The 72,089-nt window shown below is 41.2% G+C and overlaps 1 protein-coding gene across 2 annotated transcripts; it reads right to left on the bottom strand.

The window, feature by feature from the left end:
* Nucleotides 1–38,833: 38,833 nt before the first annotated feature.
* cenpw (centromere protein W) lies at nt 38,834–70,377 on the bottom strand. 2 transcript variants are annotated; one of them, XM_072556002.1, is made up of 4 exons: nt 70,233–70,377; nt 62,583–62,696; nt 55,255–55,279; nt 38,834–53,624 (listed from the first exon to the last, which is right to left on the bottom strand). In XM_072556002.1, exons 1-3 carry the CDS (start codon nt 70,323–70,325, stop codon nt 55,256–55,258), a joined length of 231 nt encoding a protein of 76 aa, XP_072412103.1. In that variant the 5' UTR covers nt 70,326–70,377; the 3' UTR covers nt 38,834–53,624; nt 55,255. The 2 variants fall into 2 exon arrangements, with proteins under 2 accessions (XP_072412103.1, XP_072412102.1); XM_072556001.1 differs by lacking the exon at nt 55,255–55,279.
* Between the last annotated feature and the right edge of the window lie 1,712 nt (nt 70,378–72,089).

Genomic DNA, 72,089 nt, shown 5'->3' with positions numbered 1-72,089 from the left:
AACAATGATTGTGGTCCTCTGAGTTCTCAGTAAGGCAACTCGAATTGCCCTTTAATCCAAAACATCTAAGCTTGTTACAAGGCAGAATTCAGGACGTGACCCCTTTCATTGCATAATTTCCTATAAATTAAATGGATAGTTCTAAAACATAACTATCGGAGAAACTTCATACATGCAGCAATGTTTTCTGTAAAATCTCTAAAAACTTCCAATTAAAATGTAAACTATACAGTATGTACATCAATCAGCTAGATGCCATTGGTAATACGTGGGTGTCTTCTCTTGTAACTGTAATCTTTTCAAAGGTTAAACATTTGACACTCCGAGTTCTTTAAAATACATCATCCAGCAGTGTTAAGACAATGACAATATTTTAAGTGCACTGACATGTTAAGGATTTTTAGGAAATGACTTTCATTTCAGAACGGATTCATTTTAATAAACTATTTTGAAATGGTTACACGGATTTTCATGACAATCTGTCAAGGAAGGACAGATTCGGAGAAGACCAATTCATCATGGGATTTGTATGACATAGCTCACTCAACACATTAAAGTTTACTGATATAGGATTAGTCATCCAATTATCTCAACCAGAAATTGTCATTTTGCCAGTATGCAACATTCCGAACAAAATCAAGATGTTAAGTAAAGGATACAGTGAAAACATATGATGGCATAAAATAATATTTCACCCCTACGTTCACCCCATTGTAGGTTTGCTGTCTCATATTGTGATTAATTGTGTTGTTTGTAACTTTACTCTTTGTTCAGTCTTATTTAGACGTTGCATATTGATATTGCCATGCACCATGAAAGATACTTTGCATAGCTTAAAAATCATCTCATGTTCAGTTCGGCTCACAGCCTTTATTTGAGAAAATATAATATATAATTTTGAAACTTTTATAATTTACAATTAACATATTAGAATGTTTACAATTTTTAATAAGACAATGAAGATAATGACTGTAGAATGTACACAATCACAGGGTAAAATCATTGCTAGTTGGGCCAGCAGTTACAGTCCATTCCTAGTTGCCCTTCAGAAGGTTCTGGAGAGCTGTGTTCTTGAATCGCTGCAGTCCTTATAGTATAGATATCTCCATAATGTTGTTAGGAAGGGACTTCCTGGACATTGACCCAGCAACACTGCAGGAATAGCGATTTATTTCCAAGTCAAGATTGTGAGTGGCTTGAAAGGGAACTTGCAACTGATGGTATTCACATGTACATGTTACCTTTCTCCATCTAGATAGTAGAGGTCACAGGTTTGGGAGGTGCTGCATAAGGAACCTTGGTGAATTTCTGCAGTGCACCTTGTAGATAGTACACACTGTTGCTGCTGAGCATCAGTTGTGGAGGGAATGGATGCTTGTGGATGGAGTGCTAATCAAGTTGACTGCTTTGTCCTGGATGGTGTCAAGCTTCTTAATTATTGTTGGAACAACACATATCCAGGCAAGTGGAGAATATTTCATTAAAGTCTTGACTTTTGCCTTTTAAATGATGGACAGGCTTTGGCGAGTCAGGTAGGGAGCTACTCGCCACAGTATTCCTAGCCTCTGACCTGCTCTTGCAGCCATTGTGTTTATGTGATGAGTCCAGTTGAAGTTCTGGTCAATGGTAACCCTAAGGATGTTGATAGTGTGGGAACCCAGTGATGATAACGTCAATGAATGCCAAGGGCAGTGGTTAGATGGTCTCTTACTGGAGATGGTCATTGTCTGATATTTATGTAGGCCAAATGTTACTTGCCACTTGTCAGCCTAAGTTTGGATATTGCTCAGACCTTGTTGCATTTGAACATGGATCTAAGCAGTTACGAATGGTGCTAAACATTGTACATTGATCACAATATGATGCCATTCATGTGGGCTGCTTTCTCCTCAATGGTGTCAAACGTCTTGAATGCAGAGATTCAGGCAAGTGGGGATTTCCATCACACTCCTGACATGTGCCTTGTAGGTAATGGACAGTCTTTGGGTGAGTTACTGACTGCAGTATTCCAAGCCACTGACCTGCCCCTGTAGCCACAGCACTTATATTGACTAGTCAAGTACAGTTTCTAATGAATGGTAACCTCCCAATATACTAATAGTGGGGGATGGTAATACCTTTGAATGTCAAGGGTGATGGTGAGATTCTTTCTTGTTGGAGGGAATGATTGCTTGGCATGAATATTATTTACCATCTGAGAGTCAATACCTAGATATTGCCCACATTTGGGGAGTCACACTTTCGCACATTTAGAAATGGTCTGCTTCAGTATCTGAGGGCCTGCAAATGATGCTGCTGAACATTGTGCAATCATTAGTGAACATAACAACTTATGACCCTGTGATGGAGGGAAGGTCATTGATGAAGGAGCTGAAGATGGTTGGCTCTAGCTTACTACCCAGAGGAACTTCTGCAGAGATGTCCTGGGACTGAGATGACTGACCTCCAACAACTCCAATCGTCTTCTGTTGTGACTGATATGATTCTATTTAGTGGAAAGTTTTCCACTTGATATTCATTGAACCAGTTTTACTAGGGCTCCTTCATGCCACACTCAGTTGAATGCAGCCTTGATGTTAGTCTCACCTTATCTCTGGAATTTAACTCCTTTTTGAAACTCATGTTTGAAACAAGGATGTAATGAGGTCAGGAGATGAATGGTCCTGGTGGAACTCAAACTGGGCATCACTGAGCACTGATGATACCTTCCATCACTTTACTGCCAATTGAGAGTAGCCTGATGGGGTGGTAATTGACTGGATTTAGATTGGTCCTGCTTTTTGTGTACAGATTATACCACACAATTTTCCACATTGTTGGGGAGATGCAAGTGTTATAGCTATAATGGAACAACTAGTTTAGGGGATCCGCAAGTTATGTAGCACAGGAATGTGGTCATGACCCATAACATTTGCAGTATCCAGTGCCTCCAACTGTTTCTTGGTAAGTTGTGGAGTGAATCAAATTGGCTGGAGACTGGTATCTGTGATATTGGAAATTCTGAAAGAGGACAAGGTGGATCATCCACTCTGCACTTCTGGTGAAGATTGCTGTGAATGCTTCAACCTTATTATTTGCACTGATATGCTTGTCTTCCCCGTTATTGCAAATGTTTGTGGAGCCTTCTTCTCCAGGGAGTTATTTATTTGTCCAACAACATTCCTGATTGGATGTGGCAGGACTACAGAGCTTAGATCGGATCTATTCATTATGCAACCAAACAGATCTAATTATCCCTTGCTACTTATGCTGTTTGGCATGCATGTAGTCCTGTTTCATAACTTCACCAGGTTGACACCTCATTTTCAGGTATGCCTTGTGCTGATCCTAACATGCCCTCAGCACTTTACATTGAACCAGGGTTGATCCTCTGGCTTGATGGTAATGGATGAATGGGGAACATGCTAGACCATGAGGTTGTAGAGTGTGCTGGAGTAAAATTCTGCTTCTGTTGATGACCTACAGTGCCTCATGGATGCCCAGTCTTGAGTTGCTATATCTGTTCAAAGTCTGTCCCATTTAACCCAGGGATAGTGCCATATGCTACCTTGGAGGTTTTTCTCAATATGAAGACCAGAGTTAGTCTCAATGAGGATTGTCAAGTGGTCACTCTTGCCAATACTGTCATGGACAGAAGAATCTTCAACAAGTAGATTGGTGAGGATGAGGTCAACCATATTTTTCCATCTTGTTGGCTCCCTCACCATCTGCCGCAGACGAGGTCTGGTAATAATATCCTTTAGGATACAACCAGCTCAGTAAGTAGTGTTGCTGCTTATGAACACATGTTTAGTTGGATGTTTTCAGAGGAAATAATGGCAAGGTCAAAAAATGCCTCAATATCAGCATTTAGATGGTAACCATAATCGCAATCTGCCAACTCCACATAAGCCCATGCCAACATTGAGATAGAGCTTAGCTTGAGCCATGCCAGATGTGAGAATGAGCAGCACCGTTACCATTTTAAAACCAAAACAGCACCCCCATAGCACCAAAGCTGTGACCACTACAGAAATGATTTTTGCAGCCCTTTACGTAAAGTATCACACAACGGCAAGAATATAAACTCGCTGACATTTCAATGTAATATTGAAGGAGTGCTTCAATGTTGAAAAAGCTGTTTTCAAATGAGGGGTTAAAATATCAAGATGGGAAATATCCTGTTGCATTATGAAAATAAAATGTCCCAACATTCTGTCCAATATTTATCCTTCCATCAATGAAACAAATAATCTGGCCATTCACTTCATTGTTATTAATGAGAAGTGACTGTGTCTGAATTAACTTCCATATTTATCTGTGCCATTCATTCTCAAAAAAAATTGATTGTTGTAAAGTTCTCTGGGAATCTCAGGGTATGTAGTCATGCATTTACTACTTGGGATTCCCACCCCAAATTCTAATGTTCTCTATCTCTCTCATCTCCTTTAAAATGTTCCTTAAAACTTACGTTTTAGTTCTTAGTCATCTGCACTAATTGCATCAGATGGAGTTAGTACCAAGTTTAGTTTGAAACCGCTCCTGTGAAGTGTTTTAATGTGTTAAGAGTGCCAGATAAATGCAAGTTGTTATTACCGTTCCAGTTGAAAGCTGCTGCGTTAAAAACAAGTTCCTTCCATTTCTATGTACAAAGTTCATCAAATTCCATCAGGGATTTTCTTGCTATGTATTAGGAAGTTCCAGTTGATAAATGTTCACAGTTTAAAGATCTGGGTGCTACATAATAAAGAGTCAATGAAAACAAATCAAAACCACTCTAACAATTTTATCACTAAATCTATTTGCTCAAGGACAAAAGAAAGTGAAAATGTTCTTCCAACTCTCTCTTACAAGCTGTCTCTCAATTTACGTTCCCCTCAGATTAGTCAGAGCTTGAATTCAATGCTTGGGGGAGCGCTGCTTTCAAGTCTTGTGGTGGGTTGTGTAAGCTTGAGGAGTAAGCATTTAAAATAAAGAACCTCAATAAATTACTTATTAAATCAATGATTTAATTTAATTTAATTAACTAATTAGATTTCAAAACATTAAAAACAAACAGTGAATTAATAGCTTTAAGCTTTAATTAATTGAGTATATTATAGAGTTACACAGAAATGGTTCTTTTTATTTCAAAAATAAACTTTATTCATAAAATCACCTATAAGTACATACAAATGTTTTAAGTCAGTTCTGCATATCTTTGCAGAAAACAGAAACAAAATATTTCTCAGAGCTTCTATACAGTTGCAAAAAAAGGCCTTTTCTACTTATGCAACAAACTATTTATATTCATTTGGAGGCACCAAAAGGGTCTGACAACTGAATGGATTTTCATTATACTTGGGCAGAAAAACATTAGACAGTGGTGTCTCCTCATTGTGTCTGTCCCAAGCTTTAGTACGTCCCTCAGCACTAAACCTGAACCTTGGAATATGTAGGTTTGCAACACTCAGTTGAGGTCAACTCTTCACATTGGAAGAGCACAAGTTATGGGCAGATCAAAGAACATCTTCCAGCGGGTTGATGGTCTTCCAGGTGCAATCGATGTTTGTCTCAGTGTGCGTCCTGGCAAAAAGCCCATAGTACACAGAGTCCTGCATCACGGAGCTGCTCGGGATGAACTTTGACCAAAATGTTGCATCTGTCTCCAGATATTTTTTGCAAAGACACATTCCAGAAGGAAATGTATGATAGTCTCCTCACCGGCACAGGCACTTTTGTGGGCAGCATAGAGATTGGACATCCATGAAATGACTTTGGCAGTCTGCTCAGGAAACCACAAGACAGAAGCCATCTTCTCCTTTTCCCACAGGGTCTCAAGGACATTACATACTGACCACAGCCTGATGGATTTGTTACAATTGTTTTTTTGAAAATTTTTCCACAACGAACACGTGATATGGAATGGTCCTTCACAACACAGAGACAGTAGAACCTTCAGTACATAGTGACCCTTGGTGTTTGTGTACTGAGGGACTATGCAAAGCTTGATGAAGCCGCACACAAAGGTTGCATCAGTATGAGGACAGTGTTGCGCACATTCTCCCCTCTCTTGGCCAGAGCATTGTACATAGAACAAAGAACAAAGCGCAAAGAAAATTTGCAGCCCAGGAACAGGCCCTTCAGCCTGAGCCAATCCAAATCCACTGTCTAAACCTGTTGTCCAAATCCTAAGCATCTTTATCCATCTGCTCCTCATCTACTCATGCATCTGTCCAGATGCATCTTAAATGAATCTACTGAGCCTGCCTCTACTACCTCTGCTGGCACCATGTTCCAGGCACCTACCACCCTTGTGTAAAGTACTTTCCACATGTATCCCCCTTAGACTTTTCAGCTCTCACCTTGAAAGTGTGACATCTTGTTATTGAATCCTTCAGCCTGAAATAAAGCTTATCTCTATCTACCCTTTATGCTTTTGTAGACCTCAATCGGGTCCCCCCTCAATCTCCTTTTTTTCTAATGAAAACAATCCTAACCTACTCAACCTCTCTTTGTAGCTAACACCTTCTATACCAGGCAATATCCTCGTAAACCTTCTCTGCACCCTCTCCAAAACAACCACATCCTTTTGGTAATGTGGCGACCAGAACTGTACATAGCATTCTAAATGCAGCCAACACAATGTCTTGTACAATTTTAACATGATCTGCCAGCTCTTATACTCAATACCCTGTCCAATGAAGGCAAGCATACCATATGCCTTCTTGACCACTCTGTCCATCTGTGCAGCAACCTTCAAGGTACAATGGACCTGAACTCCCAGATCTCTCTGCTCATCAACTTTACCCAAGGCTCTTCCGTTTACTGTATAATTCGCTCTAGAATTAGACTTCCCAAAATGCATCGCCTCACATCTGCCTGGATTGAACTCCATCTGCTACTTCTCCGCCCAACTCTCCAGTCTATCTATATTCTCCTGTATTCTTTGATAATCCCCTATGCTTTCTGCTACTCCACCAATCTTCATGTCGTCTGCAAACTCGCTGATCAAACCAACAATACCCTCTTCCAGATCATTATGTAAATCACAAACAACAGTGGTCCCAGCACTGATCCCTGTGGAACACCACTGGTCACCTTTTTCCATTTCGAGAAACTCCCTTCAACTACTACTCTCTGTCTCCTGTGGTTCAACCAGTTCTTTATTTACCTAGCTAGAACACCCTGCACACCATGTGACTTCACTTTTTCCATTTGTTTACCATGGGGAACTTTATCAACGCCTTACTAAAGTCCATGGATATGGCATCTACAGACCTTCCTTCATCTATCAACTTGGTCACTTCCTCAAAGAACTCTATTAAGTTGGTAAGGCACAATCTCTCCCGCACAAAACCATGTTGCCTATCACTGATAAGCCCATTCCTTTCCAAATATAAAGAGATTTTATCCCTCAGTACCTTCTCCAGCAACTTTCCCACCACTGATGTCATGCTCACTGCGCTGTAGTTACCCGGAATTTCCGTACTACTCTTCTTGTACAGACAGACAACATGAGCAACCCTCCAGCACCTCACCTGTGTTTAAGGATGCTACAAAGATATCTGTCAGGGCCCCAGCTACTTCTTCTCTTGCCTCCTTTAGCAACCTGGGATAGATCCCATCCGGTCTGGGGATTTATCCACCTTAATAACCTCTAGCCTTCCCAACGCATCTTCCCTACTTATGTCAACGTGATCTAGAGTAATCAAACTTCTATCTCTAATCTTAACATTTATCATGTACCTCTTCTCAGTGAATACTGATGCAAAATAATCATTCAGAATCTCACCCATTCTCTCAGGTTTGACACACAGCCTTCTTTACTTATCCTTTAGTGGACCAATCCTTTCTCTAGTTACCCACGTGCTTCTTATATAAGAATAAAATACTTTTCTCCTTAATTCTGCTCACTAAAGATATCTCATGACCCCTTTTAGCCCACTTGATTCATCATGTAAGACTGTCCTACTCTCCTGATATTCATCCAGGGCCTGTTCTGTTCTTAGCTGCCTGGACCTTATGTACGCTTCCCTTTTCCTCTTGGCTAGTCGTACAATTTCTCCTGTTATGCACAGTTCACAAATCTTGCCTTTCCTATCCTTTGCTTTCAATGGGACATGCCTATCCTGCACTATCTTTAACCTATCATTGAAAGGCTCTCACATATCAAATGTAGACTTCCCTTCAAATAGCTGTGTCCAATCCACATTTCCCAGCTCCTGCCTAATTTTGGTATAATTGGCCTTGGCCCAGTTTGGTATTCTTCCCTTAGGACCACTCATCTTTGTCTACGATTATTCTAAAACTTATAGAATTGTGGTCAGTGTTCCCAAAGAAATCCCCCACCCTGCAACTTTTACCACCTGGCCTGGCTCATTCCCCAACACCAGATCCAATATCACTCCTTCCCTTATCGGACTATTGACATACTGCCCTAGAAAACTCTCCTGGGCGCTTCTTACAAACTCTACCCCATCCATACCTCTGACACTAGAGTACCCCAGTCAATGTTGGGAAAATTAAAATTTCCCATCACCACACCCTGTTGACTCTACATCTTTCCATAATCTGTTGACCTATTTGTTCTTCTATCTCACGCTCACTGTCGGGAGGCCTGTAATACAGCCCCATCAATGTAACTGCACCCTTGTTATTTCTCAGCTCCACACACAATGCCTCACTACTCAAGCCCTCCATAGTGTCCTCCTTTAACACAGCCGTGCTATCATCCCTGACCAGCAATGCAACTCCTCTCTCCCTTTTACATCGCTTCCTGTCCTGTCTAGAGTGTCTATATTCTGGAACATTTAGTTGTCTATCATGTCCGTCCTTCAATTAAGTCTCTGTGATTCCAATAACATTATACTCCCAGGCACCAATTCAAGAAGTGATTGCTGGGCCTCTTGCTGAGATATTTGTGTCATTGATAGTCACAGGTGAGGTGCCGGAAGACTGGAGGTTGGCTAACGTGGTGCCACTGTTTAAGAAGGGTGGTAAGGACAAGCCAGGGAACTATAGACCGGTGAGCCTGACGTCGATGGTGGGCAAGTTGTTGGAGGGAATCCTGAAGGACAGGATGTCCATGTATTTGGAAAGGCAAGGACTGATTAGGGATAGTCAACATGGCTTTGTGCGTGGGAAATCACACCTCATAAACTTGATTGAGTTTTTTGAGGAAGTAACAAAGAGGATTGATGAGGGCAGAACGGTGGATGTTATCTATATGGACTTCAGTTCGACACGGTTCCCCATGGTAGACTTGTTAGCAAGGTTAGATCTCATGGAATACAGGGAGAACTAGCCATTTGGATACAGAACTGGCTCAAAGGTAGAAGACAGAGGGTGGTGGTAGAGGGTTGTTTTTCAGACTGGAGGCCTGTGACCAGTGGAGTGCCACAAGGATCAGTGCTGGGTCCTCTACTTTTTGTCAGTTACACAAATGATTTGAATGCGAGCGTAAGAGGTACAGTTAGTAAGTTTGCAGATGACACCAAAATTGGAGGTGTAGTGGACAGTGAAGAGGGTTACCTCAGATTACAACAGGATCTGGATCAAATGGGCCAATGGGCTGAGAAGTGGCAGATGGAGTTCAATTCAGATAAATGCAAGGTGCTGCATTTTGGGAAAGGAAATCTTAGCAGGACTTATACACTTAATGGTAAGGTCCTAGGGAGTGTTGCTGAACAAAGAGACCTTGGAGTGCAGGATCACAGCTCCTTGAAAGTGGAGTCGCAGGTAGATAGGATAGTGAAGAAGGCATTTGATATGCTTTCTTTTTTTGGTCAGAGTGTTGAGTACAGGAGTTGTGAAGTCATGTTGCGGCTGTACAGGACATTGGTTAGGCCACTGTTGGAATATTGTGTGCAATTCTGGTGTTCTTTCTATCGGAAAGGCGTTGTGAAACTTGAAAGGGTTCAGGAATGATTTACAAGGATGCTGCCAGGGTTGGAGGATCTGAGCTACAGGGAGAGGCTGAACAGGCTGGGGCTGTTTTCCCTGGAGCGTTGGAGGCTGAGGGGTGACCTTATAGAGGCTTACAAAATTATGAGGGGCATGGATAGGATAAATAGACAAAGTCTTTTCCCTGGGGTTGGGGAGACCAGAACTAGAGGTCATAGGTTTAGGGTGAAAGGGGAAAGATATAAAAGAGACCTAAGGGGCAACTTTTTCACAAAGAGGGTGGTGTGTGTATGGAATAAGCTGCCAGAGGAAGTGGTGGAGGCTGGTACCAATTGCAACATTTAAGAGATATTTGGATGGGTATATGAATAGGAAGGGTTTGGAGGGATATGTGCCATGTGCTCACAGATGGGACTAGATTGGGTCAGGATATCTGGTCGGCATGGATGGATTGGACCGAAGGGTCTGTTTCCACGCTGTGCACCTCTATGACTCTATGACTCTAAGTCCTAAGTTCATCTGCCTTACCCACTATACTACTTGCATTAAAGTATATGCACTTCAGCCACCAGTTCTTCTGCATTCATCTGCTCTCTGCCTACTCTTCCCCTTATTAATGCTAACTTCATGATTCTTACAGACGCCAGTTTCCACCTCACTGTCTACTTGTCCTCTTCCGGTTCCCAACCCCCTGCCACATGAGTTTAAAACCTCCTCAACAGCAGTAGCTAAAACACCTCCAAGGACATTAGTTCCAGTCTGGTTCAGATGTAGACCATCCAATTTGTAACAGTCCCACCTTCCCCAGAACCGGTCCCAATGGCCAACAAATCTGAACCCCCTCCCTCCTATACCATCCCTCAAGCCACGTGTTCATCCTGCATATTCTTTCATTTCTACATTCATCTCTGGCCATCATAGTGTCCATCTCTGACTCTGAATTGAATGGAAGATGGCTCAGGTGACTGCACTGGCAGAGGTTTGGGATTGTGCCAGACCTGCATCACATACAACAATAGCAAGAGACTCTCACACCTGACAATCAGGTTTTTACCCACAATGGAGAGGGAGCGGTGCTACAATTTGCCTCACGTTGGCAATAAGCTCATTCCAAGTTTTTAGGCATATCTCAAACCCCTGAACCAGATTCCCAGGATCTTCAAATAATCTGTCCTGGTGATAAAGGGAATAAAGTTTCAGTCAGTCCAGTTCCCAAAGGACATGGCCTCGTTCTTGCCTTGGATTTGCCTTGACTGCTGGGGCCAGTTCGAACTGGTTGCAGATGCCTATGTGTCTGTGCACTGACTGACAGTGGATTCGAGCAGAAAACTGAGTCGTTAGTTAGGTACAAGGAGGCTTTGACCTGCAGGCCTTCATTGCCTGGAACAGTCACCCTTCCCAGACTCGCATTCTACCTGATGGACTCAGCTAAACGGTCTATAAACAGACAAACAAGGCAGGAGAGAGTGGGCTGCCGACTCTGATCAGGAAGTTTTCTGATTCTCATCTGCCGATTGCGGCTGCGCTGACAATGGGTGTAGACCAGTCAGATCCAATTTGGGATTCCATCCCCAAAGTCCTTTCTGGAGATCTTGTCCCACATGGAGCTGTGCAATATCTTGTCAAAAGCCTTCTCCAGGTCCAGGCTGATGAGGCAGGCCTTTACTCTCCCTTGTCCTGCACAATCATATCCCTAAGGAGCGCAAGGCTCTGAGAGCATCCTGACCAGTACAGCACAGATTTGGTCAGGGTGAATCACTGATCCCAAGCAGACCTGGCTCAGTTACTGAAGACCTTAGTCAGAATTGTGACATCTGTACTCTGCCATGAAAGTGTTCACCAATTTCTAATTGTCTCCCTCTCCCCCTTCTGCTTGTGGATGAGGGTGATGATACCTTTCCTCACCGACTCACACACGTTTTACTTGGCAGAAGCATACTGTTGTACACCTCCAGCATATCCTGGCCAAACAAATCTCCAACTCAGCTGGTAAGCCACCATTTCTAGGAGTTCTACTCTTCTCTAAGGACTCAAGGGTACGAGTCAACTCATGAAGGGATCACGGCTGATCCAGCCTCTCCCATGTGCTGTTGTCTAAGATCTCCATGATAGAAAGGCAATAGTCCATGGGCTTTTTAATCAGGAGAAATGCTGCCTCAGCAGCTTGTACAAGTTCGTCCAAAGCAATGTACCAAGCAAAGGCATCTTAGCAAGTGCCTGCTACTCAAGTTACTTCAACATAGAGTTATTGAGTTGGAATACAAGCTGCAGATTTTTGAAAAATATCAGGATGGGAGGGGGTTTCGCTGGACGGTTTGACCCAGGACCCAGTTAATAGGGCCCAGATTTTCACCATAGCAAAATGAAGAAAATCCCTGAAAAGGGTAAGTCTGCCCAAAGGTATCATTTCTGATTTTCACAGGAATAGGTTTAGAAACCCACAGTGCACAGAGTAGATCAGGTCAGAATAGGTGTGTTTCAGTAAATTTGATTGGAATATCAGGATATGTCTTTGGAAAGCTTAGATATTTTTGAGGATTTGGTCCCAGAACATCTCATAAAGGTGGGTTCAGGTATCATTTGGGGTGACAGGTATCTTTTGGGATAGTTTAAAGTAGACACAAAAGTATGCATTCATTATGAGCAGGAGGGTAACTAGGGGATGGATAGGTCCATTTAAAGACAAAGGCGGGAACTTATACATGGTGGCAAAAGAGGCCCCTTAATGAGTACTTTGCATTGGTATTCACCAAAGAGAAAGACATGGATGATAGTAAGTTTAGAGAGAGTTTTGTTGATACTCTGGGACATGGCAATATTAAGAAGGAGGACGTATTGAGTGGGTATATTGAAAACCATTAAGTTAGATAAGTTCTCAAGGTCTGATGGGATCTATCCCAAGATATTAAAGGCAGCAAGGGGGGAGATTGCTGGGGCCTGGACAGAGATCATTGTATCCTCTTTAACCACAGGCAAGGTCCCAGAAGATTGGAGAATACCTAACGTTGATCCTTTGTTCAAGAAGGGCAACAGAGATAATCAAGGAAACTATAGTTGGTGAGCCTTACAACAGTGATTGGGCAATTTTTGGCGAAGGTTCTTTGGGACAGGATTTACTTGCACTTGTAGAAGAATTGATTATTAGGGACACTCAGCATGTTTTTTCAATTGGGGAGGTCTTGTCACATAAACTTAGTTGAGTTTTTTGAGGAGGTGACGCAGATGATTAATGAGAGTAAGGCAGTGGGTGTTGTCTACATGGACTTTACTGAAACATTTGACAAGGTCCCTCATGGCAGGCTGGGTCCAGAGATCAAAATGCAAGGATTAGTGCTTGGACCTCTGTGTAATATGTATGAATGATTTGGATGACAATGTCATTGTACTGATTAGTAAGCTCGAAAATGCCACGAAAATTGGTAGAGTTGTAGATAGTGAGAAAGGGTAGCAAAGGATCCAGCAGGATACAGTCATTTAATGATGATGGGAGCTTTAGCGACTATGGTCATATCAAAGAAAAGGGGCAAACAATAAGTTAATATTTTATAGGGCCTGCAGAAGCAAGCCACGTGTCATTTCAGGGTGACTTAATTCTTGGGACATGAAATTTTGCTTTCCCAGTGGCAAGTTCAGTTTTTGACATTAACGCAGCAGCATATTTGTGATGTGGCAGGCCTCCTGTTGGGTAGCAATTTCCAACTTGTAATGTACTGTAATGTCTTGAATACCATTATATGAAAACGTTTTGTCATTACATCTTACTATCATGATAAAGTCAGTGGCATACAAGAATCTCATGATATCAGGTTCATATTTGTTTAAAGAGAATGTGCAGCATTCAGCTTTGTGCACTTGTGGCTGAGGTAAGCAGTTTTCCCCATTGAACTCTGTGACACAATGGAGGGGAGAACAGAGTGGCAGCTTACACTGTGGCTCAGGACTGCAAAGGTGTATCAGGGTAGGTGAAGGATGGCATGAGGGAGAGTTTGAGAGGGTTTAGTGTCATGGAAGAGGGAGGTGGGATTCAAGGAAGGACAGAGGATGGGGTCAGGTACATGAAGGAGAGAAGTAGAAAGGGCCAGACATCCTTGGTGTGGATGGAGGATTGAGGTCAGTCAAGGCAAGAAAATAAGGGATCTAAATGGCACAGTTAATACCATTGTAATGTGGATCCATCTCTGGATGTTGGCTGGTAGAGTCCTCACAGGAATAGGTTTAGAAACCCACAGTGCACAGAGCAGATCAGGTCAGAATAGGTGTTGACTGTCAACATTTCAATAATTCCTTCTGAGAGTGATTTTAAAAAAATCTTTTTCAATGTATAAAACAGAGAACCAATGAGCTTGCAAGTTCAGCCATAATCTACAGAGTAGTGAGTACACCACAAGCATGAAAACGTTCAAAAAATAGTGAAAGGAAAATACAGCATACTATCTTCCATGATAAACCCCTGTCCGAATGCTCCAATACATATCAATGTATGCTCAGCATGAGATCTGCCAGCACATTTAGACCTATGATTTACTTCTTTAGTTCAACGGTAATCTTGGCGTCAGAAACATTTAAAATCCAGCAACTCCTCATTTATTAAGGTATTTTTTTAAAAACAGGGGTTTTACAATGAGACAAATAGTGCAAATGTGGTCATTCACATCAAATCAATAACTTCTACAGAATTCCCATTTGAGAGGATTTCAACAGGGAACAAGCAGATGACAATCGATGACAGGAACATTGCCATTTTCTTTTAACCAAGCATGTGCACACGCTAAATTTTGCTGCCAGTTTTACATAGTGATGATAGGGAATTTTGATAATATCATCATGATTTACAACTGCAAAACACATGTTGAGCAACCAGCTCTGGCTGTTTTAGACAGATTATTGTGCAGAGACTGATTTGATTAGTAATCACTTTGTAGAAGTTCCTCTGGGGAAAGTTATCATAATGTGATAAAATCCTATATAAGTTTGAGATGATGTAGTTATATCTCAAGTTTGGGATCTAGATTTAATGAAAGCCATTTAAGTAAATATGAGATTAAGTTTAAAGGTCAAAGAGGTACCCCTTCTTATTCCCCTCATGGATGGTTCTTGGACTTCAGGATTTTATAAAGAATAAAAACGCTGACACAGGGTTTGTCTCATCCAGAAACTAGATGTTGTATTGAATACACTAATACAGATGTGATAGATCAGACAATACAAATATAAGTTAAAATAAAAGTTCAGGATCTTCTGCAATTATCTGAAAAGGACACCTCCAGTTCCCAGTTGAACCCTGGCACGATGTGACTACGAGAAAGTGAGGACTGCAGATGCTGGAGATCAGAGCTAAAAAATGTATTGCTGGAAAAGCGCAGCAGGTCAGGCAGCATCCAAGGAGCAGGAGAATCGACATTTTGGGTATAAGCCCTTCTTCAGGAATCCGATGTGACTACAACTCCCAGTTAACCCAGCAAAGACACCACGATTTGTTCTCAACTACCTAAAGTACAAACATAGTTATACATTTCCACCCCAACTCTTACAAAAGAAGCAAGATTAACATCTATGTTCCCTTCACCCACCTCTGGTATTCATCATCCACTTGGACACTTTCCTCTGGCCTCTTACCTGCCCTTGATCTCTTCATTGAAAACTGTTGGCTTGATATCGGCCATCTCATTGTCTGTGCTCCTCTCACCCACTCTAACCGTCCTCTTCTGAAATTGCTGCACTTCACTGTCTCAGGTCCAACTCTAACTTTGTCACCAAACCTGTCAACAAGGGTGGAACCATTGTAGTGTGGCGCACTGATCTTTACTTTTCGGAGGCTGAACATCAACTTTCCGCCACTTCTTCCTACCTTTCCCTACATCTGAATATCAAGCATTGTTGCCAGGACTATCATCAACCTCATTATTTCTGGAGATTATTCCCCGCACTGCCACCAACCTCCCAACCTCAGAAAGCCCACTCCTACCTCAAACGTAAAATCCACAAACCATACTGTCCCAGTAGGCCCATTGTATCAGCCTGTTCCTGCCCCACCGAGCTCATTTTCTCCTAGCTTACCTCTATCCTCTACCTGTCCAGACCCTGCCCACCTACATCTGAGATTCCTCTGATGTCATCTGCCATATTAACAATTTCCTGTTGCCTGGCCCTAACTGTCTCCTGTTCACCGTGGATGTCCAAACTCTCTGTACCTCCATTCCCCACCAGGATGGTCTGAGAGCTCTCGGCTTCTTCCTCAACCGGGGTCTGAACAATTGCCATCCACCACCACTCTTCTTCGCTTAGCTGAACGTATTCTCTCATTGAACGGTTTCTCCTTTAATTCATCTCATTTCTGCCAAGTCAAATGGCCAGACCCCCTCAAAATATTTTAAGAAGGTAGCCCAGTCACTAATGTTTTCTTATTTTAAAGGCAGATGTGAAGTGGGTGTTCCAGGTGTGGTGCAGCTAGTCAAACCATTTGTTTTTAAGCAAAACAGAACTTATTGAATCATAAACACAGGGCAGCACGGTGGCTCAGTGGTTAGCACTGCTGCCTCACAACACTAGGGACCTGGTAAAAACAATGACTGCAGATGCTGGAAACCAGATTCTGGATTAGTGGTGCTGGAAGAGCACAGCAGTTCAGGCAGCATCCGAGGAGCAGTAAAATCGACGTTTCGGGCAAAAGCCCTTCATCAGGAACAAAGGCAGAGAGCCTGAAGCATGGAGAGATAAGCTAGAGGAGGGTGGGGGTGGGGAGAAAGTAGCATAGAGTAGTTGCAGTGGGAGGTTCGATTCCAGCCTCGGGCGATTGTCTGTGTGGAGTTTGCACATCGTGCTGGGTGCATTAGTCAGAGGGAAATGGATCTGGGTGGGTTACTCTTCGGAAAGTACTCTTGGGCTTGCTGGGCTGAATGGCCTGTTTTCACACTGTAGGGAATCTAATCTAAACAAAAGAAAGCGGAATTTAAAGTAACTTAACTATTGGAAAAATTAACCGATATAGCAACTTAATTAAGTGTTGCAATATAGTAACATCCCATAAACACACCCCTTTGCAAAAAGGTAAATTCAAACATAGATTCTTACATGCATAAAGGAACATTTGGAGAGAGATTTCAGAGAAAGTTAGTGGATTCTTTTACTAAAGCTTGCAAAACTGCTGGACTCCAACATCTTGTGAAGGCTACAAATAAAAAAGAACTAGAAAAAAATGAACTGGGAAAACTGGCAAACCCCATTCCATTGTTGAACTGTTTAACTCTCTAGACTCCTCAGCACCTCTGCCTTTACGACTTCTCTTCAAATATAAAGGGGCAGGTACTCATGTGACTCAGCCAACGTTGTCTCTCTTCTACGTTGCAGGCAAGGATACCCTGAGGCATTGTACATTGGGGAAACCGAGCAAAGGCTATGACAACGGATGAATGGGCACCGCACATCAATCAAAAGACAGTAGTGTTCTCTCCCAGTTGGGGAACACTTCAGTAGTCCAGAACATTCGACCTCGGACCTTCAGGTGACCAGCCTACAAGGCGGACTTCGGGACAGGCAGCAGCAAAAAGTGGCCAAGCAGAGGCTGATAGCTACATTTGGTACCCATAGGGAGGGCCTCAACTGGGACCTTGGGTTCATGTCACACAACCGATGACCACCATTGCACTATACACACACACACACACACAGGCACTCCTATACACACACATACACACATACACATGGACACACATGTACACAGACACGCACACAGACACTCACACACACCTTTACAGACACACACATTCCCACACATGCATCCTCTCAGAGACTTAGACCACTCATGCACACACATATGCTCTCCCTCTCACAGACACTCACAACCTCCCACCCCAGACACACACAAACTCTCAACTCACATACACACTCATATACACTCTCTCTCTCACTCACAACCCCCCAACCCAGACAGACAGACACACACACACACAAAGACCCACATGCACACATATATATACATATACGTTTGTGGGGTGAATTTGGACTTGCAGAGTTACATTGTACTTTGCTCAAAAACTGCATGAATTCATGTGAAACTCTGTTATCTCACTTTTTAGTTTACAATCAGTCTAAACATTATGGCAAAGGCAGAGAACACCAGGGGCTAACACCTTCAACATATTGTCTAGCTAACACCAATTGTTACAGTTAACCGGAGAATGCAACTTTTTCAAAAAAACGTTTAGTGATTTTCACATGAAAGAAGTGAAACTATCATAGTATTCTAACAGATGAAAGCCTCAACAAACAATTATGGCATTATTCAATGTATAATTTCAGTTACATCACACTGTAAACTTTTGCTACAAATTCTGTGTCTGACAATTGTGCCCTCCACAACCACCTGATGAAGGAGCGGCGCTCCGAAAGCTAGTGTGCTTCCAATTAAGTCTGTTGGACTATAACCTGGTGTGTGGTTTTTAACTCAAAAAAAAGGACTTTTTAAAGTGACAGCATCGTCACAAAGGACTTGTTATGGGTACTCACATGGGTCACAGTTATGCCTGTCTCTTTATGGGATATGTGGAAAAATCTTTGTTCCAGTCCTACACTGGCCCCCTCCCACAACTCTTTTGTCTGTGCCTCGATGACTGTTTTAATGTGCTTCATGCTCCTGCCTGGACCTTGATAAATGTGTTCATTTTACCTCTAGTTTCCCTTTCTCACTTTCACATGGTTCATCTCTGACACTTACCTTCCTTTCCTTGACTTTACATCTCCATTTCATAGGGAATAAACTTTCCACTCCCATTCACTACGCCACTGACTCCCACAGCTACCTTCACTACAGCTCTTCGCATATTCTGTAAGAATTCCATCCCATTCCTTTGCCTACATAGTATCTGTTCAGACGATGTCACCTTCCAAAACAACACTGCTGATATGGCTTCCTTCTTCTATAAACATTATTCCCAACCCACTGTGGTTGACAGGGCCCTCAAACACATTTGAACTATCACCCATGCTTCCACCTTCGCTCCTTCCCATCACTCACAACAATGTGATTGGGTTCCCCTTGTCCTCTCTTTTCATCCCACTCGCCTCCACATTCAAAGGATCATCCCCCGCCATTTCAGATAACTTCAGCAGAATACCACCACCAACCACATCCCGCCCCCACCCCTCAATTCCCATGTCTGCACCTCACAGGGACTGTTCCCTTGGGACATTCGATCCCATTCTTCGATAACTGCCAACGCCAACCCCACTTCCCACAACTTCTTTCCATGTAACCGCAGAGTGTGCAACACCTGCCCCTTCACCTCTTTGCTGCTCACCATCCAAGGGCCTAAACAGTCTTTCCACATGAAGCAGTATTTCACCTGTATCTCCTTCAATCTGGTCTATTGCATTTGCTGTACCCAATGTGGCCTACTCTACATTGGAGAAACGAAATACAGACTGGGTGACCACTTTGCAGAACACCTCCACTCTGTGCACCAAATGATCCCAATTTTCCCATAGCTGTTCTTTTTAACATAGCATCCTGCTTGCATGCCCACTTCTCTGTCCTTGGGATGCTGCAATGCTCCAGCAAATCACAGCACAAACTGGAGAAACAACCTCTCATCTTCAGATTAGGCACTTTACAAACTTCTGGACTTGATATTAAGTTTGACACTTTCTGAGTGTGAACCCATTCCCACTCCTTCCCTTCTTTTAGGTTCACTAGTAGCATTCTCTGTCAGCATGTCCTCTCTCCCCTCCCCCCACTCCATCAAGTCTGGCAGTTAGACACACCATTGTTCTGCCTTTCTCACATTCCAACCAGTTAATCTATACTATCAGCTCCCTTTCTCCCCCAGACTCAACGCACCCACTATTGCATAAACAATTGCCCCCCTCCATACTTCATGGAAGCTCTGATGAAAGGTCATCTAGACTCAAAATGTTAGCTTGCTCTCTCTCCATGGATGCTGCCTGACCTGCTTTGATTTCCAGCATTTGTTTTTAACATTATTGCCAGTCTGCCACTCTATCAACCTTCTCTTCATTCTAGCAATGATATCACATTCCATGTGCTCATCAAATGTGGACGGCACCGTGGCTCAGTGGTTAGCACTACTGCCTCATAGTGCCAGGGACCTGGATTCAATTCCTGCCTCGGGCAATTGTCTGTGCGGAGTTTGCACATTCTCCCTGTGTCTGCATGGGTTTCCTCCAGGTGCTCTGGTTTCCTCCCACAATTCAAAGATATGCAGGTCAGGTGAATTAGTCATGCTAAATTGCCCGTAGTGTTAGATGCATTAGTCAGGGGTAAATGTAGGGGAATGGGTCTGGGTGGGTTGCTCTTCAGACCTTCAGTGTGGACTTGTTGGGCCAAAGGGCCTGCCTCCACACTGTAGGGAATCTAGTCTAATCTAACACTGTTAACTTATCTGCTTTCCCTTAAAGATTCCTTGCATTAAAATAAATGGCTTCTAATTTTGTCACAATCCCTTGTGCCTTGACTATATTCACATTGTTTCTAGACTGACTTAGCTCTTCTTCTATGCTTGTCTGTGCATCACACCCTACTGTATGTCCACTACCACATCCTCCTGTTAACCTAGTTTAACCCCTATCAAAACCGCACTAGCGAATCTCCCCAGAAGGATGATGGCCCCATTGTGGTTCAGGTGCAAACTGTCAGACTTATATAGGCCATACCTTCCCAAGAAATGGACCCAGTGATCCAGAAAGCTAAAGCCCTACCTCCACTCCAGCACTCTACTCTGTTCTATTGACTTATTCCTATATTCACCAGCACGTAATACTGGGAGTAAGTCAGAGATTTCATTCAAGGTCCTGCTTTTTAAATTTGCTGCATAGCTCACGAAATTCTGGTTGCAGGACTTCTTCCCACCTATTAACTACATCATTGCTACCAATGCGAACCACCTCTGACTGGTCACCTTCCCTCTTCAGAATGTTCTGGAGCGATTCAGTGATATCCTTTACCCTGGCCCCAGGAAGGCAAGTCACCATCCTGGAGTGACGTGTGTAGCTGCAGAAATATGTGAGGCCCCCTGGTGACTGAGTTTCCCATGACTATCGTTCTCCTGCTCTTTTTGCTCTCCACCTTGTATAGCTCTACTCTGGCTGCACTCTCCAGAGGATCCATCATTCTCACAGCTTTCCAACACACAAAATCTCTTCTTGAGTAAGATGCCCTCTGGGGCTTTCTTGAATTTCTGACTACCTTCCTTTTTCTGACCAGTGCTCACTGTCAGTCACAAACACCTCTTTAAACTGCCATATGACCATGTTCAAGTTCTGAAACCCCATTTTCAAGCTGATCAAACCAGTACTATTTCCTGTAGACATGGCCAATGAAGGTGACTGAAAACCCTGAGCCTTGTCCTCTCTTCATCCGCTGCCTGGGAAGAGAGAACGCCTTATGAACCAACAGTCTCCACTCTCAGAAGGTGAGTGCACTTATGAGACACTTGCCGGTTCAACAATTTTGCCACAGTTTATTTTACAGCGAAACAGAATATTTATTTACAATAAAATAATTTTTTTACAATAGGTGCAAATATAACTGGAAGAAGGAATCATTGCTTTACGAACTAGTGGCTCTGGATGAGATCAACCAGTATTACAAAAAGGTGTATGCTTTTAGATCAGTTTCTGTTACAAAGGTGAGGATCTGGAGAAGATCAATTGTTGTTAAAATGTCCGTGATCTGAATGAAAGATGTGTGAGGTCACTCAAGGCCCTGTTTGATCAGATCGGTCGAGGTGACAAGATGATGATGGTAGGAGGATGGCAATAGCTACTCGAGGTTGCATTTGATCGAGGGGTAATTCCTTTGGCTGGACAGTCTCTGCCAGCGATGATTTGTGTGACACCATTCAACAACTGGCTTGCCAAATCTTTCCACTCCAAGGCTGGCAGGTAGTTCCTGTGATCACCTTCTTCAGGGAAATCCTGAAAGCATTGTTTGTTTCCAAGCTGGGTGTCAGAGAAATTGTGATTAACAGCTTGATCCGATATCTGTGATGGTATGACTCCTTGCCCGTTATCCAGTTGCTGTAAGTCAGAGCTTTAGAACTTTAGAAAACATTAATTTTGGAATGAGACAATGCTGTTGGAGTGTGACCGATGTCTTGGTGAGCCTGTTGGGGAATAAAGAGAACACCGATGTATGCACACTTGCCATGTTGTCTTGCCTGTGAGAAAACATTCTTCAGGCACCAGCAGAAACAATCAAGCCCTTTTTAAACTCAATTTTCACCAGGATTCATCCACTCTTTGCGGCAGGGTGTGAGCAAGTCTCAGCGGAAGCTTTCCAAAGTTTGGGAGTATTAGCCAAGTTTGGAGAGTCTGGTGACTTCCAGCAACAGATCCAGTCCAACATTGTGTGCTTGCTGTTGCACGTGGGCAGTAAGAGTGAGAAATTCATCCAATATTATCTTACAACACTGCAAATAATCTTATCATTCACTAGATCTACAAAGGATTGCTCCTCAATTGAAAGCTATCTGGAGACTCCGGAGTTACCTGGACTTTCTGAGGCACATTTCAAGTCAACTCATTGATGATTACCCCAATATGGTGAATTCTTACATCACTGCCTGTGTCTGCTTTAGCTCCAACCAGAACCATTTCCACAATCATGCAGTGACCTTGGCAACATTCCTCATGAAGCCGACACATCACTTCTGACTCATCCAATGGACCTCCAGGTGCAAAATATTAATTGGCAATTGCTGCTGTTTAGCACCTAAATGAGGCCTCAGTACATCAGGCTCTAAATATGGCCCAGACCTTTGTCTTCCTATCACCAACCGATCTGCTCCAGATCCTCACCTTCAAAATACAGATTTTCTGAATATCAATATTTGCGTTACATCAATGGAATTTTTCACCTTCATTGTAATATCTGATGTCCTTTAGATCCTTAAGTTTGTAACAGCATCTGATCTCTGTTACATCCTCACCTTTCTAACAGCAAGCACTTTCCCCAGATCTTCAATTTTGTATCAACATCAAACTTTGCTGTGAAACCACATTTCTGTGATTCAATATTCAAATCATTGGGCAGAGAGTAACTCACCCCACTGGTAAGACATACTGGGGAATGTCTGTGGGAATAATGTCCTCAAAACATCTGCCACCCTGGGTTGAGTGAGAATTTCATATTGGCTGTTGATGGAAGTCAGTGAGACATTGGCAGAGTACATGTCTCCTGCTGACATCAAACTTCCTTGAATACACAACTCATATATCAGAGATTGTGTATATTACTGTCTCTCGCTCACTGTCTTTCATTGACAAGATTCCCTCTTAAATTTTCTGGATGTTTTTAGATTTATCTTCTGTCTCAGCAATAATCTTCTCTCCAGCAACAGACAAGAAATGAATGACAGGCTTCATTGCTCCGGCTACTTTTGGATATGTTCTAACTCAGTTGCTTCAACTCTGTCTGCTATTTCTCCCTGGAGTCGGGAAGGTATGGATTGAGTTTCCCAGTGCACTTGGTTTGCTGTCCTCTCTAGTCATCTCTCCTGCGCAAGTGCACAGATCACTTCACTTCATCATGTTTTCTCTGACCCTGCGATGATTGTGTTGCCATGGTTCTCATTATGATGCCAGCTGCCCTCAGTTGTGATGTGGTCCTGAGCTTCCAGTGGGTGTCATGTTCTTGGATTTTCAAAAACAAACATTCAGCAAGGAGTCATGGAGGCTTTGGCATGGCACAGTGGCTCAGTAGTTGGCACTACTGACTCATAGCACCAGTGTCCCAGGTTCGATTCGAGACTCAGGTGACTGTTTGCACATTCTCCCCATGTCCGTGTTGGTTTCCTCTGAGGACTCCGGTTTCCGTCCACAGATGTGCAGATCAGGTGAATGGGCTATGCTGAATTGCCCGTAGCGTTAGGTGCATTAGTCAGAGGGAAATGGGTTTGGGTGGGTTACTTTTTGGAGGTTCAGTGTGGACTGATTGGGCCAAAGGGCCTGTTTCCACATGGTAGGGAATCTAATCTTATGATGACGAGTAAGGGCATATGTCATAGCTCATATAGTCATAGAGTTATACAGCATGGAAACAGACCTTCGGTCCAATCAATCCATGCCGAACATAGTCCCAAACTAAACTAACCCTACCAGCCTACTCCTGGCCCATATCCTTCCAAACCTTTCCTATTCATGTACTTCTCCAAATGTCTTTCAAATGTTGTACACACATTCATCACTTCTTCAGGAAGTTCATTCCACGCTATGTGTAAAAAATTTAGTCCTCCTGTCGTTTTTTTAATCTCTCTTCTCTCACCTATTAATTGTTCCCCCAAGTCTTGAAATCCCTCATCCTATGAAAAAGACAACCACCATTAACTCTAGACCCCTCGTTATTTTATGAACTTCTCAACTTCCGATGCTCCAGTGAAAAGAGTTCAAGCCTTTTTAACTCAAATCTTCCATACCAAGCAACATGCTGGTAAATCTCTTCTGAACCCACTCCAGCTTAAGAAGATGCTTCTTATAAATGGGCAACCAGAACTGGACACAGTACACCAGAACAAGCCTCACCAATACACTGCACAATCTCAACTTGACTTCTCAACTCCTATACTCAAAGAACTGAGCAATGCAAGACAAGAGTGCTAAACCCCTTTTTTAACCACCCTATCTATATGTGATGCAAACTTCAAGGAATAACATACTTGACCCTCTAAGTCCCTCTGTTCTACAACACCACCACTCTCTGCCTCTAGCCATTAAGCCAATAATGCACCCAATTGGTAAGCTCACCCTGAATCCCATGTGAACTACTTTTACTATTCAGTCTACTATGCAGGACCTTGTCGAAGGTCTTACTAAAATCCAAATAAACATCACTCCTGATGAAGGGCTTGTGCCCAAATCATCGATTCTCCTACTCCTTGGATACTGCCTGACCTGCTGTGCTTTTCCAGCACCATGCTCTCGACTCTGATCTCCAGCATCTGCAGTCCTCACTTTCTCCAAATAAACAAGGTCTACTGCTCTGCCCCCATTAATTGTTTTGGCAACTTCCTCAAAACACTCAATCAAGTTTGTGAGACACAATTTTCCTTGCACAAAACGATGCCGACTATCACTAATCAATTTTCGCTTCTTTAAATGTCCATAAACCCTATGCTTTAAAATCACCTCTGGCAATTTGCTCACAACCTGGTTTCTCCTTACAAACTTCCTATTATATCCTCTGGGAAATCTTGAATCAGATGAATGTCTATTGTAGCACATGGCAGCTCTGTTGAAGTAAGTTTCTTCTTTGACAATATCCTGGATTTCTTCTTGACCATATCCTGAATCTATAGAATTTGGTTTGGCTATAGTTGAGTCATATGCAGCTCATCTTCATTTTGTGTCAGAATTCTCAATCTGCTGAATTATCTGCGTTGATGTTTGTAAGTGCTTTAATGTGACTTATTGAGTAAGTTGGATATTACTTGCTCTCTGTGGTGATTTGGCCCTCAGATTGGCCAGTCACCCTCTGTAATTGGCTCTCTATGGGTGATTTCCTTGCAAATTAGATATTTTCACATCCTCAATCATGTTACTTCAGGATGACTGCTTATTTAGTATTACCTCTGCCGATGGGACTGATAATATCTTCTTTGGAAGATGAAGAATCAAGATCTTCCTATTGAACTTTGGTCATCTGATTACCTGACATTAAAGTCAAATCTGTTGTACTAATTTGTTCATCACATTGTTTTGCTGGCTGAATAACTGCAGTTAAAGATTCTTCCATGAGAGCTCAAGTGGGTTGTACTGCAAATTGATTTTCTCCTCATCTGCAACTTCTTGAAAACTTTGGCAGTGATGTTGTCTGAATTCTTCTCAGTGATGCTATATTTCCTATAGGAATAAAATTCCACTGAAAAAAATAGATACTATTGTTAACTAGGGAATATTAAAGATAGTACTGGGTTAGCAAAAAACACAGTATTGTCAAAAATATCTTTCTGAAAAAGAGAGGAATGGTAGTGATAGAAAAACCAAAGAATTACTGTTAATGGAAAGAGATAAAATATAATTTGACAGTAAACTAACAAGAAATATAAAAATAATTGCAGTACCTTTTAAAAGTATGTATAAAGGAAAAAACTTAGTGGTCAGTTCTTAATGGTCATTTGGGGTAGTCCCTGATGTTAGCTGGAGGACTGGTAGCAACTCAGCCTTGCCCATTCTAGGTCTTCTGACCTGATATAACACCATGTACCTCCCTCCATGTTCCTTGCCTTATTCAAGCTGGAACTCTTGCTTTGGGGGGTTCCGGTCAATTGGAAGCTAGCAGCGATCCCATACTTGCAGCACCTTGTGGTTTAGTGGCCACAACTAGTACTGCAGTAAGCTCAGGCTGCAGGTTATCCCTGGAGTGAAGGTAGGTAGGAACTGGGGAGAGTCAAAGAAATTCTGGTAGAGCTTGTAGCAGAGGGAAGAAGAAGAGTTAGTTTTAAGGGCAGATGGGTACCATTACCCCATGGCCATCCGTGCTGCTGAAGGATTTATCACTTGGACACAGGCTGGTCCATTTGGATGGATTTAATCTCCACACCCCTTCCTGATCACAGGCATTGCCATTAGCTCCATTAGGTGGTCATGTAAGGGACTCAAAAGGCCTCCAGGAAGGAATGATATCCTTAATTTTCCACATCACAAGCCTTATAGGGAGATGTAGGAAGCCAACAAGGTCTCCACCTCACTCATTCCCTGATTATACACGCAGGGATCCGTGCTGGGACCGCAGCTTTTTACAATATATGTAAATGATATAGAAGATGGTATCAGCAATAACATTAGCAAATTTGCTGATGACACAAAGCTAGGTGGTAGGGTGAAATGTGATGAGGATGTTAGGGGATTACAGGGTGACCTGGACAAGTTAGGTGAGTGGGCAGATGCATGGCAGATGCAGTTTAATGTGGATAAATGTCTGGTTATCCACTTTGGTGGCAAGAACAGGAAGGCAGATTACTACCTCAATGGTATCAAATTAGGTAAAGGGGCTGTTCAGAGAGATCTGGGTGTTCTTGTCCACCAGTCAATGAAGGCAAGCATGCAGGTACAGCAGGTCGTGAAGAAGGCTAATAGGATGCTGGCCTTCATAACAAGAGGGATTGAGTATAGAAGCAAAGAGGTGCTTCTGCAGCTGTACAGGGCCCTGGTGAGACCACACCTGGAGTACTGTGTACAGTTCTGGTCTCCAAATTTGAGGAAAGACATTCTGGCTATTGAGGGAGTGCAGCGTAGGTTCACGAGGTCAATTCCTGGAATGGCAGGATTGCCTTACACGGAAAGACTGAAGCGACTGGGCTTGTATACCCTTGAGTTTAGAAGACTGAGAGGGGATCTGATTGAAACGTATAGGCTTATGAAAGGACTGGACACTCTGGCAGGAGGGAACATATTTCCGTTGATGGGGGAGTGCCGAACCAGAGGACACAACTTAAAAATACGGGGTAGACCATTTAGGACAGAGATGAGGAGAAACTACTTCACACAGAGAGTGGTGGCTGTGTGGAATGCTCTGCCCCAGAGGGCAGTGGAGGCCCAGTCTCTGGATTCTTTTAAGAAAGAATTGGATAGAGCTCTTAAAGATAGTGGAGTCAAGGGGTATGGAGATAAGGCTGGAACAGGATACTAATTAGGAATGATCAGCCATGATCATATTGAATGGCGGTGCAGGCTCGAAGGGCAGAATGGCCTACTCCTGCATCTATTGTCTATTGTCTATTGTCTCTCACCACCCCATTCAGATCCAAACAGAGCTCTAAATTCTTCTTAGCAAAAGAAATTAAAAAAGAAAATGTTCAGTAATTAATATTTGTTATGTAAAGTTATACCAAATATTAATTGGGCCGAAGGGCCTGTTTCCACACTGTAAGTAATCTAATCTAATCTAATTAATGGGATTAAAAGCGAATGTTTTTCCTCCATTTACAGTTCCTACACTAGGATTCTTAAAGAGGTTGCTGCAGCAATATTGGATTCATTATTTTTAATCTTCTAGAATTTCTCAGATTCTAGAGGAGTTCCCATGGATTGGAAGGTAGCAAGTGTAGACCTGTTATTTAAGAAAGGAGCTAGAAGGAAAAACAATGAACTACAGGTGAATGAGTCTGAGATCTGTACTGGTGAAATGCTGGCATCTATTGTTAATGATAGAGGAACTGGGCATTTTGAAAATTATAATATATTTGAACAGAGATTAATGAAAGAGAAATCTTATTTGACAAATGTATTAGCTTTGTGAGGATGTTACTGACAAGTTTGAGAACAGGATATGTATGTGCATTGTTTGTAGTATATTTGGATTTACAAAAAGTACTCAACAAGGAGCCAGACCAAAGGTTGTTATTAAGAGCAAAGCTCATGGGATAGGGGGTAGTGCATTAACATAGATTAAGGGTTGATTAAAGGGAAAAACAGGTCATTTTTGAGAGGACAGGCTTTAACAAGTTGACTTCAGCAAGTTTGAATCCCAGCTACTGTATATTATGGGTATAAGTCATTCTAGAGTATGAGATTATCCTATCTTTGGCATTAAATTCTACTTTTAGTCCTATTAGTCAATCCACTTTTCTGCTAAGAAATGTTACCCACGCATTCAGAGTTGGTCTCAATTTTTCACCTCAGCATTACATGATCTACTCACCTTATAAGTTGGTTCATGAGATCAAACAGGTGATTCTGGGCTCTGTTGCCAATGGGATGCTTGAGAATTTTTAAAAATGCCCCACATAGTGCAGACTGAATATGATACATGAAGGATAGAAATGGTTCCTCAGACAAAAACAAAGAAGTATGATGTCAATTTCAATACTAAAAGTTGTAAAATCCACAAACGTATTTAATAAATGTGCTGTAGTAAGGGAATTTGAAGTTCATGAAAACTAATGTGAGAGTGGGAGAAAAAGGATTATACCCTAATGGAGATGCCCAAGACCAAATTCGCAATGAGACTGTAGACCATCATTGGCAGAACTTGAGAAGCATGTATCACATGGATCATCTAAAATCATCAGATTGGTAATGATATCTTTGGAAATTCAGTGATTTATTGATTTATTACACTTAAGATGGTTAAATCAAATTAAATCCAGCAAAGAGTTCACAACAACAGTTATTTGGTTTTGCGGATTTATGGTGTGGAAATACCTAGTATTGCAGCATCAGATTTAGATCATTCAAACAGCACCATAGGACCTCATTGGCAAAATTACTGATTGTTGATTTTGGCTGAAAGAATAAAAAAATCATATTATCTAAATGATCAAAGGTTGCAGAGCTTTGAGATTTGGGTGTTCTCATATATGAATCATAAAAGGTTAGTATGCAGATACAGCAAAAAATTGTGAAAGCTAGTAGAATGATATTTGTCACAGGAGAATTGAAGACAATAGTAGAAAGTTATGTTTGGATTATATTGGTGAGACCATATGTGAAGAAATGTTTACAATATTGATCATCTTATTTAATGAAAGATGTAAATGCATTCAAAATAGTTCAGAGAAGGTTTACGAGACTAAAATCTGGAGTGGTATCAGTAGGTATCCAGATGAAGGAGTAATCACACTCAGGATCTCCAGAAGTCTCCTGTCAGGATATTCTAAAGGTGTCAGGCTTCTCCATGTCTTCCCTACCTGTGATCCCCAATCCTGTGGAAGCTGCAGCTGAGAAACGGGAGCCTCCACCTGGGTCAGACACTCTCAGTATTTCCTGATTCTCTAGCGACATAGGCCTCCAAGGTTATCCACCCAAATCTTCAGGCAAACTATTACAGAGCAAGCTCTCTCCAGCCCAACTGCAGACCCTGTGACTGCAGCTAAACATAATGGGAGGGCAATACCCTGACAGCACTAACATAGCAGGGATGACAGTTTGTTGAAAACATATTTTCACATCTTAAATATATATGCACTTTCAATTGTCATACTTTGGATCAACTGTCATTTTACTTATAAAACCTGGTTAAATAGCTACCATGTCAGAGTTAACAGCCTTTCAAACAAGCTAGGAGGGTAGAAGTTATATTGGCAACAAATTGCTCAACTCTGAGAAGCATTCCGATTAGCAGCAAACTTTAGTCATCCTTTACTTACATGTGAGCAGCCAAGACGTAGCACTTTAATGAGTAAATCACCGCAGTCAAAAGCAATGTGTGCACCCAGTCTTTGCCTGTACAAGTCGTTCTGCTATAACATACATTTCCTCAATGTGAATTTGTTGTAATGCTATTGATGAACTGGAGGTGCTGTTTCTAAAGCAGAAACTTTTAAAATATGTGTTGGCTGTAACACGATTATAGCACCAATGCTTTAAGCGCTGTTTCTAAAGTTGATTTTTCAATCACACATGGTTGCACAAGAATGTAGCTATTGCATTATAGAAAAACTGACTGTACCCATGTTCCGCAATTACAACTATTTGTGTGTATGACTATGTGACCATTCACAAGTGTGCACTTCTCTGGATGTTAATGTTCATTTTACCTATGTGATTAACAAGGGTGCATACACTTGTTAAAACATGGGTCATGACCAATGCTCAACCCACTATCAAAACCTAGCCACATAGTGCTAACATGCTAATCCACAAAAAAAAACTTACTTTGCCCATTCTAAATGTGTTGGCAGCTACTTTTTCTTCCTTATTGCGCAGTTGACGTTTCGTCAAAAATGGCACCTTATCCAGGTTGCACTCCTATCAGCAAGTTCCAGGTTCCACCTGATAGCAAAATTCACCCAACATCTTTCATGTACACATTTTTGTAGCTATCACTACCGCTCCATCTGATTTCTCTTCACTTTCCACATCACCATCCAACTATTTTATTTAGTTGTCAATACCCCCAATTTTCCAACTCTGCCCTTGGCTTACTGCATTGCCTTGCCAACTGTCTGCCCATTGAAGCCATTGTGGTGATGACTTGCCTCCACTCTGCATACCCCATATGCCCCATGCTATATCTGATCCCACCTTTATATATAGAGGGTCCCCTTCACTGTCATTATTCACTCTACATCCAGAATAACATCTCCCATCTCCCTCTTTCCCCAAGACACAAAAATACATTACAACTATGCATCAGTAATATTTCAGACACAAAATTGCAATTATAATGAAGTCATGTGTTGGATGGCATTTTATTTTTAACCAGAGTTTTCCTTTAATAAAAGCTTTTTCTAATTACAATATTGATTGTCTTCCAATTTTTTTGTTTAAAAATCGAGAAGATTTCAATTTAGTATTTTATTTCTTGACAAGCTCTCAAAACAACACGCTGAGTACACGGAAAATTGCTGCTTTGTTGAATTCTAAATTTATGAGACTGACCCACAATTGCCAAAGAGGTCAATTGGAAAAATTGACATGAGGCGGAATTTGACACTTTTTTGGCTAAGTGTGAATTACATTGAGCATTTTTAAAAGGTTCTTTTTGCCACAAAGCCTAGTGAGCTATATCTCACCTACCTGCCTCTATAGAGTCCCTCTCCTCCAATTCTATTCCATCTTACCCGTGCTATTGCTGGAACAACATCCATTCCTGGATATGTTAAAATTAACTAGCATCCTGGTATTGGTGCCATCTCTAAACAGTCGTTACACAGCCAGACATTTTCTGTCAGTTTCGAGCTGCCTTGCACAGTTCTTGAAATGTTTACCTGAAATGTCAGGCTTTGTGGAAGCATCTGGAGATCCTGCTGGACAGTTTGTTGCACAGGTGAGATGACCACTTCCCAAAAGACCAGCAGAAAAGGCCACAGTACCAGACCATGCCAGCCTGGTCTGAGGTTACCACCTGGGTCAGTCGCATTCTTTTGGAGGAATCCACCGCAGTGAAGGAAGAATGTCAATGACCTTCTCCACTCTACTAGCCTTGGCGCCACCATCTTCTCTCCAGTATCTCACACTCTATCTTTGTGAGTGTGATACCTCCTATCAAGGCTCATTCTCTACAACTTTCACTCTTGTCTGCAAAATCACTCACTTTCACCCACCCCAACCCCTGACACTACTAAACCTGCATGCCCACTGCGCTACCTGCTTACTCACTTCGATCCCTACCCTCCAACTGCACTATCTCCATTAATACCTGTTTCATTCCAGGAGGAAAACAGCCATTAATAGGGCAAAAAGAGTCAAGTGGTTAGAGGGCTGCCTGCATTCAGCTGCTCAGGAGACGATCCTAACTCTGATCATCGTAAACAACTAATCGGCAGTGTCCAAAACCCTAGACTACTGTCAATGGCTGCCCTTGATTTACTGTGTCAAAATCCCTTGACTGAAGGCTGTCCCCTTTGACTTGACTGTGGACTGCTGGCTTTGTATCTGAGCTAAATAGCACAGTAATGCAGCAGTACAATGAGTCTGGTATCTTTGCAAAGAGCAAAAGGGCAGGGCAAGGTATGGATGCCGCATTACAATGATAGTTGCCAGAGCAGCATTGAAGTGCAGAAGGGTACCGTAAGCGTATCAAAGATGCTCCATGAGGGTCCTTAGAAACTGGAACATATTTGATGGTGTGTCCATAGACTTGGGGTGCATATGGTTAGTGGCCATGGAATGTGTACTGAGATGTTGACGCCAGGTTGCAAAATGTAAGTCCTTTGGAACAAGCAGTGAGCTGAAGTTGCCAGATATCTGCTCTGACAGTCATGTCAAGGATTCTTGATGTGTAGATTGTTGGGCACATTTGGTGCTGGGGCCACAGCTGTTCGCATTATATATTAATGATTTGGATGAGGGAACCGGGGGCATTCTAGCGAAGTTTGCCGATGATACGAAGTTAGGTGGACAGGCAGGTAGTACTGAGGAAGTGGGGAGGCTACAGAAGGATCTAGACAGGTTGGGAGAGTGGTCCAGGAAATGGCTGATGGAATTTAACGTGAGCAAGTGCAAGGTCTTGCACTTTGGCAAAAAGAATAAAAGCATGGACTACTTTCTAAATGGTGAGAAAATTAATAAAGCCAAAGCACAAAGGGATCTGGGAGTGCTAGTCGAGGATTCTCTAAAGGTAAACATGCAGGTTGAGTCCGTGATTAAGAAAGCGAATGCAATGTTGTCTCTTATCTCAAGAGGGTTGGAATATAAAAGCAGAGATGTACTACTAAGACTTTATAAAGCTCTGGTTAGGCCCCATTTGGAGTACTGTGTCCAGTTTTGGTCCCCACACCTCAGGAAGGACATACTGGCACTGGAACGTGTCCAGCGGAGATTCACACGGATGATCCCTGGAATGACAGGTCTAGCATATGAGGAACGGCTGAGGATACTGGGATTGTATTCATTGGAGTTTAGAAGATTAAGGGGAGACTTAATAGAGACGTACAAAATAATACATGGCTTGGAAAAGGTGGATGCTAGGAAATTGTTTCTGTTAGACGAGGAGACTAGGACCCGTGGACACAGCCTTAGAATTAGAGGGGGTCATTTCAGAACAGAAATGCGGAGACATTTCTTCAGCCAGAGAGTGGTGGGCCTGTGGAATTCATTGCCACGGAGTGCAGTGGAAGCCGGGACGCTAAATGTCTTCAAGGCCGAGATTGATAGATTCTTGTTGTCTAGAGGAATTAAGGGCTACGGGGAGAATGCTGGTAAGTGGAGCTGAAATGCGCATCAGCCATGATTGAATGGTGGAGTGGACTCGATGGGCCGAATGGCCTTACTTCCACTCCTATGTCTTATGGTCTTATGAATTTTAATGAGGCAAATTATGATGTTAATTAAGTCATTTAATAAGTTATAATCCCCCTTAATTGACAAAATGCCACTATCTAGGGAGACACTCACCTCACCATCCAGCGGATGTGTGAAAGATGAAGTGAGTTCCTCCTAATGTCATGATTGGCCTCACTGAACTTCTCACGTGACTCTGCCACAAATCTCTCCATACCTGCATCATTCAATCTCATATGATATTCTATCCATTGTATTCCATCATTGCCATTGATCCCGTCTTTCTGGCGGCCCATCCCTTCACTGCTTTGGATTTTTGTGGGCAGCACAGTGGCACAGTGGTTAGCACTGCTGCCTCACAGCGCCAGAGACCCAGCTTCGATTCCTGCCTTATTGCAATTGTGTGTGGAGTTTGCATGTTCTTCCCATGTCTGCATGGGTTTCCTGTTAGGGTGAAAGCACCCTCCGGGTGCTCTGGTTTCCTCCCACAGTTTAAAAATGTGCAGGTTAGGTGAATTGGCCATGCTAAATTGCCCGTAGTGTTAGGTGAAAGGATCTGGGTGGGTTGCTCTTCGGAGGGTCGGTGTGGACTTGTTGGGCCGAAGGGCCTATTTCCACACTGTAAGTAATCTAATCTATTCAGAATGTGAATTCAACCTGTCTAAAATTATGTTATGTCTTTTAAGTTACCTATATTGCCAATTTCAAATCAATTTTATAGTTTCAAACCACAGAAGGTTATTTGGGTGGAACTGAGAAATAAGAAAGGGATGATGACTTTAATGGGATTGGATTATAGACCCCCTAATAATCAGAGGGAAATTGAGGAACAAATTTGGAAGGAGATCTCAGTTATCTGTAAGAATAATAGGATGGTTATGGTAGGGGATTTTAACTTTCCAAACATAGACTGGGACTGCCATAGTGTTAAGGGTTTAGATGGAGAGGAATTTGTTAAGTGTGTACAAGAAAATTTTCTGATTCAGTATGTGGATGTACCTACAAAAGAAGGTGCAAAACTTGACCTACTCTTGGGAAATAAGGCAGGGCAGGTCACTAAGGTATCAGTGGGGGAGCACTTTGGGGCTAATGACCATAATATCATTAGTTTTAAAGTAGTGGTGGAAAAGGATAGACCAGATCTAAAAGTTGAAGTTCTAAATTGGAGAATGTTAACAGTATTAGACAAGAATTTTCAAAAGCTGACTGGGGGCAGATGTTCTCAGGTAAAGGGACGGCTGGAAAATGGGAAGCCTTCAGAAATGAGATCATGAGAGTACAGAGAAAATATATTCGTGTTAGGGTGAAAGGAAAAGCTAGTAGCTATAGGGAATGCTGGATGACTAAAGAAATTGATGGTTTGGTTAAGAAAAAGAAGGAAGCATATGTCAGGTATAGGCAGGAGAGATTGAGTGAATCCTTACAAGTGTATAAAGGCAGTAGGAGTATACTTAATAGGGAAATCAGGAGGGCAAAAAAGACCATGAGATAACTTTGGCAAATAAAGTTAAGGAGAATCCAAAGGGTTTTTACAAATATATTAAGGACAAAGAGGTATCTAGAGAGAGAAGAGGGCCCCTCAAATATCAGCAAGGCAGCAGGAGATGAAGGAAGACACTAAATGAGTATTTTGCATCAGTATTTACTGTGGAAAAGAACATGGAAGATACAGAATGTAGGGAAATAGATGGTAGCATCTTGAAAAATATCCATATTACAGAGGAGGAAATGCTGGATATCTTGAAATGCATAAAAAAGGATATAGCCCCAGGACCTGATCAGGTGCACCCTAGAACTCTGTGGGAAGCTAGGGAAGTGTTTGTTGGCTCTCTTGCTGAGATATTTGTATCATTGATAGTCATAGGTGAGGTGCCGGAAGATTGGAGGTTGGCTAACGTGATGCCACTGTTTAAGAAAGGTGGTAAGGACAAGTAAGAGAACTATAGACCAGTGGGGCTGACATTGGTGGTGGGCAAGTTGTTGGAGGGAATCCTGAGGGACAGAATGTACATGTATTTGGAAAGGTAAGGACTGATTAGGGATAGTCAACATGGTTTTGTGCGTGGGAAATCATGTCTCACAAACTTGATTGAGTTTTTTGAACAAGTAACAAAGTGGATTGGTGAGGGCAGAGTGGTAGATGTGATCTATATGGACTTCAGTAAGGCGTTCGAAAAGGTTCCCCATGAGAGACTGATTAGCAAGGTTAGATCTCATGGAATACAGGGAGAACTAACTATTTGGATACGGAACTGGCTCAAAGGTAGAAGACAGAGAGTGGTGGTGGAGGGTTGTTTTTCAGATTGGAGGCCTGTGACCAATGGAGTGCCACAAGGATCGGTGCTGGGTCCATTACTTTTCATCATTTATACAAATGATTTGGATGTGAGCATAAGAGGTACAGTTAGTAAGTTTGCAGATGACACCAAAATTGGAGGTGTAGTGGACAGTGAAGAGGGTTACCTCAGATTACAACAGGATCTTGATCAGATGGGCCAATGGGCTGAGAAGTGGCAGATGGAGTTTAATTTAGATAAATGTGAGCTGCTGCATTTTGGGAAAGTAAATTTTAGCAGGACTTATACACTTAATGGTAAGGTCCTAGAGAGTGTTGCTGAACAAAGAGACCTTCGAGTGTAGGTTCATAGTTCCTTGAAAGTGAAGTCACAGGTAGATAGGAGAGTGAAGAAGTTGTTTGTATGCTTTCCTTGATTGGTCAGAGTATTGAGTACAGGAGTTGTGAAGTCATGTTGCAGCTGTACAGGACATTAGTTAGGCATGGTCTCCTTCCTATTGGAAAGATGTTGTGAAACTTGAAAGGGTTCAGAAAAGATTTACAAGAATGTTGCCAGGATTGGAGGATTTGAGCTGTAGGGAGAGGTTGAATAGGCTGGGGCTGTTTTCCCTGGAATGTCAGAGGCTGAGGGATGACCTTATTGAGGTTTATAAAATCATGAGGAGCATGGATAGGGTAAATAGACAAAGTGTTTTCCCTCGGGTCGGGGCGTCCAGAACTAGAGGGCATAGGTTTAGGGTGAGAGGGAAAGATATACACGAGACCTAAGGGGCAACATTTTCACGCAGAGGGTGGTACGTGTATGGAATGAGCTGCCAGAGGAAGTGGTGGAGTCTAGTACAATTGCAACATTTAAAAGGCATCTGGATGGGGATATGAATAGGAAGGGTTTGGAGGGATATGGATCAGGTGCTGGCAGGTGGGACTAGATTGGGTTGGGATATCTGGTCGGCCTGGACGAGTTGGACCAAAGGAACTGTTTCAGTGCTGTACAATTCCTCTCAAGGAATTGCTGTTCAGTAGAAGAAATAATAGCAAGATTGTCAGGCCTTATGCACTTATTACTGATAGACAGCATTGCTTTGTATAAGGGACACTTTTTGAGGAAATGACAAAGACGATTGATGAGGGCAAAGTATGGGATGTTGTGTACATGGACCTGAGCAAAGGCTTTGCCAAGATCCTTCATGGCAGACTGAAACAGAAGGTGGGATCCACGGTGAGCTGATAAGATGGATACAGAACTGACTTGTCACAGAAGACAGAGAGTAGTGATTTGAAAGATGTTTTACAGATTGAAGATCTGTAAACAGAGATGATCCACAGGGATCAGTGCTGGGACCCCTGTTGGTTGTAATGTATGTAACTATTTTGAAAGAACTTTCTGCTAGCACTGCCAATGTACAAAACATTTTATTGTGCAGGTCTATCAATAACCTTCTTCAGTAGCCTGTCTCTTGAAGTGCTTATACATATTCCGGACAGAAATACTCATGTCACCCTTCAGGAATTGACACCCTTCCTCTGTCCTGCTATTCGTGGTCAGTATCTTACCCTGAGTATATCCTGCCTTTTAGTTATCATCTTACTGATGACTGCAATGTCAGTATCTGGGTTGTGATTGGGAGTATGAGAGTGAATTTCAGTGCTTATTCCTCATCATTGTCTTGCTCTTTCAGCACTTTTTGAGTGTCCAAAAGGAGAAAGAGTGAAGGGTACAGTTGTGGTGAGGGGCTGTTAGATGTGCTCACACCATCTGCAGCTTCTAAATGAGAAGATATCATGTGATGAGGGGGGAGGTTGGACGGAAGAAGAAAAATTAGGTACGCAGATACCGTCATCTTTGGTAGTTTGAGATAGCCACTGGCCACAAAACTTGCTCCAATGATAATGAGCACCATGTTTACCAACAAGGGAAAGATATGCAGTCTCACCTCTCCCTGTTGGCTTTGACTTGCTGCTTCCAGTTGTGCAGTCGTTCTGCTTCAAGGAAGAGCAAAGTGTGTCAGCAAGGCAGAGGCAATGCCTTGTGGTATTATCACTGGACTGTTATAGGTCACTGAAAGGGCTTTGGCATCTTAGTAGTATGTGAGGCTAATGGTACGATGATACGATGTGGTGTTCAAAGATGCATCTTTTGACATTGACCATTGACCTGAAGTCATTGAACTTTTTTTGCAGCTAGATACTTGAGGTGAGACTCCTGACATCAATTGCTATAGTTATCTAGTCCCTCTGTACCTCAGAGTTTCTTTTCAATGCCTCTTGTGGGTGAAACACATGCCTCCTCTTCAGCAACTGCTCAATTAAGCTTCCAGTAACATTAGGACCTCTACTCCTTTATTCAAATTGTTACTAATCAAGGTGCATTCCCTTTCCTTAATCTTGTATCAACTTTATGTTCTGAAATGTACTTATGCTAACCTATATCTGCTATGTCCTTAAACACCTTTTCCCACTACATTTTTGCACGTCAGTCATCAGTAAAGAACTACTTTTCAGGCCATTGTGAGAAACTTTCCTTTTGCCCTGGGGCCACAATCCCTGAAATCATAAGCAATAATCCTTTGCCATAAGTACAATATATCCTTAAATATAAATTAAATAATAAATTAAGGAAGCAGAAATAAATCTCATTAATGTACGACTGAAATGCTCCATTAGTGTTATTAAGATCTAGGAAATATCTAATTGTTTGTTTTATTGAAAAAACACGGAATTTCCAAATTTGACACTAAATAGTTTCCAATTCTCTAAGTATAAAATACTTGCTGTATTGCATGTAATGTTCCTTATGTATTTCAGTTTAAGATGTACACTTTTCTGAGAAAAATCTTGTTGCTCTCAATAAAAGATTATTATAAATTGTCCTTTATTTCTAGACCACCTGTTAAATTTGGTTTCTTTCTAATTGACTTAACTTTCCCTCTTTAATAACAATCATCCAAGCAAATTGAAAAAGGTTAAACACAAAAACTTCAGCAGAACATCTATCAATTTCTTGTATACAGTTCCTTTGTGATATTTATTATAACATAAACCACTTCAAAAATATATATTAGTGTTGAAAAAAAATCAAAATGTACTGTAAGCAAAGGACCATCAAAGTGGCAAAATTGAATCCAGCTGCAAGACCTAACATGTCAGTGCAGTCTGTAAAAGGTTCCTTTTTATACATTAGAACAATCTACTGCAGATCACTAGAGTATTGCCAAATGCCATATGTTTGGCATCAAGGCCACAGCATCTGGTTTTCTTTAATAAACAACAAAAAAATGTAAAACACAATAAAACAACTGTCAGTCACATAACGTTTACTTTCTCATATTTCAAATAGTTGATCTGTATTTGGAAGTTTACGTATAAAAATAAACAAGTGTCAAAAGTCCAAGTCCTATTTTCACACACAATACTCATTGCCTCACCTTTGGCTTAATTGCTACTGTAGGAAAACTTCAATAGATGTATACTAAAGCAAAAGAAACACATGCAAGGTCAAGAAGAGTTCTGTATTTGAACTGTAAGAAAATAGGCCTCCTATCGGTGTTGTACTCCATTTCTTTCCTCTCCAATATGTGGATTACAAATGTATTGAAAATTATTTCACATATTTTCACATTGTAGAAAATCAGTGTTGGTAATGTTATTATCAGAACTAACTGCAATCTTGTAAGTAATCCACAAAAATAATATGCATTAAACATTGTAAAATTGATTGTAAAACAATATATAATACATAATGTAAGGTTTAGTTCATTAACAAAATTAAATATTTTCACAAATTTCAATTATTTCTGGCATAATGTTGATACATTTTTAAAGTAACATTATTGAAACCTATAAATAAGCTTTATTTATAACCTTGTAATAAATCTGAGAGCAGAAACCTATATGTTTTAATCAAGAAACCTCTCTAGGAGGTAATCTACCCTGAAGCAGTTGAAGAGCTATTCATTTTTGTCATATAAAAGCTTCAAGACAGTGGAGCAACCTTGTGATAATGTCATGGTACTACAGATCAGTGAGCACACATTTCACACTGTGGGCAAAGTGAGAACACTCAAAGAATATACCAGACTAACAAAGCACACTACTACACTGGACTAGAACTTTAGAGAGTCTGATCAGCACATGGACATTAACAAACAAGACAGATTACCTAAAATATCTATAATATTAATAATCACCATGCACAGCAGTATTTAGTATGTACATATATAATGAATACTTCAATTTGAATTTTAAGTTTGAAGATAGCTTTTGATTTTGCTTTCTCTTTGAACAGTGCACCTTGAACGCAAAATCAGTGTGGCACCTCAATTCTATTTACCTTACTTTATTTCAAATCTCTTAAAACCTTGCACCTTACTGAAAGTTAAATATTTTTGTTTGAAAACTCTAATAGTCTTACCATCTCCAGTCTTTCAGGAGAGAGAATTCCACTCTCGTGTACTTGTCTTCCCGACCCTTCGACGACTCTGATCCAACAGTACTTTGCAACCTTCTTCAACCCTGTAACCCTTCAAGACTATATGCTGCCACGTATAATCTGTTCTGCATTCTTCCCTCACTCTAGTCCACTCAATGTCAACCAATGTTATTTTTTGAAATGTTCTAGCTCATCCACACTGCAATCTCTTAAACAAAAATCTGTGCAGTCATTGTATCCAAATGCTCTACTATTCCAGCAGTTACCGCTACACCCCCACTAAACATGTATCCCGGTGAGATCCAGCCTGTGTATCAGCAACACATAGCTCCAGAAAAATTCTCCGATAAGGGGTGAGTGATTTATTTATTTATTAAACAGACACAATGGCATGATTTAGCTGTGACCACTCATTGGGCATGCCCTTGGAATGGTTCATGATATAAGAATTTGTATAAGCTTGCATATACTCCCTTTTAGCTTCCAAGCCTTTCAATTTTAAAAGAACCAGCTGCACAGGTTTAGGCTTTAAACAAGATAAGAGGTCAATTTGTTACGTAACTATTTCTGCAAACTATTTCATTAAAAATTGATTCACATTTACAATGCTGCAAGTCATAGCTCTTGGTAGTATGGTTTAATACCTCCCTCTGTCTCCGTTGGTGTTCAGATGATTCTCCTGAGATCTCTGCACAGAATGGTTCCTTACAGCTAGACTTTTATACAGTTTAAAACATAAAAATGGCAGCTATCCCAAATTGTTGAATCATGTTTCCATGTTAATTATTAGGTTACACCAGGTCTGGAGCACAGACCCATCCATTTTCCTTTAAATTAAGTAATTCATTTTTTAACTGTCTCAGCTATTCATTTGAATGGCTGTCTTTCTATCAGCTTTTGGTGAGAGAGAGAAAGCTATTCACATCTGCAGGGAAACCACTGACACCATTGTCAATGATTTTCTGTTTACTTCTAAAATTGTTCATTAAATTTCAAAAGATCTGTCATGGTTCTTCTTCAGAATACTATAGTTTGCTTCCAACACCTGCAGAATTCACGAGGGAAGACATATGACCTCTAGAAGCCATTTTGTGAGATGCCTTATGTCCATTTTAAAGTCAGATTAGCTTTCCTTACAAATTATATAAATAACTGCATACTCATCTCAGAAGTTATGTGGCAGTATATGTTATAGAGCTAGTAATCCTGACACCTAGATTTGATGCTCGATTTGCATCCCATTATAGTGCACTTGTGGAACTTAAATTCAATTAGGCTATAAGAACTAGCTAATTTAAGTTCCTTCACCATTCAATAAGATCATGATTATTGGACATTTTCACATCACTTTCTTGCATTTTCCCCATGGCTCTTGATCCCCCTACTGATGAAGGGTCTATCTATTTCAGCCTTAAATGTATACAAGAACTTTACCACCACAGCTCTCTGTGGCAAGGACTCTCAACTCCTAAAAGAAGTTGTTCTCCACATTTCAGCCTAAATTGGCATCTCATTATTCTGGGACTGTGCCCTCCGGACCTAGGCACTCCCATGAGAGGAAGTATGTTCCCAGCATTTGCCTAGTCAGGCTTTTTTAAGAATCCTATATGTTTCAAAGCAACCACTTTCATTCTTCGAAACACCAGTGAGTAGAATCTCAACATGTTCGGTCTTTGCTCAGAAGATAATCCCTCCATGCCAGGGATCATCCGGGTGAGGCTGCCCTGAACTACCTCCAATGAAATTACATCTTTCCTTGGATAAGGGAACTGAAACTACTCATAGTAGTCCAGATGTGGTCTCATCAGCACTTACTACAGTTGCATGAAGACTTCCCTACTCTAAATGCCAACCTTCTTGAAATAATGGCAAACATTCCATTAGCCTCTCTGATTATCTGCTGCAGCTGTGTTCTAGCTTTCTGTGTTTCATATAGAAGTACCCCAAAGTCCCTATATGTTACAACGGTCTGCTGTCATTTTACATTTAAATAATACTCTATTCTTTGGTTCGCCCTTCCAAAATAAATAATTTCATATTTTCCCATATAGCAACATTTTGTCCACTTACTGAACCTACCAATATCTCTGCATAAACTGTTTGCATCCCTCCTGCAAACTGTCTTTCCACATATTTTTGTGCTGTTTGCAAACTTGGTGACAGTATATTCGCTTTCTTCCTCGGAGTCATTAATATATATTGTAAACAATTGTGGTCCCAGCCTCGATTCCTGTGGAACTCCTTTGATCAAAGGTCATCAACCTGAAAAAGAATCTCTCCAATCACCCATTAGCCAATTTTCTATTCATACCACTAGACTGCCTCCAATACAGTGGCTGTTATATTGTGACTTAACCTTTTGTGAAGGACTTTGTCAAATGTCTTCTGAATGTCCAAATACATTTGCTCGCTCCTCTCTATCCACTCCATTTGAACCTTCCTCGAAAAATTAATAGAATAGACACAATTTCCTGTTCATAGTGCCATGCTAACTGTGCTCGATTTGATTATGATTTTAGATGTGCTGCTGTTACTTCCTAAATAATCCAATACTTTTTCAGCAATAGATTGAAATACAGTTGGTTCTGCCATAATGTGTTTTTTTCAACGCGAATTGGCTTTCATGCAATTGTAGACAGTTATTTGTCGAACGCGAACTTTCCTTACCTGTATTGGCTATAAGATGATTCCGGCCCCATTAGTTTAAATGGCGTGACTATTGCGCAATGTTCTTCTAATGCAAGATCGCAGGACAACGGAACTATCATGTTATATCAGAACTGACTGCAACTCCAGAGGCCAGTATCTCGTCACCAAGTCACTATTTATTTCCAGATGGGACACTGTAAATACACTGATCCAGCTCTCAGAGTAAACAGGATGTCTGACACTCATGTTCTTATCTGTCAGCCAGGGCTCCCTGACTAGATAACAGCCCCAATCAGGGTACTCATTCTATGAGGTCCACCTGGCTGACCTCATTACAATCATTACATCCCTCACCCCTGAGACTGAGGACATAGGCTGGTTCTTCCTTTGTTGTAGCTGCTCTTTTGGACTTTTAGCACTGGGTCAGGTTCCTCCAATTCTGCCTCTGATGAAGGCGGTATGTAATGCACCAGTAGCTCACCTCTTGCACTCGGAGTATCTCAGAAGAAATTTATTCTCTTCAGTTGGCAAAGGCGTGAAGATGACTACATCTGCTATGTCCCTCTCAGGTTCTGAGGTCTCTCAATGTTTGATGGAGAGGGAGAATCCATGGGATTTGGAACAGTTGGAAAGGCTGTCGAGAGCTAGGCATGTTTTGCTCCCACACCATTTGTGAGTTTGCAGCTTTCCTTTGGTGCATGAGCTTGTTCAGGGCCGTTGCACCTAATCAAAATTTATTTGTCAATGAATTTCACCTCGTGTCGACAATGCCTTTTATCCATGCAGGGTCATTCCTGTGGTTCCTACACCAAACTTCGTCCCCTGAAGTAAACTTTTTCTTGCTTAGCAAAGTCTTGTGACTGGCACTGGCATTCCATTTCACCCTTCACTGGCCCAAGTCCAAGAAGATCAGATTTAACCTGATGCAGAGTTTTCTCCCCATTAGCAAATCTAGTGGAACTATCCCTGTAGTTGCATAAGTGGTGGTCCAAAATCAAATAGGAGCCGGAACAGTTTGGTATCTAGTGAAGCTATTGGCTGTTTCTTTAAACCTGCCTTCAAAGTTTCAACTCTCTTCCTGCCAGAAAATTGGATGATGGATGGTATGGAACATATAGCACATATGTTAAATACCATTCAACTTTAGGAACTACTCAAATTCCCTGCTGGTAAATGATGGTCTGTTACCTATGACAAACAATTGTGGATATCCATGTATTACAAAAGCTGTGCACAGTTTTTCTATAGTTGCCCCATGTTTGATGAATGAACTACATGCACATCCAGCCATTTTGAGTGCGTGTCCATAATGACCAAGAATATTGAGCCCATGAAAGGGCCTGTACAGTCGACATGTAACCAAGTACAGGGTTTACCCAGCCATTCCCACGAATGTGGGGGAGCTGCTGGCAGTAAATTTTATCCTTGTTGGCACTTTTGGCACTGCAGCACCAACACGGCTATGTCCACATCCTATCCTGGCCATAAGACTGATGGTCTTGATGGAGTTCAGCCAGTATCTGGTGGCGACCTTTGCTCGAGATAATCACTCTTAAACCCCATAATAATATGCCATCCTCTATTTTGATCTGGTCTTCTGGGTCCGAGAAAAGTTTCATTTCTGGTTTTGATGGACCTTTGGTTTCCCCCATCACCACCAACTACTTGAGTTTTGCCAAGACCAAAGTTTTCTGCATTCAGAGGCTGATATTGTCAGCTGTGACTGGAAGTGTGTCCAAAAAATTTAACTCATTATGGAGTCTTCCAGCGGCGGTACCACTAGTAGTGAATCTGCTAGTGGGAAGCAGCTCAATGCATTTGCATTTGCTAGTTGGTTTCCCTGATGGTTTTCCAACTTGTATTTATACACATTTATTACTGCTGAACTCTGCTGGAAGCGATGGGCGGCACTGTCTTGTCCTCTTTAATTAGAGCTAGCGGGTTTTGTGATCCATTTTTACTACAAATTTACCTCCATACAGGTAATGGTAGAAAGTGCTGACTCCAAATATGACTGCCAAAGCTTCCTTCTATATCTGGGCATCTTTACCCCTTGCATCAGCTAAACATTAGCATACGCTATTGGGTGTTCATCTCCATATTACCCCGACACCATATGGGGAGGCATCACAGGTCAATACTAGATCTTGCTTGAGATCATAGTGTATCAAAAGCTTAGAGGATGATCCCTGCTTCTTCACTTCTAGAAAGCTATGCCGTGGCTATGAAATCAATAAATGTTGCTCAGCAATCTAGCTGTTCCAAAGCACACATAGGTGGACTTTCCAGGGTATACAGTCTCCTGGATACCAACGTATGACTTCTGTTACTTAATTCAGGTCTAGTAGGACTCCTTTGCTGTCTCAAATCCACATACCGGCAGCAACTACAGAGGCCTGCTGATGCAGATCCTGAAGAAAATTTTAATTGTTTGGACAAAGCTTGTCTTTGCTTTGGGGTTTTGCTGTGGGCTGACCGAGAGTCTCTTTGTTCAGTAGATTTCCTGAGTTAGGCTATACAATTGTCTGCACTCAGATGGTGTTCCTCAAACTCATTTGGACTTGAGAGTCTCCACTTCCACCAGAATATCCTGCAACTCATATGCTCCACTTGCAGCATTTCCAATGATAAAGGCAGATGAAATGCTTGTTTTAGGTCTATTTGGGCTTCAGCTAGTAGGCACCTTTGCATGGTTAAATCATTAACCCCACATACCAAAGAGTCTCTCAGCATCTCATTAAAAGTTCAACCGAAATCACATGCTTCTGCCAGTCATCTTAACATTCCAACACAAATTCTCCTGGTTTTCAAACTGTCAAGTAAAATAGAGAGCATCTTAGAATTAGAGGAAGCTTGGAGGTCATAATATTCCTTAACTAAATCTGTCAACTTTTAAAAGAATTTAGTATCTGGTGCCTCAGGAAAAGTTAGGTTCCTAATATCTGAAAAATGTGCAGGTCCACAAGTTGCCAGGAGAACTACTTGTTACTTTTCAGAAGGATTTGAGCTAAAGGGAGAGGTTGAATAGGCTGAGGCTATTTTCCCTGGAGCATCAGAGGCTGAGAGGTGACCTTATAGAAGTTTATAAAATCATGAAGAGCATGGATTGGGTAAATACACAAAGTATTTTCCCTAGGGTGGGGGAGTCTAGAACTGGAGGGCATAGGTTTAGGGCGAGAGGGGAAAGATATAAAAGAGACCTATGGGGCAACCTTTTCATGCAGAGTAGTGCATGTATAGAATGATCTGCCAGAGGAAGTGGTGGAGGCTGGTACAATAATAACATCTAAAAGGCATTTGGATGGGTATATGAATAGGGAGGGTTGGAGGGATTTGGACTGGGTGCTGGCAAGTGGGACTAGATTAGGTTGGGATACCTGGTCGGCATGAACAAGTTGGGGTGAAGGGTCTATTTCCGAGCTGTACATCTCTAAGTGACTGCATCCTCGGACTCAATAGGAGGATCATCAAATACTTGTGTCCTTCTTGATGTCAGCTTTATAAACATCTCAGCTAAAGTCCTACAAAATCAGCTACAATTTATGGGACACTGCATGGATAGCTAAAAAGCATGTTGCCTGCTAGGTCCTGTGTTTGCAAAAAGGCCAACTTTCCAGAAGAAGGGCAAAGTAAACTCTATAAGATCACTCTGAAGCTCTCCTTGAAGCATGGCATCTTTGACATCAATGACTGGGGACAGCTTGCTACCAATCATTCGAAATGGTGACAACTCATCCATCAAGCTGCATCATTTTTGTAAACACCTCAATGATGACAGAACGGCAGCCAAGAAGGAAAACAAAGGAAGTGAATCTGACACGCTTGGTCTGTATGTGCCTAAAGATCTGAGGGTGGAAATTTGGCCTGTTCAATCAACTGGAGATCCTCAGGGCTTAACTCTCAAACTTGAGTATACATTATCCTTGAACTGAGACACAGTGGATAGTGACAAAAACACAAATGTAGGTTTAAGCACGTGATTATTATTTACAATGAGTAAAATATATCTATCCTGATTTAATGCTCAGCTTGAGTAATAATTGAGGGCTATCTCCATTCTTATACATTTAGGACTCAGCAAAGGAGAATGAGCATGAATTTAAAAATTTAGGAGTTATGCACTGCAAAAAACTGAAAAATAAAGCATATCCATGTGAAGCAAGATTTATCTTCCAGCTTTTTTAAAATATTGATTTAATTGTATACCTCAAAATGTTTTTTTTTTGCAAAATTTTAAGCACTGACTAAATGCAAAAACAGAAAGATAAACTGATGTTTCATTGATAGTAAAACAGATGGATATACTGAATACAAGTGACTAACTTCAGCTTCAGATGGATATACTGAATACAAGTGACTAACTTCAGCTTCAGATTCTGAAGCTGGCAAAAGAGAGAATGATTTCTATATAAAAACCAAAAGAACTATGGATGCTGTAAATCAGAAACAGATATTGCTGGAAAAGCTCAGCAGGTGTGGCAGCATCTGTAAAGAGAAGTCAGAGTTAAGTTTCAGGTCTAGCAACCCTTCATCAGAAAGGTATGATCGACTGTCACTGGCTCGTTTCACCCAACTCAGATCTGTTGGAAGTGAGTGTCAATTAGGTCCTGTGGACCTCACTGCACCCCTCTATCACGGCAAAGATGATGTTCCAAATGGTTAATGTCATCTTCCTTCTCAGTAGACTGTTGCTGCACTCTCAGTTCTTAGCATTTATAACGTCCACTCTTTGGCTGCTCCAGTTGTGCTGAACATAGAATGCAAGGATTATACAGTATACTCTGTCTGGATTGGACCATGTGAACCTCTCCCCTCCACCCCATGAGTGTTTCTCAAGGTTATCAGTATCATGGCAGCTTCCAGAGTACCTGACACAGACCTGTAAAATGTAATACCGACAACCATAGATGGTTTGTACATTGATGGAATAGAAATATTTTCTATAGATGAAGCCAGCTGCATTAGGATATGACATCTCAATGCATTGCATGTGTCGTCTAGTACCCTGCAGCTGGAGGAAGCCAGACATGTTGGCAAAGCTTACTGTCCAGGATCCAGCACCTGTCATGGGGAAAGAGGATGTGGGGGGATGCTGACACAAATTGCATCTGTAATATCCTTAATGCATTTGTGATTAAGAGATCCCACCCAGGTTTCCAGTGGATCTTTGAAAGAAACCAGATGCACACAAATTTAAAAATAACATCACCTCTGCTCAGGTCAAAAGTCCTGCTTTGGCAGAAGCCGCATTTATATCACAATGTCCTGGAGCATCCTCAGTTTAGGATGCTAATGTGCCTCACTTATTTAAAGGAAATGGTATTAAGAACAAAAAAACCTTGGACCATCTGTAGGTCCTCTGCATCAAGAAAACCTTTGATTGCCACTTAATAAAGATGAGAAGGCAAGGAGCAAAATCAGTTAGAGGATTGAGTGATGTGGATTACAGCGAGAATTGTGACAGAATTGAATGAAAAGTTCAGTGACACCTGTCATGAAGTTGGGAGAATTTCGTTCCATCATTTTTGCTTTTGACAAGTGGTGGGGTGAATTTCTTACTCAGCAGTGGTCAGTTGCCAATTAAGAGGGACTATTGCTTTTAAGCAGCTCCTTAGCTGAATTAACCTCATTAATATTCAGCTTCCAAACCTACCAAACACACTAAACAAGCTAGAAGTTAAAATCTCAAAATGGAAACCACAGCAGGTACATGCCAGATTCAGCTCACTGCTTGCTCTGCAGGATCTCCAAATTGCATACAGCCAAAGTGCAACCAGGACATGTATGTGTCTTATGCCCATGGTACATGGTCTTAACCACAGATACTGGCATCAGCAATTCGCCAACCCTTCACGACCATCACAGTAACTTTTTGATACACGGGCAGGACACGGTGGGAAAAGAAAACTTGTTTTGCAGGGTACTGACAAATAGCACTGAATAGGTACAGTTGGCACCCATTGTGCACAGGAATGGATATTCAACTTCAATTGGACAGGCTGCATCTCAGGGGTGCTTGCTAATTTTCTGAGCTCATTCACCTTAGAACCTTCCAGCACGCTCACATCACAATAATTTCTTGCCTTAATTCACTGATACAGTTATGCAGTCACATATGCTCATCAGCAATCCTCAGCCAAGGAGGTGGACATACTGCCGCATAGTCTTGTGCTACATCAATCTTACACCTGCACCATGAGTTTGAAGCTTATGCAGCAAACACACTACATGAGCAGCAAACAGGCCGACATATCTCAAAGTCTTAGTGGAGTCGTCCTCATCAATGTTTAGGAAGGCACCTGTCAGTGAGAGGTGCCGGCACAGAAAATAAAGGGCAGCATCTCATATCAGTCCAGGGGATTGGCCACAGTCAAGCATCTGCTTGGAGTGATCTAAGTCAGCGGGCCATGTCTCTTCAGTCAAGGGAATGGGTCATGACCAGCCCTGCAGCTCCATAGTAGCCAGACCAGAGTGGGTAGGACTAATGCACCACGGGTGTTAGTCGGGGGTGTGGGCACTTCTCATCAAGGGGTGTCATATTGAGTCATTCAATGAGGTGCACCACAGACAGTATGTTAGCTCCATCTGCAAAAACTAAAGGGGAAAGGAGATGGGATATGAGGCAAGGACAAACACTGTGGCAGGAAGGAGGCACAAATTTATTATTTGGAACTAGGGTCTGCATGCTGGTGGGAAGTGGGAAAACAGTACCTACAAGGAGGATGCAGTAAACCATGGATGGGAAGGGGCAAAGTAGGACTTGGGGGTTCATCCGGGATCAGAAGTATCCTGGTTTCAGCATGGAGGGGGGCATCGTCACTTACATTCCCAGTACAGGTATATTTAAATAGTTGGTTGGAGACCTGGGACAGTGCAAATCCTCAGAATGTTTGAGGCTCACCAACAAGGTGAGATGGAGGCTGAAAACCATTTGCTACAGCACATTCACATTCACTTCCTAATGTACTGGGAAACAAAAGTACACAATGAGGAAGAAAATGACTCTTAACAACAATATTCCTTCTTAAACTTTGAAAAGTAAAAATATATAATAGACTTTAGAATCATTTAAATGACAATTTATACGACAAAGCAAGTTGCAGACATTTGTAAGTCACTGAATGTAAAATTACATCAATCCATAACAATCTGATGTATAATCTTATTAGCCTTTAATATCTTGTACTAACAAAGTCATCTGACTACCCTTCCTGCCTGTCCTTTAAAAATGGCACATGCCCCTGAACATTTAACTCGCAGCTCTGATCTCCTTGTAGCCAAGTCTCCATAATGGCTATAAGATCACACCCACTAATCTCTATTTGTACCATTAATTCATTTATTTTGTTCTGAATACTACAGTGATTTTGATTTACCTTTCGTTTCCCCATCCTTGCTTGATGTTTTTATGCTTGTACGCCATCTCTTCCAGTCCTGCTCTTGATAGCACGATCGAAATATTTGACCTGTAATGCCACTATATCCTTTAGCTTTGCAAGCCTGTTTCCCACACACACCCACTTACACCCCACTAAGTTAAAGCCCTCCAATTCTATTCTAATGATTTCTGTCTCTCCTCATGTTCCAAGCAATCATGGCGCCATCCTAGTTCCCACATGACTATCTGAAAAATATTCTGCAGTCACTCTATCATCTCTCACTTTGGCACCAGAAAGTCATGTCTGCTACAACAGAAATGCTATAATAGATCAGAAGCCAAAAATCCTGCAGCAAATAACTCACCTTCTGATTCCAAAGTCTCTCCACCATTTACAAGGGACTTATCTGGATAAGTGCAAGAAGCTTGACACAATCCAGGACAAAACAGCTTCCTTGAATGGCAGCATATCTACAAATAACCACTCCATCTACCATTGACAACCCGCAGCAGCAATGTGTACTGTCTGTATGATGTACTGCCGAAATTCACCAAGGCTCCTTTGACAACACTTTCAAAATCCACAACATCTATCATCCAAAATGACAAGTACAGCAGATATAAGGGATCACTTCCCACAAGTTTCTCTCCAAAACACTCATCATCCTAGCTTCAAAGGATATCGCCATTCCTTCAGCGTCACTGGGTTAACATCTTTGAACTCTCTAGTAGCAGTATACAGTATCCACACAAAAAGAACTGTAGTGTTTTGACAAGGCAGATCATCACTACTTTCTCCACGGCAACTAAGTATGGACAACAAATACTGACCCAGTCAGTATGGCATCCTATGAATGAATAAAATTCCTTTATGAGATACACGACTTCCAGTATTTGACTTTTTTGTTGACTCATCATACTGTAGGATACAATTTTCTGCTCTCAGTTCTCATATGCATCTGGAGCGTATTGGCCAACTCCTACTCTACATATAGGATATCCTTTCCACAACAGCTCTTATGACAATGCTTTGTCGTAAACGTTTGTTATGCATGTTGCTAGGAAGTTGAAAGATCCAAACATTTCTGCAGGTCTTCTTTAATCTTGGGGAATAAGAGTTGTTCATACATATTCAACGTTGCTTGTTTAGTTGTGTTCTATAGCAGTCTCTTGTTGCAGGCTTGGCACCAGATTTCTTACATTGGAAGCATAATGTCTTTTTGCACTACATAACTTGGAATGCAAAACAGCTTTGCAATTACCTATACAACAGATGGCACTTCACATCTTGAGGATTTGAAAGTAGGTAGACAAAAGCTTTCCTCGTGGCACCTGGATCAATAACCAAGCAAATTTAAAATTGTCAGCAAACAATCTAGAGGGGAAATGAGAAGAAATGTTTTCATTTGGCCAGATTTGCAAAATTCTACTTGATAAGTGAGAACAGCAGAATCGATAAACAAGCTTTTAAGGCAGGAAATTGAATAGGTACAGGAGGGCAAGGAAAAGCACAATCACTTTTTCAAAGTCAGCATAAGCATGATGGTCATATAGCAATTCACCATTGTATACGTTTCTATGATTCATAAATTCTTCAGCAATATAGCCAGAGCAAAATTGATATTTCATGGTGAATGAAGCTGGTCTTTTGGTGTCCACAAGGGAATATACCTTCTTTCATTCCATGTATGTCTTTCATTAAGAATTTCACTGGATAGGCAATCATGTATCAGCCTCAAAGCTTCATAGTAGAGCAGAGGTGAGCTGTTAAATTTAAATCAGCTGCTGTTCATAATTTAGGTAAAATTGGCAATGGCTCTGCCCAATGCCCAAAATATCCATGCCAAAAAAATTCTTGATTTTATTTACAGCATTGTATAGCTGAATGCCAAATTCTTAAAAACTCCTCATCCTCATTGTCACTTTTACATAAAATCAAAAATATACCTCTCAATGTAAATTTGGCTTTGCAATTTATTTAAATCACTAATCATGCAGAAATTATTTCACAAAGTCAATGCCTCTAATTTAAAACATAAAATATATAGATGCAATTGCCCAGCAGTTTCTAACAATAAATTACTTTGAGAAATACAAGTGTAATTCTACCAATATAAATGCAACTTAAAAAGGTATGTACAAGTTGAAAAGGAATTTATCTGGAACAGGCTCCTTTTCCAATTTTTTCAGTAAAATCCCAAATACAGTGGGAAAACAGTTACTATTCAAAATCTTTACAAAAGTTTACATGTTGCATATGTCTTAGTTAGTACATATACCCTTAAAAGACACTGTCATGATGTCATCACTGCATCATAGAAAGTGACAGTAAGGTATAAAAATGTCTGACTCACTTCACATGTATACTTACACACCCCCACACACTCATCTAATACCATCTTACCTACATCTCAATTTCTGTTACGATATCAGAAGCATTGCAACATCAGGTAAAAGATACCCTCCCACAGGCAAAACACACAACAGAATTATGCTTGCAAACAGCCCAAATTAAATTGTTATGTTCATTCAAATGTACATGAGATGATATAAAAGAGGTGAGCAGTTAAATGTTTGGCATTATTGCAATTCTTCTGAGAATTAAGCAGTCAGCTTGACCCTGATGTATTTGACCCTGACTACATTACACAGTCCTCCAGAATCCCTATCACCCAAAACATTTTTTAAAATACAATTCTTTTTCTAAATGAGCTCAAAACAAAATAGTCCAAAAATAATTATTTAGAAAACTGTAAAATGGGGGAAGTTAAATGTTTTTAAGTCATCTAACCAGACTGCTTCTGAGGCCATACACTATTGATTTCATGCTATTTTCTCATGTTCAGATCACGCAAATATTATTTAGCAAATAAAAATACAACTCATTTTTAAAACTACAATGAATTGTACATTATGCACAATACATTAAAATCACAGTCAAGTTAAAATAAGGATATTTTGATCAGTGATCCATTTTGCAGCACAGTATATAGAAACCAATAGGAATCCAAGAAACATCTTTGGCTGAAATCACAATTATTCATTTGCCCAGAGATTCCAAAAGAACATAAAATGGAAGTACTTTATTGTTATAATAAATATTTAAAACTGCCTTTTGTGATGAGATTTTTGTTTGAAAGTGAAAAAATATGACAAACATACTTATTTTTATTACTGATACAAAGAAACATTTGTCAAAAAATTGATTCTCCTTTCCTTGATTTACATGAATTCAATATTTCAGGTAACAATGGTTTAGAAAGGACAGAAAGTAAGATTGATAATATATTTATTATTTCTTTTCTTCAGCCTCTACTTTTCTTCAAAACAACCTGTGAATAAAAACAAATATACTCAACCACAAAGAAATTTCTATGTTTTATGATCTATCATTATGCTTTGTACACAACAATCTCGGAGAACAGATTGTCATGGCTTAATGACAACTTAAGGGGTCACCAAAAATATTTCTACAGGAGTAAATTTTATTCAGTTGGAAAACCATCAAAGGAGAATTATAACAGTCTAAAATCATTATACAAAGATCATCACAAATACTTCAAATCAGGAAAATTGCAATTTCATCCTATTACAATGCATGATGGTTTAGAATTTAGAATTAGAATCCCTATAGTGTGGAAACAGGCCCTTCGTTCCAACAAGTCAACACCAACCCTCCGAAGAGTAACCCACCCAGGCTCAGTCCCCTATCCTATATTTGCCCCTGACTAATGCGCATAACCTACACATCCCTAACACTATGGAGGATTTAGCATTTCCAATTCACCTAACCTGCAAGTCTTTGGATTGTGGGAGGAAATCGGACCACCTGAAGGAAACCCATGCAGACACAGGGAGAATGTGTGTGTGGAGTCTGCACAGTCACCCAAAGCTGGAATTGAACCCGGGTCCCTGGAACAAATTAAAGCAAATAGACGGAATAATGAAGTGAAAGGTTGCCCAAGTCCACCTTGTATACAAAGATCTAGACAAGCCCAGTTCAGGGCAGCACGGTGGCTCAGTGGTTAGCACTGCTGCCTCACAGCGCCAGGGACCCAGGTTCGATTCCAGCCTCAGGCGACTGACTGCGTGGGTTTCCTCCTGGTGCTCCAGTTTCCTTCCACAGACCAAAGATGTGCAGGCTAGATGAATGGATCACACTAAATTGCCCATAGAGTTAGATGCATTAGTCAGGGGCAAAAATGGGGGAATGGGTCTGGGTGGGTGACTCTTTGGAGGGTCGGTGTGGACTAGTTAGGCCAAAGGCCTGTTACCACACTGTAGGGAATCTAATCATACCACTAATTACACCCCAAATCAATCCTTTTCAAATCAAAGTGATGGAAGATGCCATGGAGGGGGATCAATGGCACTTATTGGCAATCTAATGATGCTCATTTTGGTCATGCACTGACCACTCAGCGCAAGACCACATTTTAGTTTGTGTTAAACACGGACAAAAAGTTATTAGGTGTTAAATTTGAAGCAGAGACTTTTGACCAAGAGTAGTGCATAATGAAGTCAATGGAAATCAGGGGGAAAAAACATTTTCCAATGAAAGCAAACATACCTCGAGCAAAAAAGATAGAATGGACAATGACCCAGGTTCAAACAGCTTCAGATGCTTCATCAATGACCTTTACAGTCAGAAGTGGATATGTTCAATACTGACTATGGTATTCAGTTTCATTTACAATTCCTTAGATAGAGAAGAACATACACCCACATGCAGCAAGATCTGGACAATATTCAAATTTAAGACTACAAGGGGCAAGTAACATTTGTGCTACACATGAAGCAGGTGATCATCTCTAACAAAAGATAATGTAACTTCTGATCCACGACTTTCAATGGCACCACCACCAACAACACTGACCAGAAACTTAAGTGGGCCAGTCACCCACGTATTATACCTAAAAGAGCAAGCCAGACACTGAAGAATTCTACAGTAAGGTGACTCACCCTAATTCAATAGCTGTTTCTCCATCTAAAAGGCAAAAAACATAAAGCACTTCAGTTGATTTGCTCCCTATCTTCCATGTTAACATTCATTCCCCCTACTACAACCTCATCTGTGTTAGTGTACACAATTCTGACCTGGAAATACCACTGCTCCCTCATGGTCCCTAGCTCAAATTCCTAGATTTTACTCCTTATAACAGTACTCTGGGTGTAACAATGCCAATGAACTGCAGTGGTTCAAGAAGTCACAAACACCAAGGGCAACTGGAGTTAAGCAATTAATTTTCAGCTATAACCATTTAAAAGACATGGACATTGCTGGCCAGCATTTATTGCCAAAAGAACAGTCAACTACATTACTCTGGATCTGCAGTGCCATGTTGGCCAGACTAGTCAATGATAGCAGATCTCCTTCTCTAAAGGACATTTGTGAACCAGGTAATTTTTTTTCTATCAATGGTGGGTATGTGGTGCCATTAAGCCAGTTTTCATTTTAAAATTGAACTTCAGATTTCACTATCTGCCATGTGGGATTCAAATCCACATCCCCAGAGCATTAGTCTAGGATTCTATGTTATTTTTGCAGTGCTGTTACTTTACATGTCAAGACAGATGCTGATCTCATGGATTGGACCACTCTGCATCTCAGAGCTCTTTGATTGCTCTCGGAGGGCTCATGCATTTTGTTGTCAAGTGGATGCTCTCACAATCTTTGACTTGCCTTTTTACACTTTTCACCTTCAGTCAGATCTTAGCGCACAGTACTCATGTCTTGCCTTACTCTTTAGTAAAGACATGAAACCAGATGGCTTGTCATGAATGTCAGAGGTCCTCAATCAAGGGATTGGACATGTTGCTGTACTGCACCAGGCTACTTCAAGCTCATAAAGCACAGTGTGCTTGCCACACATGTGGCAAACACACCATATGCGTCAACCAAATGACGATCTTATTTTTCAAGGTCCCATAGCTTGCATATGGAGAAAAAGCTGCTCTCTTCACATCTTGGACCATAAAACATTACTTAGAGCCAAGGATGTGTAACTTCTGTACTTTCATTTTTGAGTTGTAACTCGAATGACATCCACTCATGAAACTGATGAAAACTAAACAGATATTTACAAATGTGAGAATGTACCTACCATCCCACGCCATCCATGTGCCCTTAGAAGGTTGTCTTCTTCCTCTATATTTACATCCATTATACCTATGGGCACCACATACCCACCATTGATAGAAAGAAAATAGGGATGGAGGGACCGTGCCCAAAAGTGGAGCCCATTTGCCTTGGAGTTTTGGTCAGGCAGCCCTTGGGTGACTGGAACTTCCAGTCACCTCTTAAGGTCTACCTGCAGTGAGGTCAAAGTCCCTCCTAGCCCTATTGTCTTACCATTAGCACATTAATAGCTAGAGTGATGGACTGCAAGTCAGTGCATATATCCAGCAGATACTGAATGAGTTGACATGGCTCTTCAGCACATCTGCCAACCTGTCCAATGAGGCAGCTGGACAATTACATGGTACATCCAACATTGGGAGAGGTCTCCAACCTTCTAGTCAGTCTACCCAATGCCTCAAATAAACCTGCCTCCTGGTCCTATGTCAGTTTGTGCATTTGCCTGAAGCTGGCAACTGCTGACATTGTGGAGTCTTCTCCTACCTGGGGTGGAGTCTCATCTTTAGCACTCCAGAAGCATTCCTTACTCAACCAGCTGCAGAGATGTAGTAGTGATGTGCTCACCAGATGTTCCCAATTCAGCTAAAACATCCACTGAGGTCTCAGTATCTGAGGTGGGAAGTGGTGCATCAAATGGTATCGGTGCCTTCTCCCCAAAAATAGAGATATCATATTGCATGGTTATTCATTTGATAGTAGTGACTATGCAGGTTCCAATAGTTGCCTAAAGGCACTACTGAAAGCCACAAGAGACTGAGTCACAAAAAAAAGGGTAGAAGTTCAGGCATATTAAGAGTACATGATAAGAATGGGAGAGCAGCACAACAATGGTCAAGGTTGCAAGGAGATGGAGATTTCAGCATCATGTAAATGTTCACAATCCCCACCAGCTAAGGCAAGGATTCTCTCCTTATGGTAGGTGAACAGGCACCCCATCAGCCATCTTTGGCTTTGTGTACCTGTACACTGTTATGAGCTGTTTTTTTCCAGCAATATGACAAAGGGACCGAAACTGTGAGCAAGTGAGGTGAAAGTGGCTGGTGTAGGTGGGGGAAGAAGGTTATGAGATAGTCTAAGTACATAGATAGCAGATGCCATTCAGGATTAGTATTCTGGTGTATGGGGTAGGGGGTAGGGTACAAGTAAGTGTGGGTTGACAGACAGAATGGTATACCAGAAGCTTTGGCAGGAGATGGGTGCAGAGTCAGAGTGTGTGCCAGGGAGCACAGAAAAGATGACAACCATTACTTGTACAAAGCACAGAAGGTCACTGACCTTCTTAAAGCATTGTTGCCTGCCCTCCGACCACTAAAACGACATAGACCCTGACAGCAACTACGAAATGAATGAGTTACTTATGAAGGGCTTATGCCTGAAACATTGATTCTCCTGCTTGTCCTGCTGTGCTTTTCGACTCTGATTCTCCAGCATCTGTAGTCTTCACTTTCTCCCAGTCTCCGCTGCTAGTCTGCTAATTAGGAAGAAGTGTTACCTATCATATTTGCGGAAAGACAAACAGAGTTAATGTTCAATCCCAATATGACTTCTCTTCAGAACTTCAAGCTCTGAAGAAGAATCATATGAGGCTTGAAAACATGAAGTGTCTTGCTCTCCACACATGCTACCAAACTTGCTGAAGTTCTCCAGTACCTACTGTGTCTGTAACAAAAATTCGTTAGCTGACACAGATGTTACAATAATATACTTTGTAAAGCAAGTGGTTTTATGAATTTACTGGCTGGATGGAATTTTGAAGAAATTAAACCAACATTCCTGTGACTCAAAACTGCAGCTAAGATGGCTGAATATGGCAGGGTACAGAATAAATTGCAAAGAAGCCATCCAGCGGAGCCAATTTAGAAAACTAGCAGAAACGTTGAATGCGTGTGAATAGAATCATCTCCTAACCAATTCAGATAACATTTAGATGCTTACCTCTGTGGAACTGACATATTCTGACAATAAACTCTGGCTTAGAAAGAAACCTATCCTATCCATAATGAGTCAAAACCATCCATCTGAAATACACCAGCTATGACCACTTTTACAATGACTGGTCAGTTAGAAAAGGATGATCATGTGACAAGCCAGCTAACTGCATTCAAGATACTGTTTGCTCTAGACTAGAGACAAAAACAGAAAATACATCAAGTTAGCAAGGCTCCTGCGTATGCGCCTCTCTCCCAGCAACCATTGCAAACTCAAACCTTATCCACAGATTAAAGACTTTCAGTGGCATATAGTTGGTCAATGAACTCAACCCTACCGTTAACTACCTCCAGAATGCCAATTAAATCATTCATCTTTCTCTTTAAACTCTCAACATTGAACTGAAAGACTACCAAATTCAGCCTAAATTTAGTCCACGAGAACCACTTTAGTATGTTTTGGAATTTAACGTATTAATCTATTTTTCTACCTTAACATATGTGACTTAATGTATGCAGAACCACTCTTATATTACTTAAAGCCAGTTAACACAATAAATACTGTACTCTTTTCAAAAAACAAAGGAACTTTTTTTCTATTCGCAACATGTAAACAGTTAAGTCGTTCATTGAATTCGCAAGCATATTTTCTTTTCAAATTTACATCAAACACAGCATACAGAAAAAGGGAAGCCATTCAACCCTGTACTGCCCGGGTATGCTAGGAGAGACTGTTCAGAAAAAGGCAGGAGAGAGGCAAGAACACGATGAGTTGAAATGATCACAGCAGAGAAAGAGACCATTCGAAATGAGAAAATTCATTTAATGGGACCAATAAAAGTTTACACAGATAGTCGGTGGCAAAGCCACACTAGCTGAGAACCAATTCTGTAAACTGTTGCCGGAAAATTGCTGACTCAGTTGAAAATTTAAAAATTCTATTTTAAAAAAGTTTAACTGTTGAAAACTTCAGAAAGAACAAGAATGAAAAAATTAATCTGTGTGGTAGAAAGCCAGGAAGGACAGGAACCCGTGTTCCTTTATATAGCAGGGCTGTGCGAAAGTTTCCTCACTCAAATGAAATAACATCACTTAAAAGTTGTTTGAGCCCTTTCTTTATAGTTTTTATGTGACTTGTGCTTACTGTTGCTATCTATGCATTATACAGAAATTATTTTTGAATTAATTCTTGTAATTTCATTAGTGAAACAAATTCAAGCTTTCAAATCTTTTCAAGATAAGAATTATTTTATATTATTGATTACACAAACACCATTTACAAAATTTGGAAATCACTTACTCTACAGCAGATTTATAAAATATGTCTTTCTTTTATGTTTGGAAATATGCTTGACGAAAACAGATTGTGCTTAAATCCACTTTTATTTACAGATGTGTAACATATCTGGGAACCAAATTTTTGGGCTAAATATATGGTCCAAATTAGCTACAACACAAAGAAAAAAAAACTGTTTTTAATAAGAAGTTTATACTCTAAAGTTACCATAAATTGCAATGCAAGGTAGATGAATCACTAAAACCATCATTTTTAACTATAGTTTACGTAATCAAAAGCAGTGCTCAGGTTAAGTCACTTACCACACACTATTTAGGGCCACTAACCTTACTTCATAAATTCAAATTTAAAGGTTACAACAATTATTGACAACCCAGAGGGTATTCCGAGGGGATTTTGAACTAATTAATTCCTTAAGTGACTAGTTCAAAATACTGCTTGAAGGACAAATCAGAAAAAATGGAAATCAGAGTACTGGATCTATACAAAATACATACCCATGATAGTCAGCTCCTCTATTCAACTTCATCTGGGTTGTATTACTTCAATGGATAGCTTGACTGACTGACTAGCTACCTACTTGTTCCTTTTAAGAACTATGTAAAAGGGGCCAAGTAAACTAACCAAAGATACTTCTTCAAACTTGTGAAGTCCAAGGACCAAAAAAATTTGGATTAGACCAGGTATCACACATGGAGATCATGATGCATTATTAATCCTCACCTTGTCATGTTGAGGCAGACAACATCCTAACTTGTTAAGTTGCTTCCTCATCTAAACAACTTCAACAGCGTGTGCTGCTGAATAAAGGCATTCACAGCAGGGTACCAAGGTGGTTGCACAGCTAGAATGATACACAAATAACTGGAATCTCTTGAAAGGCTTTTTAATCAAGAATTGCACTCATTCAACAGAGACTGCAACATCTCTGGAAATTATGGCTAGAAAGTAAAGCAGACCAACAAGCCAAAGTGGGTCCTCTGCTTTCTGGATGTGTGTCTGGAAGCTTTAGGTAGCAGAAGTGAAATGAAGGAACCATGCTTGGTTTCCAGAATGGGCCTGGAAGTGCCCATGGAAGTGGAATTGGCCCAGAAATGGGAGATGGTAAAAAAGATCAATTCCCTGAATCTGATCCCAAGGACCTCTCTGCAGTGCTGTAAAAAGTTCAATGATTTCATTAAAGTTTTTAAGGTCAGCAAGTGTATATTCAAACAAACTTACTTACTACCCATTTCACATTTCTCAATTTTTTACAGCCTCCCTTTCACCCATCGGCAATTAGGATGCATGTGGAATATTCAGACTCCATTTCATTCTCTCACGCTTGATGATGCTGCTTTTCTCGCACCCACCTGTTGCTGCTTCTACATACTTTCAGCTATATATCCATGCTGCATACAATATCCAACACAAACATTTTGTCCTTTTCTTCAGGAAAGAGTGGCAGAGAACGGAGGGCAATGATTAAAACTATTGCATCCACTATCATGGAGTATAATCAGTAGACTGTTATGTTCCCCTCTTGTCTTCTCAAATCTAACCTCATATTAATCATATTAGATTGCAAGCTATAAATGCTGAGAACCCATGACCCTCTTGCTTTCCATCATATCCTTCTTCCCTCACCCCAACAGTCCCATTCTGCATTAATGATTCCAGATAGTCAAAAATGAATGCTCATCAGCCATTGTTTCACCATGAATGATGAAAGTTACACCACAGCCCAGAGCTACTCAAGGCCATCTGATTAACAAGTATAATTGATTATCTGACATTTAGTCAATTTCTCAGGATATTGCATATCCTTAGTTAATAAGAATTCTGTACAGATCACCTAGTCACTATTAAGGAACATGAAGGAGTCCAGCCTCAAGTTGATACAGGGTTTCAAAAAAGGATTAGCAAACTATATGGGTTTTCCCTGACGATCAATGATACTTTTGAGGTCACCATTATTGAGATTAACTTTCAATTTTTAACTTATTAAATCAAATTTACATTTCACTAGTTGCGGTGGTGGGATTTTAACTTTTGACCCCCAAATTTTTCACTTGGGTCTCTGGATTACTGGTCCAGTGAGATTTCCACAATGCCATCATCTACTGCTCATGTTTCAAAACAGTGCAAGATGGCATTGAGAGCTAGTTACTAGGACGAACTTTCCACTTTCAAACCAGAAATAAACCATGGCCAAAATTAGTCAATTTTATACTGCAGAGTCAAAGATGATTCAAGTATAAGAATTTTGGAACTCAACAATACAGAGAATCTCAAAATATGATACAGAAAGCCAATCATCCCATACTCACTGTGCAGGCATTGGCTTAACTAGAGCTTCTAAAGAAATTAGGGTGAAGGAATCTCCCCTCTGAATGTAAGTATTTCATATCCATTAGGAGAAAGTGAGGACTACAGATGCTGGAGATCAGAGCTGAAAAATGTGTTGCTGGAAAAGCGCAGCAGCTCAGGCAGCATCCAAGGAGCAGGAGAATCGCATTTCGGGCATAAGCCCTTCTTCAGGACACCTTCCTCATTCCTAAAGAAGGGCTTATGCCCGAAACGTCAATTCTCCTGCTCCTGCTGCACTTTTCCAGCAACACATTTTTCAGCTATTTCATATCCATGTCAATTGTTTCCCCAATATTAGCAGAAGAAGAAAAAATAAATGTGTTTAGTAGAAGTTATTTTTCAATTCACGAAAGCAGTATTGAGATAATGAGCAAAGAACGTTTACATCTTTACCGTTCATACTAAAGTTGAGGTGTTGCCATTAATATTTCAATAGACCATAGTCAGGATTTTTGAACAGTGTCCACTGAAATCAATGCCCAAACAGAATATTTAATATATCTATTAAACAGGTAAGCCACATTAATAAGATTAATATTAAATAAATTTTGGCAACTTAAAACCATTCTTATTTTACCTTTGCCACTTCCTTGACATGCTTTGGCTGAATGGTAGAACTTTTTGATTCAACAGCTTTAGTTCTAGCCTCCACTGCCAAACGATGAAGGAACAAGAGACAGTTTAAATGTACCTATACAAGTAAATATTAAAAAAAATTGTCAAAATAGATAGCTAAACAGCAGCTAGGTAAAGGGGGGGGGGGGGGGGGAAGAAATTTCTGTATGTAACCCAAACAATTGGTAAAACCAGTGAGTTTTCTCCATCAAAATGATTTAGCAATCTAACCAAAAAGGATTATCTTTCATATCAATGCAATATTGTGCAAAGAAAATCATTTCAGGCTTTCCCTCAATAACACACTGCCTCCTCTTGGCTTCACTGTATTCAAAATTTACATGTGCAATATTTCACACAGATTTAATCTGTGTGGAAGCGTTCACAGGTCTTTTGTTCTCTCCATTAACATATAATAAAAATGAGGCATAGCTAAAACAATTAAATCAGATGAATTCATTGTACACATCAGAATATATAAAAATATATTCTTGCAAGTTGATCTTTTGAAAAAAAACTTATCAAAACATTGGTTTTTATTTTCTGACTTTTAAACTGAAAAACCACTCAAAATCCTTTTAGCATTGCACCACAGTGAATCAGATGTGAGAGACAATGTTTAAAGCTCATGTTACCATTAGATGGATCATTGTGTGCATATGTACAGAATTAGAGCATTTTGTTGGAATGCGAGATGTTTAAATTTCAATCTGGAATTTATGATACTTATTAATACACAAATTGAATTGTGCTGTCATGAATCGGGTCACATACCCAGTCAGTGCGCACTCTGATGGGTGGTGATATCCCACAATAAGTTAGAAGACAGAAACAGAATACAAATGCAATATAAAAACAGGGAAGATATGCAGAATCTTTCTGAATTACTGATCAGATCCCAACTGGAGTAATAACACTTCCATGCATGTACATATCGCCAACATAAGCAACCAGCTCTCTCCAGTCACCTTTAAAGACACCATGCATTGGGACCCCACTAAGTTAAATTGTAACATTGAAGTCCTGCTTATTAAGGGTTTCTTTTCAATAGCTTTGTTCTTGGTATGTGGGAAAATCGCTGAACCAGATTGTCCAAAGGACAGTTAAGAATCAACACATTGCTGTGGATCAGAAGTCATACGTTGGCCAGACCAGGTAAGGATGGAATATTTCTTTCCCGTTGTAATGTTAAAAGATTAAATTGTACTTTCTCTCTGGACATTAATGTAATGTTAAAGGATTAAACTGTACTGTCTTTGGGTGGGAGTGTCATTCTTACAAGAATATGGATGACTCACACTTCATTTGGGCAGCCATTTACCACTACTCTCCCGCTATGAGCAAATTAAATTCTCATTCAGTTCCTTCAATTCAGAAATGCTTTCATAGCATCTCCTGAAGCTAGGACATATCATAGTTACATTGTCTTGGGGAATTACTGAGTCAGGAAATCTTGTGCATAACAATCCCCCAGGATTAGGGCATTTACATTTACATTACCTCCGAGGATGACCTCATCCTATCATTGTAACATCTGGTTATTGGGGAGTGCATTAAGGCACATGGAGTTTGCTCATCATGAGCAGCAACTTCCATCTAGTTTAACTCTTTCTTATCAACGTTTTAGCCCAGAGTGCTGCTGGGAAGTAATTTTGCCACCCTTCTTGCTCAATTCAACCCCCACGCCTAGCCCTTTAATCATTGTCAGACATCAAGACTCAATACCTTTCTGCACATTTCTTCAAGAACATGCATTCGCTTGTTCACAAGACAATCATTCATAAATTTTCTGAATAATTGCATCAATATTCTGGCCTAACAGAAATCTGCCTTGGGGTAATAACATCCTTCTCCTAAAATAAAGCCTCCCACCTGATCATAACTCTTAACACTTGTCCCATCAAGACTATTTCAGTGGCAATGTGGCCACTTAGCACCAGAGCACTCCTTGGCCTGACATCCTACTCCTCTGCCACTTTCACGTCCTTTGACCATTTCATCTTATTTCACTCTTCTCACCTTTTTGATCAAACAAAAATCATTTTCTACCAAACTTGCAAACACAACAAAAAATCTATTACATGAATATCTATTTTGCCTTTCTTCTCAGCTCCAAATGACTTATTCTCAGTGATTTCACCCTCTATAGCAACTCACCATGTTCTCTCTCACACTCAGTTCACTGTCCTCTTGTCCTCCCTAAATTTCTCCCTCCTTGTTGTGGTTCTGTTCGCCGAGCTGGGAATTTGTCTTGCAAACGTTTCGTCCCCTGTCTAGGTGACATCCTCAGTGCTTGGGAGCCTCCTGTGAAGCGCTTCTGTGCTGTTTCCTCCGGCATTTATAGTGGCCTGTCTCTGCCGCTTCCAGTTGTCAGTTCGAGCTGTCCGCTGTAGTGGCCGGTATATTGGGTCCAGGTCGATGTGTTTGTTGATAGAGGCATGGCATTCATCTACAGACTCTAGGAATTCCCTGGCTGTTCTCTGTTTGGCTTGCCCTATAATGGTAGTTTTGTCCCAGTCGAATTCATGCTGCTTGTCGTCTGTGTGTGTGGCTACGAAGGATAGCTGGTTGTGTCGTTTCATGGCTAGTTGGTGTTCGTGTATACGGATCGTTAACTGTCTTCCTGTTTGTCCGATGTAGTGTTTTCTGCAGTCCTTGCATGGGATTTTGTACACTGCATTCGTTTTGCTCATGTTGGGTATCGGGTCCTTTGTCCTGGTGAGTTGTTGTCTGAGCGTGGCTGTTGGTTTGTGTGCTGTTATGAGTCCTAGTGGTCACAGTAGTCTGGATGTCAGTTCAGAAATGCTCCTGATGTATGGTAGTGTGGCTAGTCCTTTGGGTTGCGGCATGTCCTCGTTCTGTTGTCTCTCCCTTAGGCATCTGTTGATGAAATTGCGAGGGTATCCGTTTTTGGCGAATACTTTGTATAGGTGTTCCTCTTCCTCTTTTTGTAGTTCTGGTGTGCTGCAGTGTGTTGTGGCCCTTTTGAATAGTGTCCTGATGCAACTTCGTTTGTGTGTGTTGGGGTGGTTGCTTTCATAGTTTAGGACTTGGTTTGTGTGTGTGGCTTTCCTGTAAACCTTTGTGGTGAATTCTCTGTACCATCACGTCTAGGAATGGGAGTTGGTTGTCCTTTTCTTCCTCTCTAGTGAATCGGATTCCTGTGAGTGTGGCGTTGATGATCTGGTGTGTGTTCTCTATTTCTGTGTTCTTAATTATTACAAAGGTGTCATCCAAGTATCAGATCCAGAGTTTGGGTTGAAGTTGTGGTAAGACTGTTTGTTCTAACCTTTGCATTACTGCTTCTGCTATGAGTCCAGAGATGGGTGAGCCCATGGGTGTTCCGTTGATTTGTTCGTATATTTGGTTATTGAATGTGAAGTGTGTTGTGAGGCACAAGTCCAGTAGTTTAAGTATGCCGTCTTTGTTGATAGGTTCAACGTCCTGTTGTCTGTTATGTCTGTCCAGCAGGTTGGCTATTGTTTCTTTGGCTAGTGTTTTGTCGATGGAGGTGAACAGTGCCGTTACATCGAATGAGACCATAGTTTCTTCCTTGTCTATGTGTATATTTCTGATGATGTCCAAGAATTCCTGTGTCGATTGTATAGATTGTCTGGATCCGCTGATCAGGTGTTTCAGTTTCTGCTGTAGTTCTTTGGCCAGTTTATGTGATGGTGTCCCTGGTAGTGATACTATGGGTCTGAGTGGGATATCTGGTTTGTGCACTTTGGGTAGTCCATAGAATCTGTGGGTGTTGTTGCTTTCAGGTTTCATTCTTTGTAGGTCAGACCTGGTTATCTGTCCGTTTTTTTGTGTACTATAAATGCCGGAGGAAACAGCACAGAAGCGCTTCACAGGAGGCTCCCAAGCACTGAGGCTGTCACCTAGACAGGGGACGAAACGTTTGCAAGACAAATTCCCAGCTCGGCGAACAGAACCACAACAACGAGCACCCGAGCTACAAATCTTCTACCAAACCTTGAGTTCTCCCTCCATGTAAACTCCATTACCAATGTTCACAAGTACACCCTTGACCTTGTCATTTCACATTCTTGGTTCTCCAACTGTACCTTTTAAAATAAGGCAATTTTTGATCAGTTCCTTTTATTACTGACCACTCACATTACCTTTCCATGTCCTACCTCCTCTGCTCCTCTGGAAAATATACTAACCATAATTTTCACTAACAACTGCACTTCAAATTTATACCCCTTTAGCCCTCCCTTTATCACAACAGTTCAGCATCTATTAATTGGTTCAAACAAACCCTTGTTATCACTTTCAATGCCATAGTCCCCAATAAAACTCTTTTCCACACTCATTTTCATCTAGAAAGATGTTGTGAAACTTGAAAGGGTTCAGAAAAGATTTACAAGGATGTTGCCAGGGTTGGAGGATTTGAGCTATAGGGAGAGGTTGAATAGGCTTTCCCTGTTTTCCTTGGAGCATTGGAGGCTGCGGGGTGAACTTATAGAGGTTTGTAAAATCATGAGGGGCATGGAAAGGATAAATAGACAATGTCTTTTTCCTGGGGTGGGGGGAGTCCTGAACTAGAGAGCAATTGTTTAGGGTGAGAGGGGAAAGATATAAAAGAAACCTAAGGGACAACTTTTCATGCAGAGGGTGGTACATGTATGGAATGAGTTGCCAGAGAAAGTCGTGGAGGCTAGTACAATTGCAACATTTAAAAAGGCATCTGGATGGATAGATGAATCGGAAGGGTTTGGAGGGATGTGGGCCAGGTGCTGACAGGTGGGACTAGATTGGGTTGAGATATCTGGTTGGCATGGACAAGCTGGACCGAAGGGTCTGTTTCCGTGTGTACATCTCTATGACTCTAGCACTGGATGTACCAGGAAAGGATAAACAGATACTTTCTTCAATTAAGTAGTGCGAAAACTGAAGCCTTTATATTGAGGCTCTGGTCAAAAATAAAAGGAAAAAAAGAGGTGTATGATAGATATAGACAGATAGATACGAATCAAGTAAACAGCATAAAAAGATATAGGAGCAATCTTAAGAGGGAAATCAGAAGGGCAAAAAGGGTATATGAGACAGCTTTAGTATAGACAGTTAAGAATAATCCAATGAGATTCTACAAATACATTAAGAGCAAAAGAGCAACTAGGGAGAAGATAGGGCCTCTTAAAGATCAATGAGGTCATCTATGTATGGAACCACAGGAATGGGAGAAATACTAAACAAATATTTCATATCAGTTTTTACTTTTGGAGAATGACGTAGATGCTAGGGAACTTGGGGAAATAAATATTGATGTCTTGGAAACAGTTCATCTTACAGAAGAACTGGTGCTGGGCATCTTAAAAGACATAAAGATGGATAAATGTCTGGGACCTGATCAAGTTCACCCCATGACATTGTTTGAAATTAGAGAAGAAATTACAGGGCCCCTAGCAGTTAATTGTATCAGATACAGCAATGGGTGAGGACAGGAGGGCAGCTAATGTTATGCATTTCTTTGAGAAAGGTTGTAAAGAGAAGCTTAGGAACGATCAGACGGTGAATCTGACATCAGTGGTGGGTAAGTTGTTGGAGGGGATTCTGACAGATAGGATTTACGTGCATTTGGAGAGGCAAAGATTGATTAGGGATAGTCAGCGTGACTTTGTGCAAAGGAAATTGTCTCACAAACTTGATTAAGTTTTTTTGAGGACGTAACCAAAAAGATTGACAAGGGTAGAGTGGCAGACATAGACTTCAGCAAAGCCTTTAACAAGGTTCCGCATGGTAAACTGATTAATAAAGTTAGGATACTGAGGACTACAGTTGCTGGAATCAGAATAAATAAAGTATGGCACTGGAAAATGGACAGGTCAGGCAGCATCTGAGCAGCAGGAGAGTCGACGTTCTGGAGGAGATTCCTGATGCAGAGTCCTGCCCGAAACGTCGACTCTCCTGCTCCTCAGATGCTGCCTGACCTGCCGTGCTGGTTCAACAACCACACTATCTACACTGATTAATAAAGTTAGAATACATGGGATTCAGGGAGAGCTTGTCAACTGGATTAAAAATTGGCTTGACTGTAGGACAGAGAGTGTGATGGTGGAGGGTTGTTTTCAGACTGGAAGCCTGTGACCAGCTGTGTTCCATAGGGATCACTGCTGGGTCCACTGTTATTAAGTTTGCAAACAACACCAAAATTGGTAATAGAGTCGAGAGTGAAGAACATTATCTAAGATTACAAAGAGATCTTGATCAATTGGGCCAACAGACTGAGAAGTGGCAGGTGGTGGCATTTGGAAAGTATTCGGAAAGTATTCAGCCTGGAGCTCGTTGACCAATGATGTTCTGCAGGGATCGCTTCTGAGACCTCTGCTCTTTGTGATTCTTATAAATGACTTGGATAAGGAAGTGGAAGAGTGGGTTAGTAAGTTTGCTGATGACACAAAGGTTGGTGGAGTTGTGAACAGTGTGGAGATTGTTGTAGGTTGCAATGAGACATTGACAGGATGCAGAACTGGGCTGATAAGTGGCAAATGGAGTTCATCCTGAAAAAGTGTGAAGTCATTCACATTGGAAGGTCAACTTTGAATACAGAATGCAGGGTTAAAGGCAGAATTCTTGGCAGTGTGGAGGAACTGAGGGATCTTGGGGTTCATGTCCATAGATCTCTCAAAGTTGCCATCTAGGTCGATAGGGTTGTTAAGGAGGTATATGGTGTGTTGCTTTTTATTAGCAGGGGGAATTGAGTTTAAGAGTCCCAAAGTTAGACCACACTTGGAATATCGTGTTTAGTTCTGGTTGCCTCATTATAGGAAAGATGTGGAAGCTTTAGAGAAGGTGAAGAGATTTATCAGGATGCTGCTTGAACTAGAGAACATATCTTTTGAAGAATGATTAAGGGAGCTAGGGCTTTTCTCATTGGAGAGGAGGTTGAGAGGTGACAAAATACAGGTGTACAAGATATTGAAAGGCATGGATAGAGTAAATAACCAGAGACTTTTTCCAATGGTGGAAATGTCTATCATAAGGGGGCACAATTTTAAGGTGATTGTGGAGGTAGTTGAGGGGAGATGTCAGAGGTAGGTTCTTTACTCAGAAAGTGGTGGTGCATGAAATGTACTGCAAGCAGTGATAATACAGTCAGATAAATTGGTACTTTAAACGACTTTTCAATAGGCCCATGGAAGTTAGTACAATGAAGGGTACGTAGGTTAGTATGATCTCAGAGTAGGATAAAAGGCCTGCACAACATCAAGGGCCAAAGGGGCTGTACTGTTCTAATTTAGATAAATGCGAGATATTGCATTTTAGTAAAGCAAACAAAAACTGGACTTGTACAGTTAATGGTACGACCCTGGGTAGTGTTGTCAAACAGAGAGATTCAGGTACATACATTCTGGTTCGGCAACCAGAGATAGGAAAAGGCACGCGGAACAGGTTTCCCCTTCCGGGAAATTGGGAGAGTATGCTCCCCGGACACAGCGATGTTAATCCAATTACTCGGACAGCAAAGGGTGGATAGCTCAATCCAACCGGCTGACACCCGGACTAAGGCAGAATTGCGCAGGCAGGGCCAGAGACCTTCCGATGTCCAGGGTGGGAGAGGGGTGGAATGAAGGTTTATTCGAATCGGGGCGAGCAAGCTCACCATGATGTGGACGTCCTTGCTGAGCCGCAGTTGCGGTTTGTGTTTCTTCAGCACCGAATGCAAGCTCCTCCGAGGGATCGCGCGCCCCACCATCGTTAACGGTTCCGAACCTCGCCTCCTGTTCAAACTACAGCCAGCCAATCAGCAAAGAGTCCCCTCCCCCACCCCGCTGCCGCGCACGCTCATATTCCGCGTCCAGGACACACACTGCAAGCTGTTGACCAATCAGGCTCTTGTGGCGCTTATCATTCCGACCTGTCCGAGAAGGTGTGGCAAAACATCTCCCTCCAAGTTGTTTGGAAAAAAAACAGTGCCTAATCCTTTGCCCCTTCAGTAAGTTATTTTGAAATATTCTATCCAGTAACTTTAAGGATTTTTTTTGAGACGCACAATTTTAATTTTAATTGAACAAGTTCTTTGCAACAAACAAAGTTCTTCAGTGCCAGGTTCCTTTTCTCTTGCCGAGGCAAGTATTCACTTACCACTTCTCTGGTAAGCAGCTGCATTTTTGAGCTGAGGTTTCATTGCTAACTCTGATGATCATTCTATGGATAATTGGTAACAAAGCTATTGTATTTTTGCGAGGACCATTTGCTTCTTCCATGTTCCAGACAATGCACTTGGAGGGGTGAAGTCTCCCACCAATACAAGCTCATATTAACGGGTTTGATTAAACACGTACAAGGGATGATAAGAAAAGATGTCTCCAGGAAGCGCACAGTTCCAGATGCGATCTATTTCCAGAACAATAACTGAGTTCCCCTTATCCTCACTTTCCGTCACTCCACTTTCAGCATTCTGCAAGGATTGTTCACTTCATGTCATCCTGCCTCACTTCTCCATCACTCCTAACATTTTCTCACGTTGTTCCTGGCACCTTCTTATACAAATTTCAGATAGTATAACACATGCCCATTCATTCCTGATGTAGGGCTTTTGCCCGAAATGTCTATTTTCCTGCTCCTCGGATGCTGCCTGACCGCCTGTGCTTTTCCAGCACCACTCTAATCTAGACATGCCCATTCACCTCCATTCTCTTCACTATGCACAGCCTTAAGTCAAACTTCCAGGTGTAGTTCTTTCAATCTAATCTCTGCCTTTGCTGCTTACAATGCAGTTTCCTTTATATTGACATAATCAAATGCAGACTGCAGCATTTTCTCAACCTTCCAGTTGCTTGCCATTTCGGTAAAGTATCTTGTTCCAAAACTAACAGTTCCATCCTGGGCCTGCTACAGCATTCTAACGAAGCTCAAGGCATGCTGGAGGAATGACACCTTATTTTCCACTTGGTCACTTTACAGCTTTCAGATACAACATTGAGTTGAACAAATTCAGACTGTGACCTATTTCCTTCATTTTGATTGCAACCCTCCCCTGGCTGTGTCTTGTTTGTGTCTTGTTGACTTTGCACTCTGCAGAGTGGATCCTAATGTCTTGTTTTCACACCTATCATTTGCAACCTAATCTATCCTTATCTGCAATTGGCCATACTTATTCTTTTGCTCTGAGCGCACTCACCATCTGTTTCATCTGGCTTCTGCTTTTCTCTGTAAACATTATGTAACCCACCATTTTTAGCCCTTTTTAGTACTGAAAAAATGTCATATTGAACTTAAAACATTAACACTGTTTCTGGCTCCACATATACTCCCAGACTTGCTGAGCTTCTCCAGTAATGTCTCTTTTTATTTCAGATTTCCAGTATTCCCAGTATTTTACATTTATTTAATGGGGGCAATATGAGTGGTCACCTTTTGAAGTTTACTCCGATCCTTCCCCTTCTCATGCCCAAGGCACTGGACAGATCCCAGCTGAAATACATGAACAGTTTGGTTCCATGACCAAAGTAACAGT

Source organism: Chiloscyllium punctatum, chromosome 3, assembly GCF_047496795.1.
Source record: "Chiloscyllium punctatum isolate Juve2018m chromosome 3, sChiPun1.3, whole genome shotgun sequence".
Taxonomy (NCBI): Eukaryota; Metazoa; Chordata; class Chondrichthyes; order Orectolobiformes; family Hemiscylliidae; genus Chiloscyllium; species Chiloscyllium punctatum.
The sequence above is the reverse complement of the archived record's forward strand: the minus strand, read 5'-3'. Positions and strand labels throughout refer to the sequence as shown.

What these genes read in the sequence shown, in the direction of transcription:
- cenpw (XM_072556001.1), bottom strand. Translation starts at nt 70,325, where the DNA reads ATGGTGGGGCGCGCGATCCCTCGGAGGAGCTTGCATTCGGTGCTGAAG. An exon ending in GCAAGGACGTCCACATCATG is followed by an intron (nt 62,697 to 70,232) that starts GTGAGCTTGCTC and finishes TTACTTGTATAG; the next exon opens with GTACATTTAAACTGTCTCTT. An exon ending in ATGTCAAGGAAGTGGCAAAG is followed by an intron (nt 53,625 to 62,582) that starts GTAAAATAAGAA and finishes TTTTATTCACAG; the next exon opens with GTTGTTTTGAAGAAAAGTAG.